Source organism: Lynx canadensis, chromosome A3, assembly GCF_007474595.2.
Source record: "Lynx canadensis isolate LIC74 chromosome A3, mLynCan4.pri.v2, whole genome shotgun sequence".
Classification (NCBI taxonomy): Eukaryota; Metazoa; Chordata; class Mammalia; order Carnivora; family Felidae; genus Lynx; species Lynx canadensis.
Window position 1 is genome coordinate 99981299 of NC_044305.1, and position 70595 is coordinate 100051893.

Sequence of the window (70595 nt, forward strand, 5' to 3'; positions counted from 1 at the left end):
GCTTTTCATAAATGGCTTTTATGATGTTTAAGTATGTTCCTTCTATCCCGACTTTCTCGAGGGTTTTTATTAAGAAAGGATGCTGAATTTTGTCAAATGCTTTTTCTGCATCGATTGACAGGATCATATGGTTCTTATCTTTTCTTTTACTAATGTGATGTATCACATTGATTGTTAAAATGTCAATACTACCCAAAACTATCTACACATTCAATGCAATCCCAATAAAAATTGCACCAGCATTCTTCTCGAAGCTAGAACAAGCAATCCTAAAATTTGTATGGAACCACAAAAGACCCCGAATAGCCAAAGTAATTTTGAAGAAGAAGACCAAAGTGGGAAGCATCACAATCCCAGACTTTAGCCTCTACTACAAAGCTGTAATAATCAAGACAGCATGGTATTGGCACAAAAACAGACACATAGACCAATGGAATAGAATAGAAACCCCAGAATTAGATCCACAAAAGTATGGCCAACTAATCTTTGACAAAGAAGGAAAGAATATCCAATGGAAAAAAAGACAGTCTCTTTAACAAATGGTGCTGGGACAACTGGACAGCAATATGCAGAAGGATGAAACTAGACCACTTTCTCACACCATTCACAAAAATAAACTCAAAATGGATAAAGGACCTGAATGTGAGACAGGAAACTATCAAAACCCTAAAGGAGAAAGCAGGAAAAAACCTCTCTGACCTCAGCTGCAGCAATTTCTTACTTGACACATCCCCAAAGGCAAGGGAATTAAAAGCAAAAATGAACTATTGGGACCTCATGAAGATAAAAAGCTTCTGCACTGCAAAGGAAACAGTCAACAACACTAAAAGGCAATCAATGGAATGGGAAAAGACATTTGCAAATGACATATCAGACAAAGGGCTAGTATCCAAATCTATAAAGAGCTCACCAAACTCCACAACCGAAAAACAAATAATCCAGTGAAGAAATGGGCAGAAAACATGAATAGACACTTCTCTAAAGAAGACATCCAGATGGCCAACAGGCACATAAAAAGATGCTCAACGTTGCTCCTCATCAGGGAAATACAAATCAAAACCACACTGAGATACCACCTCACACCAGTCAGAGTGAATAAAATGAACCAATCAGGAGACTATAGATGCTGGCAAGGGTGTGAAGAAACGGGAACCCTCTTGCACTGCTGGTGGGAATGCAAACTGGTGCAGCCACTCTGGAAAACAGTGTGGAGGTTCCTCAAAAAATTAAAAATAGATCTACCCTATTACCCAGCAATAGCACTGCTAAGAATTGACCCAAGGGATACAGGAGTGCTGATGCATAGGGGCACTTGTACCCCAATGTTTATAGCAGCACTTTCAGCAATAGCCAAATTATGGAAAGAGACTAAATGTCCATCAGCTGATGAATGGATAAAGAAATTGTGGTTTATATACACAATGGAATACTACTTGGCAATGAGAAAGAATGAAATATGGCCTTTTGTAGCAATGTGGATGGAAGTGGAGAGTGTTATGCTAAGTGAAATAAGTCATACGAGAAGGACAGATACCATAGGTTTTCACTCTTATGTGGATCCTGAGAAACTTACCAGAAGACCATGGGGGAGGGGAAGGAAAAAAAAAAAAAAAAAGAAAGGTTAGAGAGGGAGGGAGCCAAAGAGACTCTTAAAAACTGAGAACAAACTGAGAGTTGATGGGGGGTGGGAGGGAGGGGAAAGTGGGTGATGGGCATTGAGGAGGGCACCTGTTGGAATGAGCACTGGGTGTTGGATGGAAACCAATTTGACAATAAATTCCATATTTAAAAAAAAAAAGAAATGGTTCTAAATTATAATCTCATCAATAAGCATTTAACGAATGTCTAATATGCATCTACCTCTCTCTATTGTCCTCTCCATAACATTAATGGATTCTTATTCCAATCGCTAATGATTTCACGGAGGTTGTCAGGGCCTTTGTAACTGACACCAGTTTTCTAGAACTAGAAATTAGAGAAGTGGGAGAGGAGGAGGAATGAGAATCTATGCCATTGGTGTATCATAGTTTTTGGCCAACACTTTGTCATGTGTCATCTCATGTGGTTCTTACAACACTGGGAATACTATCACCGTAAATATTTTCTTGTGACCAAGGAAGAAACCGAGTGTCTGACCAATATGGCTCCTCACCTGGCACCACGTGGCTAGTGAGTGGCAGAACAGACCTTCTACCAGGGTCTCTCTCCCTCTTCCTTGCGTAGTTTCTGTGGTGTGGGAAACACCTGGGCTGCTTTTGTTTCATTTGTCCCAACAAAATCAGAATGCCTTTTTAATCGTCTTTTCCCCACACTGAGGGCTGACTCCCAAATAACTCCAAGACATTGAAGAGAGAGAGAGGGAGAGAGAGAGAGAGAGAGAAGTGCTAGGGAGCTCTGGGATGTGTGTGGATATATGACAAAGGCCTATTTAAATGCATTTTTAAAGTTTATTTATTTATTTTGAGAGAGAGAGAGAGAGAGAGAGAGAGAGAGAGAGAGAGAGAATCCCAGGCTGTCTCTGGGCTCCACGCTGAGCTCAATGCAGGGCTCGATCTCATGAATGTGAGATCACGACCAGAGCCGAAATCAAAAGTCGGGCGCTTAACCAACTGAGCCACCTAAGTGCCCCTAAATGCACTTAATTGGTAACTATTTGTTCAAGTCTCAATTGTGTGCCCACCATGGGACAAACAAGTCACAAAAGTGGGCTCCCTATTGCCCTCAGCTGCCTCAGTGAGTCCTGAGGCCTGTGTGTGACCCGCCCAAGGACAGACCCTGGTGACCACATGTCTGTCAGAGGACCAAGTCATGCCTGAGCTCCGCCAGGTTTCGGCCTGCCCTTGAGGCGCTCCTTGTCCTTTGCCAGCAGACGGATGGGCAGGTGGGCTGTGAACCCATCTGCCAACAAAGCAGTGTGAGCTCAGTGTGGTCAAGTTGCTGCCCAAACTCAGAGGAAGGCTCTCAGGAATCTGCGAGTGGAGAAGGGGCAGAGGGTGGGGTCAGTATTGGGAGGAGAGCTGTATCACTGAGGAGGTGACATTTAAGCTGCCCTGTGAAGGATGAAAGAAATTCACCAGGTGGGTGGAGGGCATTCCTGGCAAGGGAACAGCAGGAGCAAAGCTCAAAGGCTTGGGAGTACTTAGCACAGAGAGGATGGTATGGGTATGAAAGTCTGTGTGTGTGTGAGAGAGAGAGACAGAGAGAGAGAGAGAGAGAGAGAGAGAGAGAGACAGAGAGAGACAGAGACAGAGACAGAGAGAGACAGGCTCCTATTTGTGTCCACGTGTCTTTCCTTAGCCTCTGGCTTCTGGGACACCCTCCCTAGGGCTCTCAGCCTGGCCCTGAACTCCGTGGGCCTCTCTCTGCTCGCCTCTGGGCTCAGAGCTTCTGCTCTTCAGCCCCACAAGTGCTTCCCTGCTCCCTCAGGAGCTCCCCGCCTGGACTTTGTTCTTCCAAAGCCTGCCCTAAGCTTGGCCTCTAGAAGGACACTTGATCCCCTCTCATGGCTGGCAGTGGCGCACAGCCCTCGGAGCAGCTGCAAGGATGGCGTTGACTCCAGATGGAAAGTGTTTCGAGAATTCTGACCTGACATCATACCATCCCGACACTGAGCTGACAGTAACTGATCTGGGCGTGGCCAGGTGAAGCCATTCCCTTTGGCTCCCCTCAGGGGCTGGCTCAGATCAAAGAGCCGGGCTTGGGAGGTGGTAATCTAGAACTGAGGGGCCGTGTACACAGGGAGAGGCCTTCTGGGTGTCCAGACCGTCGCTGAGAGCAACGTGGAGGCAAAGAGTCTCCCTGCATCCGTCCCCTGTGACTTGAGCCCAGCAGAGGCCCCACACTCATGCCACTGTAGGCTCTCCTACCCCATCCTGGGGTTCAGGCAGGCCAGGCCTTTGCTCCCGGGGGGCCGCTGGAGCCCAGCCCGCATGTGGCGTCTTGCAGCTCGGCCCTCCCAGCCCCGCTAAGCCCTGCTTAGCCAGGTGAAGAGCTGGGACTGCCCCAGCCGCACGCCGCAGGATGAAAGGGGAGTGCCCCTGCCACAGCTGACATCCGCACCCTGGGCTCAGACCCAGGACTTGTCTTCAAGGCACCATCTGTCGCCCGCCAGGGCTGAGCGGGGACAGCAGGCTGGCACTGGGGCTCAGAGGGCAGAGCTGGGAGGGGAAGTCACAGGGACCTGTGCTACAGGTTTTGAGGGCCCCCGGGTGAGAGAGCCCCCTCGCTGCCCCTTCTGCCAGCATTACCCACCGTACAGTTTGAACCCAGGGCTGGAGAATAAACGGGTTAGAAGGGGTCAGCCCCCATCTCGGGCTGGCTTCAGCTGCCATCTAAGAGCATTCCCTTCTGGGGAAGCCAGAGGGCACAGCCAGATGGTCTCCAGCACAGGCAAGCATCCAGTTCCAGGCATCAGAGCGGTCACCGTGGAATCATGAGACAGGCATTGGGCACTGGGCATCAGGCCACGGGATAGGCTGCCTGTGGTTGGTGCCCTGGCTGGCCCTCTGCCCCTCCCTGGGAGCAGGCCATCCTCAGAGAACAGAACTGGACATGGCGGGGAGTCCTCTGGACGGGGACAAAAACCCCTGCTGGGCAGGGCCCTCGGGACAGGGACACGTTCACAGGGACTGGGAAGAAAGAGGGCTGCCGACTCCTGCCACTTTGGAAGGGGCCAGTAGGTTGGAGAGAAGACAGAAGAGGGGAAGGTGAGCGGATTGAAAGATCAGGAAGGAAAGGGAAAAGGAAGAGAAAAATATGAGAGGGGAGAGGGGAAAGAAGGGGAGGAGAGGTGAAAGGAAGGGCTGGACTCCAGGTTACAGAGACCCGGAAATAAGAGTGGCTCAAGCAGAATGGCAGTTTCTCTTACACAAAGCTGTAGGTGTTGGTCTAGGGCCAGCGTGGGAACCCAGGCTCCTTCCCTTTCCACCATTCCCCCCAGTGCAAGCTGCAGTGTAGAGGAGGGGTGGGGGAGGGCATGACTGTCATTGTTGGACCCAAGTGGTTGTTGCACACATCGTTTCCCTCGCTGTGTCACTGATCAGAATGTAGTCACAGGGCTGCCTCTAGCTGCAAGAGAGGTTCTGGAAGGCAGTCTTTGTTTTGAGCATGATGTGTCCAGAGTAAGAAGCCCCATGAGAAAGGAGACAATGGGTGTTGGGACAGAGAGAAATAAAGAGGAAGAGAGGCTCTTGGAGGGAGGAGGAAGGAAACAAGAAGGAGGGAAAGACTCTTAGGAGCAACTTGTACCTATGGCCAGACCTGACCTCCCAGCACGCCTGGACCCATCCCCAGGGGTTTGTCATAGGCAGGCTCTGTTGGAATTGGGGGTGGTCTTCCCTTTCCCCAGAGATGGATTAACCACCTGCCACATGGGCCCAGACTTCATGTGGGTCGGGGATACCTTGGCAAGGGTCTCTGGAGAGGGTCTGCATCTAACAAAAGGGAAGTTGAAGTGCAGGGTTTTACTTTCCTACTTAGGCAAGAAGAGGTTCCAAGGTGCACTCTGGTCATGAAGGAAGATGTGATGTCATACCGAGCAATATTCTTTAGGGATGTAAGGAAGGAACTTGTCCAGTTTTCTTCAAGATACATGAAAGTTCATAAAATTGGGATCATTTCCCATATCAGTTAGGTCACTCTGGGCCACATGTAACAGAAAACTCGACCAAAATGCTCAATGAGAGCATTTATTATCTCTCCAAACAAGAAGTCTGGAGGAGGGCTGTTCTGGAATTGATTAAGTCAAGATGATGTCTGGGTTCTAGTTCCATTTCCCGGAAATTCTCACAGCTTTTCCTTTTGGTTGTAACATGGTAGCTAGACGCCCAAGCATTATATTCTCCTAAATCTGCTTTCAAAGGAAGAAAGCATTCTCCTCACCAGGGCCATTTTACCTACAAGGGAAACCGTTTCCAAAACCTCTTCATCAGAATTGTTTGGAATCAGAATCCTTTCTTGGCTAGACTAGGTTACATCTCTATCTTTCAACCAACCATTGGCAAGAGTGAACAGGGTCACCCCTTCCCATGGGATGGTTGATTTAGGCCAATCATGGGTCATCGTCGGGGGCCCACTTTCTCTCAGCACATTGTGGCTGGATCCTGAACAAAGACAAATTCTGTTATCAGAGAAATAGGGTGCCACGGCTGCTGGTTAGTCTCAGGGCAGATATTAATAATCAATTATACCTCTTTTTCTTAGACAGTCATTACCAACCAGACAAAGTTGGCACAGGAGATAAAGTATACATGTCATCTCAGCCTTAGATAACGGGAAGGAAGGAAGCCATAATTCAGGGCACCTTTAGTGACTCAGTCATCTTGTCATTGCTTCATGTGGGGTCTTTAAATACGTCTAAAAATTCTTTTACAGTCCACCCTTCGAAGGGTGGCAGGTAGTTCCCTCCCTTTGACCATGATCTGGATCTGATAATTCATTTCTAGTGAATAGAAAATGGCAGAAGTGATGGTGTGTGAATACTGAATGGTGCTATGAAAGGTAATGTTGCTTTCCCCTTGCTCTTTCTTGGATCACGTATTCTGTGGAAGGCCAGCCACCATGTCATGAGGATGTTCCAGCAGCCCTACGGAGGGAAGTCCACATGGGAAGGAGCTGAGATTTTCTGCCAAAAGCCATGTGAGGAAGTCATTTCGGAAGTGGGTCTGCAGGCCCCAGTCAAGTCTTCCTATGACTGGAGTCCTTGCTAACATCTTGATGGCAACCTCAGGAACCACCCAAGCCAGAGCACCCCAGCAAAGCCACTTTCAAATTCCTGACTCCCAGAAACCATGATATAATAAGTGTTTATTGTTTGAAGCTACCAACTTTTGGGGTAACCTGTGATGCAGCCAGGGCTGGGACTAGGGTGAAATAAGTGAGGAACCCAGGGCACAAAATTTGAGGCCCAACCCTGAGAGTGAGCTTCTCCTTAAATTTTGTGCCCTGGGTTTCTCACTTGCTTCACCCTAGTCCCGACCTTGTGTCTAGCAGCACATAACCTTCCATGCCTCTTTCCGTTTCCCAACATTCTTCAGCTTGCCCTTGGGGCTCCTTGGGTTTCTGAAGAAGCTGACTCCATCTCCGGTTCCAAGGGTGGAGTGTGTGACTAAGTCTGTCAGCACATTCCAGTACCCTTAGGTCTCAGCGACTGGATCGATCGGGGCACGTGACCTGGTCCTGTCCAATCAGAGGAGATATCAAGCCTTTTGCTAGGGATGCTGAGACAGCTATGATTCCACTCTTGTCATTAAACAAGATACGTGTAACTGTGGGGGCTTCTGGCAGTCTTTTTGGGACCCCTGAGGACAGCCAGTTTGGGGATAATGCTCCCGGCAGGATACAAAGAAGCTGAGTCCTTGGAGATACTGTTCAGCTGCTAGTGCTTACCTGAAGCCGGCCTCGTCTCTGGACTTTTTCAGCCCAGTGAGCTAGTAATGTCCTTTTAAAAAATTTAAACCAGTTTGAGTCTGGTGTTCTGTTACAGGCAAAGGAAAGCACAAATGTGATGTTAAACACACAGAGGAGACCCCACATCAGTGACTCTGGCAGATGCTGCCAGGGATCCAGCTGTTTCACACTGTGCAGAGCGAGTATCCAGATGTTCCGTGAAAGTGTTCTTGTTTCAGCCAGATGTTGAGTATCTCGTAGATGGAAGGTTAACATGATTTAATGCTTAAAAGCAAACTTCCTTCCCTTCCCCACCTCCAACCCCCCACCCCCACCCCGTCTGATGCCTGCTCCCTTACAGTCCTTCCAGATAGCCATGCCCTGCCTCCCCCGCACTCAGGGTGGTGCCCTGTTTTGTATCCTGGTACAACCTCCAGTCCACTTGTCCTCTTTTTCCACAGCTCTTTGGACCAGAGATTGGTATGTAGACCAGAGAGCCAGTCTAGAAGCTGGACAACCTCCCACGTGTGGCCTGGCTTGAAGAGATGAGCTAGGGAAATCGATCGTTCTTTGCCTCTCCAAACTAAGACGGTCTGAAGAAGGAAGCAGTTACAGGCAGAGCCATGAAGCAGAGACAGGGCCGTGCAAGAATGATAGGCAAGCAAAAGTTATGTGGGAGCAGAAAAGAGGAGCAGGTAAAGCTACAAGGAAAGAACCACCCCAGAGTCCAGGGCAAGAACAAGTCGGTTGGTAGGGAGAAGAGGGTGGAATTGATTCACAGAAAGAACAGACTCCCTGAGTGGGGAAGAGTGCTACTAAGAAGGAAAGAGAGAGCAGTTAGTCAGGATAGGCTAGACTCAGCTGTGGAAACAAACAGTCCCAGATGCCAGTGGCTGACCCAGCAAGAGTTTATTCTTGACCACACATTACCTGTCCATCGCAGGTGAGCCAGGAAGTCGCTGCACGTTCTCGTGCAGCAACTCAGACCTACAAGTACCTCCACGGTTGCAGAGGCAGCGGAAGGAAATTCAGCCAATTGCTCATCAGCTCTTAAGGCTTCTGCTCAGAGGTGACATGTGACCCTTCCACTTACAATATGGCTGTGCCTAATTTTAAAGGTAGAAGAGTCATGTGATGCTACCGTGCACACGAAAAGAGGAGAAACAAGAATGTTTGTGGCCAGTCTTATTGATGTCCAGGGAGAAGGGAGCTGGTCCCCAGAGCTGCTTCAGATTGCAGAGGTCCAGATCTCACAAGGCCCTGCCATACTGTGGTCCTGGTTTGTACTCACACAGGATCTTCATCCCCTTATTGCCCCATGCATGCCTTGCAAGGCCCACCACCCTCCACACACACATTGCTCATTTCTTTTAACCTAAGACCTCATTCCAGGGACTTCTTATTTCCTTTGAGTGCCCCTTTCTCCACTGGGCACTCCCCTCTCAAAAGCCTAAAGCCAGCACAAACCACCTTTGTGTCCCCGTTTTACAGCAAGATGGGGATCTACAGGCCTGCCTGCCTCAGGAGAGTCAGAGGAGACTGCTGGAAACTCTATTTGCACACACCAAAACTTTGTAGGTTCCCCTGGCAGGTAATAATACAAAGCCATAAAGTTTTCTAGTGCTTACTGTTAGCTAAGCACTGTGCTGAGAACTTCCTTTGAATTCCCTCATTTAAAATACTTTCAACCTCACTTTTCAGGTGAAGAAACTATGGCATGGAGAGGTGAGCAACTTCCTTGGGGTCTGATTTTTGTATCTGTGTTCCTCACATCATAGAACACACCCAAGAGAGATGGTGAGGAGGGCTTTGGGGCTGATGGGCCAGCCCTGGGGGACAGAGATCGATCTTTGGAGAGGGAAGAAAGACAGAGGCTTCCTCAGGTGGGTAGAGAGCTTACTTCCAAGGAGGAGACAGCCTGGGATTCGGGAGAAACACACTTAAGGGGGCAAGGTGTCATATCCTTCAGATGCCCTTGGGCCCAGACTCAAGGCCCTCTTGGAGAAGATTAAGAAACTCAAATAAAATAAGCTGTCTTTGAGCATATATAGTGATCACATTGTGGTCTCTAAACATCTTTTCTCACGAAAAAAACCAAGGCTTCTTGGAGAATTGGCTGTTTCCAGGTCTGGAGCAGGAAACATATAAAAGGAGCCCAGAACATCTTGTACCAGAAGCCAAGAAAGCTATCAAACACCACCGGAGTCATGTCAAAAGGACACAGGTGCCAACTTGAAGGAGCTCCTGCTGGACAGAAGGGGATCATTTGTGCATCAAAATCAAAGCTAAACAAACAAAAACCTTGCAGTGAATTGCAACATATCAGATATTTTTAAAATCTGTAAATTCAAAATGATAATAATAATAAAAAGACATTCCGCAGGATGTTTACAGAAAACTCACTCTTCTGAGAACTGATAAGTAAAGGGAAAGGAGTTCTGTAAAGCTAACTTTGGGGCCTCCCAATAATATAGTGAGCTTGAGGCCTAGTTGGAAGACTGCTCATGTATTCCCAAAACTCTCCCTCTGGCTTTCTCCGGGCCTGAATTTCCACCATTAGAGACTCATTTTCTTTGGGTTAAGAGATGTTCTGAGTCAAAGCCAAAATCCCCTTGGGAAAAGTTTGTTAACTTCTACCCTCATAGATTGTGATGGTCCTATGATTCCTGGGTCTGGACAGATAGGGGTACAGCTAGACAGGAGGGGCTGGGAGGGTCAGAGAACTTGGCCACATCATCTAGGGGAGGAATTCAACTTGAATGTGCACAAGAACCCCCTGAGCTGCCTCTCCAAAATTCAGCTCCTCAGTAGCCTAATCAGATGGCATCTGTTCCAGCAGGTGGAAAAGATGGCAGAAATGCATAGATTATTATATGTCACAGGTGATTTGGACACAGGTGGTTCTGTCACCATTTTCTGGGAGATACTAGACCAGGGCTCCTGGATCTTTTCTATTGGCCCATGTGACTTTCTGCTCCAGCAGTGCTGGTCTGTCTCAGCTGAGCACTTCCAGCCTCTGCAGACTTTAGCAGGCCCCTCTCCCTGGGACCTCTTTACTACTGCCAGGTCCCTCGAAGATGCCAGGCCTTTCCTTGTGTGGGGCAGCTGGCACCATGGAGAAAGGACCCAGCCACACGGGTCCCGGTGTGAGCTCTGAGCTCCCCTCTCTTGTGGCTTCCTGAGCTGTCCTGACATGCCCAGCATCTCATGTGACAGCCCACTCACTCCTGATGACACTTCTTAGGCTCTACTGGGCCTGGGACCCTGCATCTCAGCTGAGGGATTCCTCTCTCCTCTCTGGTGCCCTCATGGGACCCTTGTCCCTGGGTGGGAGGTTCTTTATAGCCCCGCTGATCAGCTCCGTGTCTCAGTGGGATTAATGGTTGATCTGCCCTCACTCTGGAGTCTGTTAACCACCTCTCGCTGTCGTCTTTCCCACCCTATCACCTCACCAGCCCCTTCCTATTCCTTGGACCTCTCTCAATCCCTCCCTCCTGCTTCACGGCCCTCCCCTTCTCAAAGGGGCATCTATATTCCAGGCCTGAGCCCATCCTTCTAGTGACGCCCCTTGGTCCACCACTTCCCCAGGGACTGAGCACTCGATTTGAGATTGACCTTCTGAGTCCCCACGCCCCGGCCCTTGACTAATGGCCCCAGCTGAGCTCTCCTCTTTAGACACCTGGCCTTTGCCTGACCCCAGGGGCAGGCCTCGGCACCAGCCCTGGCCCTCCCTGGCTGGCCTGTCCCCCTGCCACCCAAGCCTAGGTTATGACATCTTTCCACCGAGCAGCTCCTATTCGAGAAGGCAAACACGGGGGTGCCCACAGGCATGTGCACACGCTAGCACACGCGCACACACACCCCCTCCTCGCCCTGATGCCTCACCCATTGCCGTGAAAATCCGGCTGGCCGTGTTTATTTTTCTTCCTTTCATTTCCCCTTTAGAACAAACACCAGCCCTGTACCAGCGACCACCCTCTCCTCGCAGATCCGCAGCCTCCCCACCCTCGCCCTGTCCTCCCTCGCAGCTGTGAATGAGAACAGAGTGAGTCTTTTAGCAGGAGGCAGTGGCCTGAATGAATTGATCACAGCCTCCAAGCCAGCAGGGGAGGGGTGGCGAGCATGTGCGTTTGCTTCTTAGAAACTCTTTGCACATCCCGAAGCTCATATTTTTCCATGCGCCTTAGAGCAAACGCCTCCCCACCTCACCCTCCTCCTTTCAGATTTTAATTCATTTTTGGTCCCATGCATTTTGTTTTCTGTTTTCTACAAGGGAGCCTGAATCAGGGCCTCAGAAAAACAAGGCCGAGCTGCCAACTGGAAATGTTTGCTCTGGGGGCGAGTTCGGAGGCTGGCGTCAGGCGGGGCAAGATCCGTGCCAGTGGAATGTGATTTGGGGGGGAAGCTTCAGGTCACTCAATCGCTGGCAGCCTGCCCAGGAGCAACTGGATGCTTTCTGGGCTGTGTGTGTGTGTGTGTAGACTTTTCTCCCTCATGCAAACAGAGCCCTGGAGATGTGGAGACAGAAGCATTAGGAAGAAACTAGACAGGGGGCTGGAAAATCAGGCAACCAGGAGATTAGGTGGGTGGGGGTGGGAGGCTGGTGCCAGGATCTGTGCAGCCACTTTATCTAGCACCCATTGTGTTCCCAGCCCAGAGCTGGGGGCTCTCGGGAGGGAGGGGATGCAGACCACCCCGGCTCCCCGTGACCCACTCATAGGCTCTTATGGGGAAACAAGTCTCCCAGTACAGAACACAGTCGGGCCAGCCTGGAAGTTCCCCAGAGTGGGATGCATGAATGACTGATGGTGTTCAGGGAAGGCTTCCCGGAGGAGGTTTCATAGGGTCTGAGCCCTGAAGCATGAAGTATTGCATTGAAAGGAGAGGAGAGGCGTTCAGGGGTTACCATGTGCCGAGCCCCGGGCTAAGCGCTTTCCGTTGACAATCCCCTTCAGTCTTCCCAGCAACCCTACAAGGGTCACCGATCTCTCTATTTGACTTTACAAACAAGGAAACTGAGGCCCAGAGAGATGAAGGAACTTTGCCAAGCTCCCAGCTTTTTTTTTTTTTTTTTTTCAACGTTTATTTATTTTTGGGACAGAGAGAGACAGAGCATGAACGGGGGAGGGGCAGAGAGAGAGGGAGACACAGAATCGGAAGCAGGCTCCAGGCTCTGAGCCATCAGCCCAGAGCCTGACGCGGGGCTCGAACTCCCGGACCGTGAGATCGTGACCTGGCTGAAGTCGGACGCTTAACCGACTGCGCCACCCAGGCGCCCCAAGCTCCCAGCTTTTAAGTGGCAAGCTAGTGTTCAACTAAGAGTTGTCCCACTGTAAAGACCGATTTCTCCCCACCACAAGGAGGGGCCTTTTCCATTTAGCCAAGTTGCCCAGGTAAGGGCCTATTTTTGTTTGTTGATTTTTTTGCCCCTGGAAAGAAAACTGTTAAATTCAAAGACAGGATCTAAGATGCCTCCCAGAGGCAGTGTGACAAGTGCATGGAGACCGGAAAGGAATCTGCCTGGCCTCACCATTCCCAGGAGGTGGCAGTTGGGCCCCTTGGCAGGCCTGCCAGGTTCCATACCAAGCCAGGCCTTTCCTGCAGCCCGAATCACCTTCCTAATGACCCATGTCCCTTCCTACAGCCCCCAGGATACCTCCTTCACATGCCAAGTTCTTTCCCACCCTAGATGTTCACTCTGGAAGTGCCCACTTTGGGAATCCTCAGAAGTTATCTATGCTACTCTGACTGGTGCCTGAAACTGAGGTGAACCAGACAGAATGGGTTTCTCAGGGCAACCAGCATGACTCTAGACTTGGAGTCAGGAGACCAAGAGCTGCCACGACTTCCTAGAGATGTTTAGCGAGTCCTTTCCGTGCTCAGGACTCAGTGTTCGTAGTTCAGAAGTGAGGAGTGGCCTGGATGAGCTGTCGCAGATGGAGGGGGAGAGTCTAAGATGGCAGAGGTGATAGGCAGGTGTTGGGTGGGGGGCGAGATGAGCTTGTCTAAGGTGGCCAGCCCACCGCAGAGAGATTCTCTGGCAGAGGAAGCGGGGTCTTTCACAGGCTTGGGAGAGAAGAAGGAAATAAGCCAGGCATGGCAGGACAGGAGAAGATGGAGTGAGGGGGGTGGAGTTATGCTCAGGATGGTCAGACCCAAGCTTGCCAGGTAGAGACCAGAGGGGACAGTAATCTATCTGACTAATTCGGATGACTCCACTGACCACCTGGGGACTTTATTGTCCTGAGGTCAAATAGTTGGTTAGTCTCACCCATTGGTTCTTTTTGACCTAACTGACCACTAATATTAGGTAAGCACCAGCTTGGGGTCACCTGGGCCTGCCAGATCACCTTCATCGGTTGAACTGATTTGTCAATTCCACAAGAGAACTGATTTTACCAATTATTTCCAGGAAACAGGTAATTGACTGAACTCACCAAACCCAGTAATTGTTCTGGATTTTCAGAGATAGTCTTTAGGTCCGGTATCTTTGGTTCTTAGACGCACTTAGGCTACCGGCTACTTACCAGCAACAGCCAGACTCCTGAGAAGGCTGGGAAAAAAACCCTATGAACAATAAGCTTTGGGACTCAGTCTCTCCAACAATAAAATGGGAAGGTTGGGCTAGATCAGGAGTGGCAAACACACAGTGTGAATACTACCACTCTTCCCCTTTCATCCATGGCAGACATTGCTAATCAATTACAGCACTCATTCCCATGGGACCCAGATGAGGGTCTCAGAATCCTTTTCAACACAGGGCTTCAGGCAGCCCCTACCAATCAATTAGATTTGGCATGCATGATAAAAAGCGTTTGTCCTCTGGGCACTAGAGGATCTCGAAGCCTCCCTCCAGCTGTGCCGATCTAGGATTGCAACTGATTAGGTGTCTGAGGGCTCAGCCTGGAGACCACCAGATCGACAGCTGCCCCTGGGGCTTCCTAGGTCTGTGGAGCTGCCCTTGAGCTGGGCCATGGCTGAGCTGGTGCCTTATTAATTTTCCTCACTGCTAATAAATGTGCATTGCGTCAGCTCGGCTCTGCCCCCTCATGTTCTCCGGCTGCCGCCAGCAGCGGGGACTTTTTCAGAGAGCTGTAAAAATAGTTTTTTTTTTAAGAAGCCTGCACAGAAGAAGCAGTCAAGCCTTTTTTGTTTCCCTTCTTTTAGGAGGGAATGGGGGAGATGGGTAGGGAATACTTCACAATGAAGGAATGTGCTCCTTGGGGAATTTAAAGTTGTTTTCCTAAAAAAAAAAAAAAAAAAAAAAAAAAGGAGTTATCACACTCTGGTTTCACATCTAGCCACAGAGCAAGTCTGTGAGGATTGGTAACCGCTCCCAGGAGATCACTGGCTTAAGCCGGGTCTCGTTAGGCTGTTGACAACTTGGTGCTGATGAGCAGAGCCCTAATGAGCCGCCTGCTTGCTCACTGCCTCCTCCCTGGTTGATCCAGCTTCAGCGTTCCAGTGGGCTCGATGGCTCCCTGAGACAGCTTTTCTTGTCTGCAGTGGAGGTTAGGCATGCAGGAGAGCTTTCTCTCCTAGGAGTGAATGTTGTACTTTTCCTTGCTGGCGTTATGACAAACGGAGAGATGCTAGGGATGGGGTGGGGGGTGGTTTCTCAGGAGAGGCAGGCTCCAGCTCCTCCTCACTCTTCCCATTTTACAGATGAAGACACTGAAGATTGCCGCGGGGAGGAAGGCAGGGGAGGCAGGTGCCAAAGGGAAGGGTATTTGCCAATCCCGGGAAGAGAGCGCATCTCTTGCTTCCCAGACCAGCAAGTCAAAGCTGCAGAACTCCGACAGCATCTAGCCCAGAGCTTCTTGGACCCGACGAATGTATGCCCTTGTCTGAAAGGACAACACATTGTCACAGAGCCCGATGACATAATTGTACTCTTACGCTATGACATAAGTGCATTCAGTCTTATGTAACTAGAAACCAAAACAAGTTAATAAATTAATAGACAAAACCACAAAGGTGATCGAGCATTAGCGACATTAAGTTAGTACGACAGATAATATTGTTTTGCTGAAACAGAACCCATAGGGCATAGAAGAGGAGCAGAGGAGAAGCGACAGAAGACTCTGGGCCTTCCCCATCAGAGGCCGTTAGAATGAAGGAATCTGGAGGACAGTATGAAGTCAGGGTGAGGGAAGAGGACAGGAGAGGGCAGGGCCAAGTCAGATGTTGGTCAGAGGAAGCTGAGAGCTTGAAGACTTAGCTACTCCAGGGCAGTCCGCCTGTCCTCTGGGGCCTGGCTAGCAGTGTTTCTTCCTTGGGCAGGTCTCCAGGAGGCTCAGATAATCCCCTTGCTTTTTAGCAAATTCTCGAAAGTCCGGGCAGTAGCACGTGACCATCCCCTCTCTCCTCTGCCATCTTGCCTGCCAATGGGAAGAATCCTTGCTGGGCTTTGCAAGGGAGCAGGTGTTGCTCCTTCCTGTCTCCTTTGGGTGAGAACACAGACCGTGAACATGGTGTGTTAGCAGCAGGAAAGTGCTGGCGGTTCAGTTGTAAAAGGGTGGTGAGGGGAGGCTGCAGTGAGGACGTGACATGACAGTGAGGAAGTGACATGGTGGGGAAGGCTTGAAGGAGGCGAGGGAGCAAGCTGTGGGCCTTTGCCTGTTCTCAAGCCTGATTTAAATGTCCCTTCCTCCAGGAAGTCTCCCAGAGCTGTTCTGCCACACTTGGAGTTTTCCCACAGCTTTTCCTGCAGCGTGTAGCACTTTGTGCTGTGTCTTGCAGCTCTCAACGGACTTGAGTTATCTTTCCACTGGGCTCAGGGCCCCTTGAGGTGGACATCACGTCTCTTCCCGCTGGAACGTCCACCCCCTGAGGTCAGGGGTGTTTGCTGTCTTCACTGCTGTATCCCCAGCCTCAGTTGGTGGTCTACAAATGCATACTGAATTGTCAGAGGTGGACCAGGGAGGGAGGGGATGGGAATGGTCTGCTGTTTGCACTTAAGCTCCTGATGTGGACACTTCATTTCTTTGCCCCAGTCCCACCATGAGACCTGAATGGGCGCAAGATTTGTCAAATGAATGGGTGACTGTTGATTAAAACCCATCATCCCCCACTCAGTTTATCAGTCTAGAGGCCAAAAGTCAGAGAAGAGAAACCGAATCTGACATGACCACCAGTTCTCAGTAGTGAGAGCAGCCATTCCTGTGATGCGATCAACTCTGTCTCTGGATCCACTGGTTCTTCTGTCAGAGCAGCTGAGCAAGCCCTGGTCCATACTGTGCGGTGGGCCTTTGCTCATTCAGTAAGTATTTTTGAGTGCCTACTGTGTACCAGGGATTGTTCTAGAGGCTGGGATGCAGCAGTGGACAAGGCAGGCAGAACTCCCTGCCCCCATGGAGCTGGCATTCATATATATAATGACCGATATATATAATCTGACATATATATAAAATGTCAGATGATGGTAAGTGCTTTAAAAATTAGAGCAGGTTAGGGGAGGGATATAAACTTTACATGGGTGCTCAGGGACAGCCTCACTAGGGTGACACAGAAACGCCACAAGGGGTGAGGGAATGAGCCATGGGGATACTTGGGAGCGTTGCAAAGGGAACAGCCAGTGCAAAGATCACTTGGATAGAGGAAGGTAGAAGGAAGACCAGAAAGTGAGTCCAAAGGAGCTTCCTGCCTGCATGACTCATCCCTGTCCTCTGGATCCAGCATCCTGCTGATTAATGCTGGCCGTGTGGACCCTGTGCTGGAAGATGGGGAGGGGCTTTGGAGCCACCATGCTGACCGTATTCTACTTCATGCTCACTCCCCTGGGTGGTCCTATCTAGGGTTGCTTCGAGCACCGCTCCGGGTGCTCTAGGCATACACACCCTGTTTCCTTCTGGCCACCCAGTGTCCACTCTTCCTCCCTTTCTTGAATAGGCGACAGACACACCCACTGTGGAACAACTGGAACAGCCAGAAATGAGGACTGCAGATTCAGGAATGTAGAATTTCAGTAGCAAGTGTCTAAGGTTCTATCCCATCCAGCTAAGAAGACAGCCATCATTGGACATCACCCTGCCAAGCTGTCTCTTGGTCACCCATGGGTGTTGCGTGTGCACCAAGGGATTGCTGGGCAAGTTCCACTCAGTAATGATGGGAAGGCACCAGTGCCTGGACATCCAAAGATCTGAGGTCCAGAAGTGGCGCCCTGCCATCTAATCCTGACCTGGAAGGAGCTGGAGGCACACTGGGCTGGTCCAAGGAAGGTCAGTGGCTTCAGATGAGAGGTGGACAGCAAGAAGCTCACCCAGGCTGCCAGCACATGCAGGGACAGCCAGGATGCCAAAGCAGCCAGTACAATAGGAAGCGCAGCTACGCAACTCCCCAGATGTTAGTCACCGAGGTCTCAAGAGGCAGCAAACCACAGTGACTCAAAGCTTGGGTTTCTGGGTCAGTTGCCCTGGGTTCAAATCCCACTTCCGTTATTTCCTTTCTGTTGGCAGGTTTTTTCCTCCGGGAATAGTTTCCTTATCTGTAGAATGGGCTTACCTCCTTGGATTGTTATAAGGATTTAGTGAAATAGAGCCTCTGATCAATCCCTGCGTGGAGGTAATTATTGCTGCCTGACTGTCTAGTATTTGACCCCAGGGGCCTAAGCCCTAAGCTTCCTTGCCTTCCTTTCCCTTTCTAGCTTCGTTCTTGTTACTTGGACCAGCCATCCAGGGGATGTGGCACCTCCCAATGGCACCATGGTGCTAGCCCAGGGTAACAACATCAAACAGTTGATTCAAGGAGGGATGTTTTTAATGTAGGGCATAGGTTTTCTGGAGTGCCTGCGTTGTGCCATCCCAAGCGGAGGGCGATACCACCTTGAGCCTCAAGAGCCTTTTTATCCTGGCAACTCTATGAATTCACAAAACGCATATGACTGTCATTGCAGAGCTACCACTCCGGGCGCCAAGATCAGCAAGTAGTTCGTCATAGGAGATGTGCAGTACAGGCAGCATCATACCACCAGGGGGCGCTGCCCAGCTGGTCTCTCTCCCCCATTTCTCAAGGAGGCTGATGGGAGGCAGAATGAGGAGCCCTGGATGCAGGTTTGCCCTTAGGCTGTGGTCCGCGGGCAGCTAGTCTGCACCTTGAAGATCTGCCACCTGGTGGGCTGGGAATAGCAATAACAGGGACTCTTCACGTCACTTGGGTCCTTCACAGTTTGCCTCCCGTTCCTGTACATGCATTCTATCTTATGACTAAGGGGATAAACCCCAGATAATGAGCTAAGGCTCAGAGAGGTAAAGTGGCTGCTTAAGGCCACACAGCTGGTAAATGGCAAAGCAAAGATCCCTCCTAGGCTTGCCTGCTGCCAACCCCGGGGCCCCAGTGTCTGACCAGAGGAGAGGCAGCATGGTGAGGGGGCAGGAGGGTGTCCTGGGAGACTGGAGCCAGGTCTGAGTCTTTCCCTTCCCATTCCTATCCATTCCCTTCCCCTCTTCCCACACTGTGGGATTTCAGCAAACTGCTCTATTTTGGGGAAAGATGGCAAGGGGCTCAGGCAGCACAATACTGAGAGCCCTCGATGCTCAGCCAAGATATGTGCTTTTCCTGGAGTGCAGCCTGGGCTCTCTAGGGATGATTTTCAGTCCTGCCAGAGACTTCCACACTAGCCACCCCAACTAGCCATCAACACTGCAGCCTGCAACTGCACCCCTAGTCTGGGGGCAGATGCCAGGATGCAAGGAGCCAAGGCAGCGTGCTAACAGAGGATGCCTGAGGCCACCATTCACTCTACATCATCACTATGCTCCACGCTGTACATGCAGCCTCATGACAGCCCTGTGAGGCACAATATTATGGTCTCCATTTTACAGGTGAGGAAACTGAGGCTCAGAGAGTACCTGAGCAACTCTGGAGAGGGGGAACTGGCTTTCCTCCCATCTCTGCCACTGACTGACTAGATGCACGAGGAGTGGGCAAACACGGATCTTAGCCTCTGCTTGGGTTCTGGAGAAGGTGAAGAAGGGCATAAGGGCTGGTTGTCCTTCAGTAAAGGTTTCCTGAGCACCAACTCTTGGAGATAGGGAGGAAGGAGCCCGCAGGCTTCCAGGAGCTCACAAACCTAGGGAGTCAGCCAGGTCCTCAGTGAAGGATAAATTGCACCCACACCTGTGAGTGAGTATGTGCAGAGGACAGCAAGAGTGAGACAGGGGGCTCTGGTGGTCAGCCAAGGTTTACAGGAGGAGGGGGGACTGGAGCCAGTCATCAAAGGGTGAGGATGAACATGCTTTGACGCAGGGAGATGTGGGAGATCTATGAGCAAAAGCCAGGGCATTAGGGTCGTGGGCTGGGGTGGGGGAACAGCAGGTGAATGACGGCTTCTCTCTGGGGCACTCTCTTGGTCTTAGGAGAGAGATAAGGTGCAGGAAGACTCTGGGTGTCCATGAAGGGGGGTGCCCCAGGGAGCACATGCCTTATGGAGACCCATCTCAGTGGGAAGAAAAGTAGTTTGGGATTTGCTGTAGTCAGAAAATTTCATGCCTCCGTGTATGTGAATGTGTATGTGTGAGTGTATCTTTGAAGCCCTATGTCAAAGTAGTTTTGCCTCCGCAATCTCTTTTCCCTTTCCCAACTACCCTGAGAGGTTGGCTGGACAGAAATATCATCCTCAGGGACAGAGGAGCGAAAAGAACCCCAGTGGGATGATGTCTGGCCCACAGTCAGGGGGCTCAGCAGTTGAAAAGCCAAGGTCTATCATGGATGGGCTCCTGGCCCCAGCTCTATGCTTCTGCCCCAAAACTTTTGCCTAGACTGCTCTCCTATCTCCCAGGACCCTGCATGCCACAGGCCACCAAGCCACCTGCCTCCTCCTGCATTTTTACAGGAAAACCCCCAACCTGGTCTGGTAGGTATGGAGGCAGGAGTGAAGGAATGAAACCAGAAGATGAGGTACAGTGGCTGCAGAGGCCAGAGCCCAAGACCAGGGTTAAAGGTCCATCTTCTTCTCCCAAACTGTTTAAAGTGCCCACCACTGCCTTAAGGAGGAACTGCCATAAGAAAGGACCTGGGATGGGTAAAGCCCTGTGCTGGTCCTCCAGGGCAGACTTGGAGAAATGGTCCCCCTAGCTTGACCTCTCCTTTCCAAATCTCCAGTGGGATGGCACTGAGGACTGAAGGTCTTGGGGGAGCAGGGAGTCAACTTCTGCTTCCTGCCAGTAACTGTGGGCACTTGCAAAGCTCTCCCTTAGTGCCAGACACTGCTCTGAGTGCTGCACACACATTCTCAATCTTCACAACCACCTCGGCAGGAAGGTATAATTATTACCTCCATTTTACAGGGAGGCATAGAGAGGTTCAGTGACTTGCCTAAGATCACTGTAAGTGGAAGAACTGGGGTTCAAACCCAGGAAATCCGCCTCTAGGAGCTACTCTGCCCCTGTTATTAATAACAATTATAAGCAAAGCCACCATTTGACTAGTACCTCCGGTGTGCCTGGGGCTCAGCTCCTCACAGCAAGGCTGGGACTTGGGCACTGATGGCCTGCACATTTCTCATTTCATAGATGAATAAATCCAGGCTGAGCAGGCGGCCTAGCGGGAGGCGACTTCACAACCTCACAGATGCTAGGTCCACCTAAATCCGAAGTGTCCATTCTACTCAGCCTCTTTGGGGGCGTCTTTGACTCCCTGTGTGACACTGGGAAAGCACATTTCTTTTCAGAGCCTCAGTTTCCCTATCGCTTAGGTCTTCTACTCCTGGCCTCCCTGCTCCAGCGAGTGCCAGAGTGGGTGGGGTTGCGGTGCTGTGGGAGTGAGGGTCTCAACTGCTCAGGACCTTTTCCTTCCCCCACCTTGTGCTCCCCCTCCCCCCACAACGTCCCTCGCAGAAGTTGCCGATCCGTTTTGGCTTTTTTTTTTTTTTTTTTCTCCAATGGTGAGTTGGGACGGAGAGCTGCTGGGTGCAGAAGGTCGCTGGTGCATCACCCAGAGGTCAGCTAGCCCGGGTAGAGAAGGCCCAGCTCAGATTTGGGGAAGGGCCCAAGGGCCCAGAAGCCACGTGCTCCGGGCAGTTCTGCTGGGAGCGGACCGTCCTCTGGGGAAAGAGAAGCGCCCCGGACTTGAGGAGGGGGCGGGGAGGGGGAGCCTGAGGAGGCAGGTTCTGGACAGAAGGGATGGGGGTGGGGGGAGGTAGAGAGGACGCGGACAAAGGAGGCGGCCGGCAGCCCAGCTGTTTTGAAAAATGCTTCCTGTTTCTTTAAAGGCGCTCGTGGCTCGGGCGGCCGGGGCTGGGGAGGCGGCGGCGGCGGGAGCTGCCTCCTCTCCGGGCGGCGGCGCTGACTGATCTCGCGAACTGGGCTTCTGTGTAAACTGAGGCTAAACAAACACAGATGGAGCGCAGCGGGCGTTCTCCAGAAATGCTGGCAAGGCGGCAGCGACTTCAGATGACACTCTGAGCGCTCCGGGAACGGACAGCCCGGCGGCTTCGCGGAGCCGGCGGCGCAGCTGCCCCGGGCGAGGGGGAGAGAGGGAGGGAGGAGGGCGGGCGCGAGAAGGGGGAGAGCCCGAGACTCCCAGGCGCTGAGCGCGGCGGCGGCCCGGGCAGAGCCGGCGCGCAGCGTGCAGAGCGAGCGCGGCGGGCGCGCGGCCCGGGCAGCCCCACGCCCCTGCCTCTCGCGCTGCCCGCGCCATGAAGCACATCCCGGTTCTCGAGGACGGGCCGTGGAAGACCGTGTGCGTGAAGGAGCTGAACGGCCTCAAGAAGCTCAAGCGGAAAGGCAAGGAGCCGGCGCGGCGCGCGAACGGCTATAAAACTTTCCGATTGGACTTGGAAGCGCCCGAGCACGGCGCCACCGCCACCAACGGGCTGCGCGACAGGACCCAGAGGCTGCAGCCGGTCGCGGCCCCGGTGCCAGCCCCGGCGGCGCCGGCGGTTCCCTCAGGTGGGGGTGCGGACCCAGCCGGGGAGCGCCGGGGCGCCCGAGCGCCGGAGGTCTCGGACGCGCGGAAACGCGGCTTCGCCTTGGGCGCAGTGGGGCCGGGACTCCCCACGCCGCCGCCGCCGCCGCCGCCGGTTCCAGCGTCCCAGGGCCAAGTACCTGGGGGTCCCGAGGCGCAGCCTTTCCGGGAACCCGGCCTGCGTCCCCGCATCTTGCTGTGCGCACCGCCTGCACGCCCCACGCCGTCGGCGCCCCCTGCGCCCCCGGAGTCTTCAGTGCGCCCGGCGCCCCCCACGCGCCCCGGGGAAAGTTCTTACTCGTCAATTTCACACGTAATTTACAATAACCACCCGGATTCCTCCGCGTCGCCTAGGAAACGGCCGGGCGAAGCGACCACCGCCGCTTCGGAGATCAAAGCCCTGCAGCAGACCCGGAGGCTCCTAGCGAACGCCAGGGAGCGGACGCGGGTGCACACGATCAGCGCAGCCTTCGAGGCGCTCAGGAAGCAGGTACCAGCTCCCAGCCGCACACCCTCACTGCGCCCGAGGGATGGTTGCGGGAGTGGGTGGGTGAGTGGCGGGGGGATTTTCGGGCGGATGAAGGTGTGTGTGAGGCGCATATTGTTCCCGCCCGGTCGGCCCCAGGGCCCAGACACATTTGAGCCCTTCTAGGGCAGTAACCTTTGTCACAGCGTTGGTACGGATCTTCGCTTGCAAAGTGAGAGCAAAGGTTCGAGATCTCTGGCCAGGCACGCCCCGGTTCTTCCCCCAGCCCCCCAGGGTGACCCTGTCTGCGCGTCTGACTTCAGCCCTCATAGTTCACTTTTATGGCAGCGAGTTATTTGTCTCCCCGGGTCCCTTGGGCGCGGTGGGGAGTGGAGAGAGGGAATGTGGGAATCTGTCTCCAGCGAGGAAGAGTGGGGAAGACCCTTTCCCTTCGGGCATTTAGTGTGGTCTGGGTCTTGGAAGGCCCAGATGCTGCGGAGGGGTGGACCTAGTTTTGCTAGCCCCTCTTCAACCCCTACGTCCCAAAAGAGATACCCCTACACTCTGGCTGCTTCGGGGTTCTGCACCCTTTTCCCTGGTATCCTTAAGGATCTGGGTTACAAGCCTGCGTCCCCTCCCCAGGGGGCAGCCTCAGGAATTGGCTGTTGAGAGCCTTCCTAGGGGACGCCCTCCGCTGCTCCCTTTCACCTCACGGTGAAGCAGGTAGGTCTACTGAGGGGACCGGATGGTTAGGGGATCTTCAGAGCCTAGTTCTGAGGTGGGTCAGGGGCTTCTCAGTTTGGGGCTGGTGGGCACTGCCCTTACCAGCGTCCTCTGGGGGGGGGGGATGAGTGATGAAAAACATTTGTTAGAGAATTACTCTTAGAGGGGAGGGGCAGTTTCGCAATTACACTTTAAACAAGACTGGGACTGCCCTGGGGTTCTAGACTTCTCATTTTCGTAGAAAGAAGGGAGATCTTAGAAGAGGGTAGTAAGTGCCCCCTGCCCCTAGCCCCCAGCCCCACAGGGCATGGGGAAGGATTAGGGGTGGATGGGACTGGTTTAGATGTTCAGGTTTTTTGCTTACTCTATAGCTGATTTCTTGTGTGACTCCAAGAAAGTAACTCAGCCTCTCTCTTTAGCCAACAACAAAGCGTCTTAGAAAACATGATCTTCTTTCTGGATCCCACTCTCTTCTTCCTCCTGCGGGCGGAGTAGACAGGGACATGTGTCCATCCATTGGAAGGGAATTGAGCTCCTGGGAGAAAAGAGGCTCTACGACTTGAGCCAAAGTGTCTTGCTTGGGCTTGGGTAAGATGCTTGGTCAGTGAGGTGGCCAGCCACATGGGTTGGGACCCTGGGCAGTGGGCCCAGTGGAACATTCAGGCTTATTCTTGGACAGCAGCTCTGTGTCTGAATGCCTGCAGAGGGTGGCAGCCTGTAGAGTGTCCTACAACCCACCCCAAGGATGGAAGGATGACAGAAGTGCAGAAAGATGCCTGTCCACTTGCTCCCCTTGCAACTAGGGAAACCTCCCAGACTGGGGAGGCCACGTGCCTAGAGCATCACAGCCGGTGAGTAGCAGGGCAGGGCTGTCACCTAGGTCCCTTTGGCTGCCAGTTCAAGGCCCCTTTTGCCTCGTTCATTTCTGAGAAAGTATTCATGGTCTCTGTGTACTCAACTACATCTCATTCACCCAGTGGCTTTAACTTCTTTCAATAATATTCCATCTTGTTTGATCTTAACATCCTGGCAGGTTGAATTAGCCCATTCAATGGAATGGAAAACTGAGGCCTGGAGAAGGAAGGAAGGAGACTTGTCCAAGATCACCTAGTGGGTAAAGGCAGATGACAGCAGTTTCTGGAATGACTGCCTGGACAAATGCTTTCCACCGTGCCATCTTTGTATCAGTGTCAAGTTTATTAACAATCAGAAGCTGGTTCACACGTGGCTGAGTCAGAGATGAGATTATTTAAGTCCTGGTCCCTTTTTGCTTCTACCCTTCTTGTGGAGAAGTTCTACATAAAAAGGACAGATTCAGGGACATACCTATGGCTATGTCATGATCATTACACGTGCCTAAGAGCACACACAAATACACGGTCACAGAGGTGCCTGCTCCTGTTCGTTCTCTCCTTGCTCAGACCGTTCTGTCCCTTCCCCAGAATGCTGCTGGGCCATAGGGGGCATCTGCCTATTGTCTGGGAGGAAAGGAAATATGGCAAGGGCACTCATGGTCTCAGAGCCAGGGGCTGAGGCCACACCCACCATGGCATCCATCTGATGGAGAAAGCCCTGTGTCCCGAAGGAGCTCCTTCCTCCTCTGGGCCTCAGCCCCCACCTGTAAAAGGTGCACACATCCACATCCCAATCCAGATACTCCAGTCCACACAAGCTGTCGCTCTGGTTTGACTGTTTGAAATGGGCCCTTGGCAAAGGAGGGAAAGGAAGGAGGATGGTTTTGCCTGAAAGGAGGGCTTGGCCATCATAGCACCGAGATCAGTTCTGGGACGGTGGCTCTAATCTGGGGTCTTGTTTCCCTGAGCAGCTTCCTGGTATGGCTAAAAGAGCACTGGATGAGGAGTTCAGAGGCCTCCTCTGGGTTTGAATCATGCCTCTGCTGCATGCTTTCTGTGTGATCATGGAAAGTCACTTCCCCTTCCTGAGCTTTAGTCGCTAAAGCTGGAAAATGGTGATAAGGCTCCCCCCAACACCTCCCCATAGCTTCTTTGCAAAGAGCAAATGAAGAAAGGAATGGGGCTGTAGGAGGAATGAACAATCCTTGAGCATTTATAGTGTCCTCAGTGCCAAGCAAAGCCTTGAGAAATAAGTGGAAATAAATATTCTATAATCATTTTATTTTATTTAAAATTTTTAATGTTTATTCATTTTTGAGAGAGAGAGAGAGAGAGAGAGAGAGAGACTGAGACAGAGTGTGAGTGGGGGAGGGGCAGAGAGAGAGAGGGAGACACAGAATCTGAAGCAGGCTCCAGGCTCTGAGCTGTCAGCACAGAGCCTGATGTGGGACTCGAACTCACGAACCACGGGATCATGACCTGAGCCGAAGTCAGACACTTAACCCACTGAGCCACCCGGATACCCCTGTAATCATTTTAATAACAATGATAGAAGCTACCATTTATCAGACGTTTACTTTGGGTAGAGCACCAGGCTAAGCATATTATGTGTGTTAGTTCGTTTAATGAAATAGGTATATTATCCTCTCCCCATTTCACAGATAGTGAAACTGAGGTTCAGAGAGCTTATGTGAGTTGGCCGAGGTCGCAGCCTTTTGCCACCACGTGGGGCCTTGCGGGTTTTGTACTGCACATCTCCTTGGCGAACAGTCTTTAGATTTGTGTGTGTTGGTGCCTTCTTGGCATGGTGTAGGCACAGCCTGTGTAGCTGTGTTCCACTGTCACTGTAGGGCCGGGATTCAGATCAGAGTCAGTGAGTCACTCCAGTGCCCAGGCTTTTAAGAGCTCTGCTTCTCAGGCTTTTGAATGCCCCGGAGCTGTCCACCCTCAGCACCAGGAAGCCTCCTGTTTGGTCCAACGCACTCTGCTCTTAACCAGAAGGGGAAGTGGGGGCAGCTGCTTGGCCAAGGAAGTGCAGGTGGGGAGAGGCCCTCTGGTCTTGGTGGGGGGTTGTGTGGGGCAGATGGTCAGGCCACAGCACATGCCACCAGCCCAGCTGCGTAGGGCCCTCCCTGCCGCCTCATGTGAAGGCCATGTGTGCACAGCTGGGCCTGGCCCGTGTGCAGGGCTGCTCGGGGCCAGGTGGGAGGGGGTCAGAAGGAAAGCCTGGCCTTGCTGGGTGAGTGAGGGGAGAGGCCCGAGTTCTGGCCTCAGCCTCCTGGCAGAACACTGGGACATCTGGTGTGAGTGCAGATTTCCTCTCTCCCCTCAAAAGCCCCTCAGCCTCGATGGAGGAACGGTAACCTGACAGGGCCGAGGCCTGGGGTGGTGGTGAGGAGCCCTCAGGGCCTGCTGAGGTACCTCTTCATGAGCGGGGGGCCAAGCAAGTTGGGCCTGGGGCCCCTACCCTGCTGTCTCCCAGGGGATCCTCACCGAGTGAACTCAGGGTGGACCATGAGGGGGCATTGGGATGGTGCCTCCAGCCCTATACCTCCCTTAGCCCCTACCCAATAGGATGCCGGGGGCTGTGACCCCACAGCAGCCAGTGCGTACCTCCTCAGGGAATGGGGGGCAGGCCAGCTTTGGGGACTCCATCCACATGGTTGAGGGGTGACAGAGGGCTTTACTGTGCCCCCTCATGACCACAGTCACCAGAGTGGCTGTTTATTGAGCCTCATTGCACTGGGTGAAGTGCCTTACCTGAGCCTGTTGCACATCTCTGCTGTCACCTTCCCATTTTACAGATGAGAACACTTATAGAGAGGTTAAGCGAGTGACCAGGACTTGTACCCAGGTCTGTCTTGCCCTGGGGTCATGGCTCTTAACTACTAAGAGCCAGGTTCTCAGGGTCCAGCCTCACGGCTGTGTGGAAAGGGGATTTTCGAGAACCTATTTCGGTAGAACTTGACAAGGACCTCGCACGGCCCTGCACCAAGTGGCTTCACCCCAGGCAGCCGGCACCCACTGAGCGATTAGAGAATAGTTTCAAATGCAGTCAGGGGCTCAGCTGTGTGCCATGACATGGTGATATTGGAGCTCGGTGGGTCCGGGAGTCCCGATGGGCTACCAGGAGGGCATCCTGGGCTGGGTCTGAAGAGGGGAGGGCTTTGAGGACTTTCCCGCATGGGCTGGTAGGTTCTGGACTTTGTTTCTCTGTAGTAACTTCCTATATTTGCCTGCTGGGCTCCCACTGTGAGGTAGTGGGTATTCTGATGATCATTTTGTTGGTGAGGAAACTGAGGTCCTTTACGGTTATGGAACTACCTAAGGTCACATTGGATGGCCAGGAATAGAGCCAGGTCCTCAGGCTCCCAGGCCAGTGCCCTTCCCACCGTCTCCTGCTTTCCAGAGCCAGGAGAGAGTCTGGCTTGGGGTAGGTGGGATGGAATGTTTGCAGGGGCATAGGGGACCTTGTGAAAATCCCCACCCCTGGTCCTCTGAAGCTTGAAAATCCTGATGGAGTGAGCACGGGGCAGGTCCCTTACTTTGCTGGAAGTTGGGCAATCTGTCAGGAATTGAAGCCAAGTGACCTTGCTGTCTCCTGTGCCCTGTGTCCTCTGACCAGGGTCACAGACAGCTGCTGAAGGGTTCCCCTGCAGGTGGTGGGGTCGCTGGTAATGCACAAAGGCTAAGGTCCCATGGGATTATCAGTCCAGAACTCTCCATCCCCAGCTCAGAAGGGCAGACTGCCGGTGCCCTGACCTTTGGCTATAAAGGCTCATCCAAATCCTCAAGCAGTTGCTTCCAGCTCATTGGAAGGAGCCCAGCTGAGGCATCAAATGCTTCTCTGTAAAGTGGAAGTGATCATTTCTACCTCACTTTTTAAACATAAATATAGGCATTGTATTAAAACTATAGATAAATAAAGTTTAAAGATAAATATAGGCACTGTATCAAAAATACCCTTAGTAGATCACAGTAAACAGCAAGAGGTGGCCCAGTCCCCACAATCATGTGGAGTCCCCAGGCCTTGTCATCCCCACTCTCCAGGTGAGGGAACTGAGGCTCAGAGAGGTGAAGGCACTTGTCCAGAGTCACACTACTGCTAAGTGTCTGTGATTCAGACCAGCTCTTTCCACCCTACCTCCACCTTCCAGAACTAGGACCTGCTGCTAGACTCTTACTTTGTAGGAGCCAGGCCAGGCCAGGCCAGGCCAGGGTGCTTCTGAACGGGGCTCTGGGGCTTAAAAATTCCAGGAGGGTCTGGAATTAACCAGTGGGCTGAGGAACACCTCCCTCCAGGGGAGGGGAGGAGGAGGAGGAGTGAGCTGTCCAAAAGGTGCCCTTGGTGTCCCATATATGACCACCTGTGGTGGAGGGATCCTGGGGAGCTCAGTGGCCATGTACCTTCCTTGGGTACTAGATAGACAAGCTCCTGGCTTAGCTTAAGCTCTTAGCTGAGTGAACTGTGGTCCAATACGTCACTTTTCTGTTTCTTCATGTGCAGATGGGATAACCATCTTTATTTGGGGGAGGGTTTTAAAGGGGGGACAAACAACCTGTGAATTGCTCCCATAGTACCAGATATACAACCAGAGCTTGATGGATAGTTTCCTTGTCAGATGTGGATTTTGAAAGAAGCAATGGGACAGAGTGACAAAACTGGCCCCAAGCCTGGCACAGGAGCCCCTAGGTTGGCCTTGACCTCATCTGTTGCTCTGTAATCCTGCAGTGACCCTGGATCCCCACATGCGGCTCCTTCCTGAGATCCCTACTCCCCACTGGCAGGAAAGCCCCTCTGTTCAGGGGCCAAGAGTTCAGTGAGCTGGGTAACTCCCGGTGTGGCTCCTGGGTGAAAACAGCAGCAGGGACCTGTGTCACAGAGCTGTGCTCAGTGCCCCAGGGCCTCTGCCAGATAGGCACTCCCTCCTAGGGTGCAGAGGAGCCAGAGGTGCTGGGCTGGCTTTTGAGATCCCCCCTCCCTGCCTCCCAGGATCCTTTCTGTCCCACAGACCTTGTTTATTTGTTCAGGCTGATAAAGCAGGATTCTCTGGACTCTGGCTGGGAACAGGCAAAGTGCATTGTTCTGCTGGCCTTTCTTGGCTTTTCTTGGATGGGTTTGGAGCCCCAGCCAGGGCTGGGCATGGGAGGTGGGAAGGGGGAGCGCACAGGAGTTGGCATGCTGTCTGTCACCAAGTGGGTCCTCCTTCAGTTTCCCAGCTTGGTGAGGGGCAACTCCTTGGCTGCTGGAGGATTTCAAAAGGAGACAGCAAACCTCGCCTCTGACGTGGGTGCCATTTCAGGACCCCAAGTAGTGGGGGAGCGGGGCGATGAGCCGGCCTTGTGTCCTGGCTTCCGGCCTCTTGCTCCTCACCTGCTCTGGGGCCCCTCTTTGGAGACGTCCTGCAGTAATAACTCACCGACTTGTATCAGGCCTTCCTCTGTGGAATGTACCCGTCATCTCACTTAACCCTACCGTGCTGCAAGGGCAGTCCCGGGAGCATCTGAAGAGGAAACCCAGGCTTGGAAAGGTGATGTCACTCACCCTGGTGAGAGCTAGAGTCAGGAGTTGAACCCAGATGACCAAAAGGTACGTGTGCTTCAGCTCTACCCTCAATAGCTAATCTTCATCCTCCGAGAGAGGGAAGGGTTTTGAACCCATTTCTAAACATTCTGGAGACACCTGGGGAACATGGAGGTAGATCAGTCATTTATTTATTCATTCATTCCCTCATTCAACAAATGCCCTTGTTTATGGCCTTGACCTGTGCTAGGTCCTGCAGACATGGCCCTTCCTCCAACGGCTCACAGGAAGACGGGCCATTAAATTAGTTGCGATGATTGTGAATTAAGGACAGTTGGGGGGCTACTAGAGCACCGTTAAGGGCAGGTGCCCCCTCCTGCACTCTGCCCCTTGCCCCCTGGCTTAGGGTTGGGTGGGGAAGGTCAGAGAGAGCTCCTGGGCAAGGTGAGGTTTCAAGTGAGATCAAAATAGATGATGTATTTAGAGTCCCCATCTGAGTGACTGTCTTCTTCATGCTTTCTCCATCTCTGCACCAGTGACAGTTTGGGCCAGGCAATTCTGTGTGGTGGGGGCCTTTTAGGCCCCTGTGCACTGCAGGCTGTCTAGCAGCAACCCTGGCCTCTCCCCAGTGGGAGCCAGTTGCACCTCCCCTCCATTGCTCCCCAAGATGGACAGTTAGGCGTGTCTTGCAGACATTGCGAACAGTCCCCCGAGGGACGGAATCATCCCCTGTTGAGAACCATTGGCCCAGAACAGTGCCTGGCAGATGGGGGATACTCACCAAATACTTGCTGAATGGATGTGCCGGGGTGACCCAGTCTATGGCATGGGGTTGATCAGTACCAGCGGCGGTGGTAGGGATGGATGCTGGGTATAGATCCTGGAGAGCCAGAGGGCAGAGGAGACCAGAGCCCTGGTTGCTGGGTCAGCACGTTTCAGCCATTTAGGTGAACGGTGTGCATCAGAGGGGCAGTCGGCTGTACCGGTTAGCACCGGTCACATGGGCCTTGTAGTATCGCCTGCACGTCACCGCGCAGAACTCAGCTGTAGTCTGCGTTGCCTTTTGCTCACACAGGACAATGTTAAAAAGGTAGAGGCTCCATCGCTTCACACCGTACACACCCGTGTGCAATTAGTGAGTGTGTACTTGGCGATGAGTCACTGACAAGCATGTCTGGTTGGGGCTGTATTTATTGTGTACCTGTTGTATGCCCAGCAGCACTTAGGGTCCAGAGGGCATCAAGAAAAAGAGAAAAGAAAAAGAAAACCATGCATATGTGTGCCCTCCCAGCTAAGCACTTGCGTTTGACCCAGGACCCTGGGTACCTAATTCCATTATGACATTGTAACGTAACTCTTGAGCGTGAGTTCTCCGAAGCCAGGAATCAAGTTATTGTTCAGAGTTGGACCCCCAAGCTCCCAGCAAAACAAGTGTCACTGCATGAGTGAATGAATGGAACGTGGGAGCTGACAAATGTGTCCGTTCTCTCTGAGAGACTCCTTAGGGAGGGTGGGGGACAGAGCTCTGTCACGGCGGGAGCTCATATGCTTCATTCCTATTGCCTCGTGGGCATGAGCTGAGCCTCAGTTTCTTCTACTACAAAGTGGGAATGTGGATGCCTCCCGGAGTTTGTGAGTGGATGAGTTGAGATGTATGCGTGGAAAACAGCAGGTGCTTTGAAAATAAACTCTGCATTAGGGGATTAGACAGGCCACCTCTGTTGCCCAGCCGTCCCCTCTCAGGCGGTGGGATGTCACTGTGAGGGGCCCCACGCCGGCCTGGCCGGGGTGCCCTGCTGGGCCTAGCTCAGTACAGAGACCCCCGGCAGCCCCTCCTGATGCCTTCTCAACCCACAGGTGCCGTGTTACTCATATGGGCAGAAGCTGTCCAAACTGGCCATCCTGAGGATTGCCTGTAACTACATCCTGTCCCTGGCGCGGCTGGCTGACCTTGACTACAGTGCCGACCACAGCAACCTCAGCTTCTCCGAGTGTGTGCAGCGCTGCACCCGCACCCTGCAGGCCGAGGGACGTGCCAAGAAGCGTAAGGTATGTGCCAGCCACTCGGGCAGCAGCCTCCGGAGGGGGATGGGAGAGGTGGGAAGAGAAATCGGGGCACCCCACGCTCACCGAGGCTTCTAAGGGGGCCAGCGAGATCAGCCTCTTAGAGGTTTGCTGGGGGTTGCTCCGCCTTCGGAGCTTCTCACGCCCCTGGGATTATGGGGGTGACTCTACTGGTCATGGGCCTGGTGGGTACCTTGGACAGTCACCCTGGGCCTCTGGGCCTGGGTTTGCTCATTTGCTCACTTACTGCGGAAGATGGTGTGTCTGAAGCTCTTTCTGGTTTTATGTATTCTGGTGCTGGTTTGCTCACGTGGCCCCTAATAAATTTATATTAGAATGAGATCCTCTGAGCAGGGTGACAGCCCAGGAGAGCCCTTTGGCACGTTTTGGGAGTGTGACTTGGCCTGTGGATTACCTGAGGCCGTATATTAAGGCGGGTGATATTTGTAATTCGTTTATTCATTGTGGAGAGATTTGCCGACCCCACCCATGTACAAAGCGTGCTGGGCAGGGGCTATAAAAGTGACAGGCATGTGGCCCCAGGCCCCATGAAGCTCACAGCATGGTCAGAGTGACCCTTCTGCCAGTAGATATGGATGGTACAGGGTGGTCTCAGAGGTCTCTGCTGAGGGCCGTGGAAGGCCAGGCAGAGGAGGGACAGGTTACCTCTCCCGCCCAACGTGGTTTGAAAGGGCATCTTAGTGTAAGTGGTATTTGATCTGGGACCAGAAGGATGACCAAGAGTTCGCCAGGAAGATGAAACATGGAAGAGCATCCGAGACCGAGGGAACAGCCTGTACAGAGCTTGGTGTGTTTAGAGAAATATGTGCAGGAGGAAAGGTGGTGGGCACAGCTGTGGTCCCTGAATGGCCTGTGCTTCCAGCCTTTCCATTTGGGGGTCAGTGCCAGGCAGTGCCGGGCAAAGCTGTGGCGACCCTCTGGATGCCTGTTCCTGGGAGGCTAGGGGAAGAGACACAGAGGGTGGGACCCAGGCTGTGTCCATGAGGAGGGTGGAGGCTGTGAGAGACGCCTGGCTCCCCTGGGCATCCAGGGATGGGGAAGGTGGGGGAACCCGGTGGCTGGCATCCTCCCTCCTTCCTGCTGCCTCCTTCTTCCTTCCTGACCTGCCTCTCCCTCTTGTCCCTGACATTCCTTCTCCGGCCCCCCTTTCCATCAGGCTCCTCTCTGGGTTCTCCCAGCGGCCTCTGGGCCCTGAGCCAGGGAGGCCCCCCCTAGACTCTCCTGCCTCCACCAAGGAGGGCCAGGCACGTCCTCACCGCCAGCCACTGCTGCAGTAATTGTACGTTGCATTCCTGGGAGTGATTTAACATGGACCAGTTAGATGAAATCCTCATCAAGTGGGTGAGAGAGGAAGCGCCACTGGCTGCTGGCAGGGCGGCTTTCCTCTGGAAAGTGACACGGGTAAATTAAGGGCGTGATTGATGGCTCCATGCAGGGCTCTGTGACAAAGGAGGTTTGTAAACTCTGGGTGAACTTCCCGTGGCATTCGGGCGGTCCCGAGGTGTGGATGGGCAGGGTGGTCAGGCGCCTTTTGCTCCAAATCCACCCCTCATCCCCTCACCTGCCCCCCAAAGTCCCCCCATGCAGCAAGACAGTGCTGAGGCCCCCTCTCTTCCCTGTTCCTTGATTGGAGCAGACCACGTCCTGGGCTGGGGAGGACAGCAGGGGAGTGGGGTCAAGATGAGCCCCAGCAGAGATGAGCTTTTGGCTTCCCCTAAAATCACTTCAAATCTAAGACACCTTAGAGGCCATCTGGTCCAACTTCCCATTGTCCAGATTGGGAGACTGAGGTGGCAGACGGCAGTTCAGAGCAACAAAGAACGCTGAGTTCACAGTCACCTAACAGCTGTGTCTGTGTCATCTTGGACCCATTTCTTAACCTCTTCGAGCCTCAGTTCTCTCACTGATAAATGGGCACAGTGGGAGCATCATCAGTGATTTCTCAGGCCCTTTCCAGCCTGTGTGTCCACACAGAGGTCTTGCCTCACCTCAGAAGGGCATGGGGCTGCTTGCAACACACATCCCATCCTCCTAACTGTCCCCAGGCTGCTATCTCCCAAGGGCTATGCCTACACAGTCAGCTCTGCTGAGAGGACTTAGACAGATAGGGTCCTGGAGTTGCCGGGACATCTGAGGACTTCTCCAGCCCCAGCATTCTGCCCTGGCAGGTAGGGGGTTCACAGCACCACCCCATTTCTGTGATCTGTGCTTCCCTGCCTCTCTGTCACCAGGCAGGTGAGGTGAGTTCTGAGATGTCCTTCCTCAGGGATGGTCTCTAGTGACCTGCCCAGTGGCCCTGAGTGGCTGGGGCAGGCCACCTTTTTGTTAACCAGAATGAAGGAGACCGGTATCCCTGGAAATTCACTTGATCATTCACTCATTCATTCATTCATTCATTCACTCAGTGTTCATTGAGCATGTGCAGTGAGTTCCATCCACACTGAGACTTGACCCTCCATAATCCCTGTACACAGAGTATATGGATTTGGGGCTCAGATCAAGCCTCTGTACCCCTCCCCTGTGGCCACTGAGGATTTGGGGATGGGAGTGAGCCAAGCTTAAATCCTAATGAGAGAGATAAAAAGTAAAGAAGGGAACAAACTAGAAAACATGTGCCAATGTAAGTGGCTCAAAGGAAGTCCTCTATAAACAGCTGCTGTGATGGCAGTGACCCTCACCGGTATGACTGATAGCATCTTTAGCCAGCTGTCCCACTTGATGGCTCCCTCACACAGTTCATGTGTCCCCAAGAGGCCGGGCGACCCCTTCTCAGGATGCCTCCTTGAGAGATTGTACACCGTGTCATCTGAGATCCCTTGTAGCGCTAATGAGCTGCCTTGCCCACCCGCCAGACCTGTGTTAAGAATGGGATTGAATCTGAATTCAGTGCTCCCCACCCCAAGTCCCAGGTGCATCCTTTTGCCTCACCTCAGCCCTTCCCTACCAGGGGTGGGAGATCGGTGTCCCTTGACCGGTGGGTCTTCTGTCTCTGGTCCTCATGGGACACAACCCTGAGGTTTCGGAGCCTTGTTTGGAAGCCCCTGTTGTGCGGTGAGGCCTGTGTCAGCCGGTGAGGCCTCCCAGCCCAGAGATGGTGGGGAGGAGTGGATGGGCCCTGGAGAACGCAGTTCTGACTCTGGCTGTAGCTGGAGATAATGCACGTTAAGCACCTGGCTTTGGGCCATGTTTCTGCAGCTCCTGTTTTTAAAGCAGCAACTCCTGGGAGCTTTGGAGGAGGAGGGGGAGGGAGAGGTGGAGGAGGAGGAGGAGGAGGAGGAAGAAGAGCAGCAAGACTGTTTCACACCTGGGCCGGGTGGGCCTTGCCAGACCTGCAGAATAGGAAAGGACCAATTTCCCACAATCGAGGACGCCCCTTACCAGCGCCTTTAACCTACTGAGTAATAATAATAATGGTAATAACGACAGCTACTAACACTGAAGGCATGGTTTAAACGCTAGTGCTAAATGGCCAGTAAGTCCGTGCCCTCAAGTTGCTTGCAGGCTGTTTGGGGATGGGGAGAGAGAAAACGTCATGATGCACCGAGTTAAGGGCTGTCCCAGAAGCCTGGGCAGCGGTTAGGGACCCCCAGGGCTGTGCCAGATGGAGGGAGGCTGGCTCTGCAAGACTGGAGGTTGCTCCTAACGCGTTGGGTGATCTGGGCCGGAGGAAGCCCTGAAGCTGATGCAGCTCCATCACACTTATGTCTTCCCTCTTTTCCTGCTGCTTTTTAGGCGGGGGAGGCTTTTCTTGGTGATGGCAGGTCCCAGGGTGACCTGCTCCTTTTCGGAAGAACATCTTGTGTGCAGACTTCTGTAGCTTTGGTGCTGGGGACAAGCGGAGGTGGTGCGTTGGTTTTGGGTTGGGGGTCCATGGGAGCCAAGGGTGTTTCGAGGGGCCCTTTACTGACTGGCTGAGCCCAGAGCCTTATGTGGACTGTACCCAAGCCCCGGAGCATGTGGCCCAGTCTTAAGAGCTCCTGCTCTGGCTGGACCCAACTGCTGGTGTGCCTGGCCTCCTGTGTCCCTAGAGTATCCGCCAAGGGGCACAGCCCTGGCTCCGTCCCCATTGCATGTACATAGTCATCTGCACTGGGGCCTCAGTGTCCACTTCTCTGAGGCGAGTTGTCACCAGAAGTGATTTCTGAGGCCCTTTCTGGTTGGGCTTTCTGAGCTGAGGTCACCTCAGCCCCTTTTTCTGTCTGAATGACTAAACGTGGTACTCTTACTTTCCCTGTGCCCTGCATGGGCATCTTACACAGACCTGAAAGTTTCTCATAGGGACTGCTGGGTCTCCAGTGCATTGTGTCCCGGGAACACCGGTAATACCTGATGTTCTTAGAGCCTGGACTACGTGTCGGGCATGGTGCTTAGATCTTGTGATGTATCGACTCGTGACTCTTTCTGCCAAGCCTGATGCTGTCCCATTACACAGATAATGAAGCTGAGGTCCAGAGACCTAAGGAACTTGACCAAGGTCCCTTAGCCAGTCAGAGAGGGGTGCAGCAGCCCTACCCTTCCCTGTTCTGCCTCCCACATGGAAGTGGGTGTGTGAGAGGAGGTTCTATTTCCAAATCCTACCGGCCAAGTTACTGAGTTAAATACCATTTGCCTTCAAAGCCCATAGAGTCCATCTATGCTGGGAAAAAAGGGGGGTGGGTGGGAAACCACCATCAAATTCCCTTCTAGTCATAAAAATGGATGCAATTTATTTTTTCTGGCATTCCAATTACATAGACGTTTGTCGCCAGCTGTTTGCTCTAACAGAGTGTTCTCTCAGCTGCCGTTTCTCCTCTCACATTTGACATCATTAGTCCACAAGTCTGGCAGGGACTGGGTTGGAGGGATCATTGGCTGGGGAGCTTCACAGGTGAGCTCAGAGCCAGCTTTCCCCGGAAGGAAGGCAGAAGTCGGCCCTCTGATGTTCCCCGGGTGGTCCCAGGGTGGGGTGGAGGCTGGCGCTGCTTTACTCTCTGCTTTCACGCACTCTTCACCCGCCTCCTGTCCCCTTTTCCAAATTGCTCTGCTCCTGACATGCACCCTTCTCCCCAGCATGCTGTCCACGAGTGAAAACTTGGCATCTTGGGCACAGCGAGAAAGAACCAACCACTCATGGTCAGAAGGTCACAGAGACATGGGAAGACCCCGCTGAGGCTCTAAAGGATCACCCTTGGGAATGTAGAGACCCTTCCGAGAACCCCCCTCCCATTCTCCCGCCAGCTGCTCTTTGAGCCAGGGTGTCCCTCTGGAAATCTCTGCAGAAGCTCAATGACCCTTGGTCCAAGACACTGGAGAAAGGGTGTCTGTGTAGGTTGGGGGAGGGGTAGGTTGAACCCTACAGTTCTCTTCAGTTCTCTCTGGTGCTGTTGTGTAACTTTAAGACATATGAAAGCAGAACAGGGAGACCTTCAGGAAGACTGTGAAGTAGGCCAAGAATAGAGTTTTGTGGGGGAGAGTCCTGACATGGGCAAGACCTAGCTGTGTGGCCTTAGGCATGTCACTTAACCTCTCTGCTCCCCCATTCCCTCGTCTATAAAGTGAGAGCCCACATGCCTTCCTTGCCACCTTGCTGGAAGGATTCAACAGGTTGCCATATGAGAAGGGGCTGGCATTTTCTCTGGGAGTGCCAGAAAGGAAATCTCCGGAATTTATAGCAGTAAGGTAACAACTTCATATGGAACCCCAGGAAGGACTATCTCTGGAAGGGGCGGTGCCTGGGGTGGACGAAAGACTGACCAACCAAAAGGCAGATAAGAATGAATAGTTCTGAATGGGGGACCCCTCCCCTCTCCAGCACTTCAGCCCAAACCCCTGGTGTCACACCCATAAGGTGAACGTGCAGCCAACTCAGAAATCCCCTGGCTTTTCAAGTGCATGGACTCATACCAAAAAACATGCATAATGTTTGGTTGTGCACAAGTAATAGTGCTAATAAGCTGCCCCCTACGGTCATGCCGACCATGCAGTGAGTGCCCATTGTCTGCCGGGCACCTCACGTACGTTGTCTCTACCTCACGTTACACTAACCGCACAAGTTAGGACCTCCTTCCCCCTTGCACAGAGGGGAAACCGAGGCCAAGAGGAGGGCACTTGCCCAAGGCCACATGGCTAGCAAGCGATCGAGCCGTTTCCAGCCTGTGTCTCTTTGGTTCCAAACTCCATGCCCTCCCTTCAACTCTGGAGGCCTGCCGGGCCCCCAGGCTCACCCACTGCCCATTGGGGTGGCCTGCGCCCGGAGGGCCCCCAGAAAATGCCGGGTGCAGCGCCTTGCCCCGAGCAGCAGCTCTTATGTAAGCGGCCGGGCCGCAGCACGTGGAGGCTGCATTTAGCTGCAGGGAGCCAATAGCCCGCCGGTGGTGGCGCTGGGGGTGGCGCGGGGTGGGGTAGGCTGGGGGTGTCATCAGCCCCGCGCACCCCCAGCGCTGCACCGCCAGCGAGGCTTGACACCGGGTTAAGTCGCCTGGCGGCCTCTGGCTGCAGCTGGGAGCACGCCTGGTTCCCATTCGGGGCGCTGTGGTTTTGATTAGCTGTTCTGCGAGGCGGGCCTGGTGGCGAGTCCATGGGAGCTTCGCTGGAACAGAGGGTCCCCCGCCCGGCCGCCGCGGCCCCCCCTCCTGGCAGCCCCAGACTCCAGATGTTCCGAGCGCTCGCTGGGAAGGCCTGCTGGCGCCACGGAGGGCAGAGGGCAGGGAAAGCACGCGAGCTGGAAGCCCAAGCACTCAGTCACCGCAGGCCTTGGCAGCCCGCCCAGCCCTCTGCTGGCACATTCCCCAGCTCTCCCCTGGCCATCTGTTCCCAAAAAACCCTTTCAGAGCCTCATCATCACTCAGGATACAACAGCGCGAGCAGCTGGTTTGGAGGCAGAAGGGAAAACCGTGCAAAAGGTCCTTTGTGAGAGAGGAAACTCACTTATGAATAACAGGGCTGGACGCCGTAAAAGTTGGCGGCTGGAATTCTTGTTTCTCAGGCGCCGCCGTTTTCTCTTGACTTTTTATCTCTGGTTTTTATTTTGTTTCCCCTCGTTTTCTTTTTATGTTGTTTCTTCCTCTTCTTACACCACTTATGACTTTTCTTCTTCCTCTAAGGTGCCTGAAGACCACCTAATTAGTTCTCCTGGATGCTGCCAGAATCCTTTCCTTCTCAAAACTGTTAGAGTTGGAGGGAGTTGGAAGTGACTGTTTTCATAAAACCTGGGCGGGGTGGGGGGGGCGCAGGGGGGGTAGGGAAGGACAGACGGGAAAGAAGGTGCCTGGGAGGGCACGCTATGGGCAAGGCCCAGGCCATCAATGCTCAGGTCTTGGACGAGAGGCAGAAAGTCATAAACCCAGGCACAAAAGATGCCAGCGACGTCAGTGGGGCAGAGATAACACAGAGACCCTCGTCGGCTCATCAGAGAGCAACGTGGAGATGCTTTGGGAGAACAGTGGCATTCATAAACACCCTTGTGCTTGGGCCCCTCAGCTGATTGCAGTATGACATGAAGCCTTTTTAAAGAACTGGCTGTCCCAGAAGCTTCTGGGAGATGTGTGCCTGGAATCTGGGCACCTCTTGGGAGCAGTCACCCTGTGGTCTGTCCGGAGGCCACGGGTGGTGGGGCAGGGCCGGCAGCTGCGACACCAGCTTCCGGGAGGAAGCAAGATGGCAAGGCGTGGCCCGCCTTCCTCATACCCCTTGGAGCACCGATGTGGAGCTGAGACTCAGGCCCCAGGCTGCCAGGTGGAGGTGGGAAGAGGGATGCCTCCCAAGTGTCAGAGGGTGCTGATTTGATATGGGGGGGGGGGACACAGGTCAGGTCCAAGGGACTGGGGTCTCCCCTTTCCTTTCTCAATTCCCTGCACCCCTTTCCCACTGTCTGCCCCCACACAGCCCCAGCAGACCCAGAAGCTCCGGAACCCCTCACCGCAGCAGTGGGAAAAGTCTGTTGTCCTGTGGCTGTGGGTGGCTGGCTTCTTACAAGCCAAGGACTGTGGGTGTTGGAGGGCATCCGTGTGTCTCATCTACACTGTACCCAGGCCCCTGCATTTCATTCCTTTGCCCTCCTTTTCTCTCTCCTCCCCTCCCAGTTTTAGTTGGAGAGAGGCAGCTCCAGAAGGACCAAATATTTATGTTTATCACAATTTCAGGGCCATTAATCTCACCATCTGAAGGGCTCAGAGGGGGCTGAGATCTACCCTCCCTGCTTGGTGTCAGTGGGCAGGTGTCTGGGCCCCGGACTCTGAAGCCAGCCTCAGCTCTGCCCCGGGGCTGTGTGACTGGGTGGCCGTGTTCAAGTGTCCCGTCTGAAAGATGCCTAGCCTGCCTTCCGGATCTACTCAAGGATTGATGCACAAAGTACGTGAAGCTGTTTCGTGAACTCCTTCCTCTCTCCCATGTCCTCTGCCTGAGAAATTGGTCTTTGTGGGGCCAAAGGTGCGGGGGGGGGGGGGGGGCGGGCAAGGAGGAGTGACTGCTGGCCCCAGGCCTCTGGTTATAATGTAGAGTCAGCCCAATGACCAGAAGTTGCTTTCCAGCCCTGAGGCTTCCCTGCTCCCTGCTCAGCCTTGAACACTGTACCCAGCACAGCAGAAGGCCCGGATCAGAGGGGTGGCTGCAGGCCCCCGTTCCTCACCTGTCCTTGAACTGGTTCTCCCCTTTTATCTGCCCTAGCACACCAGAAAGCTGGTTCTAGGGGAAGATATCAATCCCTGCCTTCCTTGAGCTCCTAGTAAAAATATTTCTGAAGGGAGAAGTAGGGAGCCATTCCTTCCTTCAAGACCTTCCTGCCCTCCACCCAGAATTCACAGCCACCTGGGATCTGGCCCAGCTGCCCAACTGCTCCGGCTCTGTGGACCCCCACCTGAGCCCCTCCTAGCAGCTCAGCCAGAAGCCAGGTCTGACCACCTCACTCCCTGCTCGGGACCCTCAGGGGCTCCCCACAGGCCAAGAGTAGAGGCCATACTCCCTCGTAGGACACCTGACCCTCCCCCAAGTGACCTGGCTCCAGCCGGTCACTCCCTGTGTCCCAATTTACACTCTAGCAACAAGGAACTCCTCGCCCAAAGGGGCTATTTTTGGCCTCTGTGCTCATGTTGTTCCTTCTGCCTGGAATGCCCTTCTCCCCTGTCTGGCTGGCTAACTCCTGCTCATTCTGGAAGGCTCAGTTCCTCCTGGAAGACCTCCCTGACCCCTACCCCAGCCTCCTCCTCAGGGCCTCATAGCATGGCCACTCTACTTGCCTTTACCACAGGGGTGTGTATAGTCTAATTCAGGAGAGTGTCCTATGATATACTGTGAAGTAACGATGTAAGATGTTCTGTTATGTGACGTGCTGACGCCCATGTTATATTGTTACACTTTTAGCTGGTGTGTTACAGGATATATTATGTGATATTATAACCCCCACACTACACTACCTTACGGCGTACAGTGTTTATTTAGTGCCTGCTTCTCCAGTCAGACTGGGTGCCCTTTCATTTTTGCATCCCAGTTTCTGGTGCATAGTAGGCCCCCAAATAATGACACACCATTCCTTCAACTAATATCCACACAGCTGGGGCTGAGTATTCCTAGGCTGAAGGCAGAGACTTCTTTCTGTCTTCATCTCATGGCTACATAGTGGCTGCCACAGCACTGAGCACTTCATCCTCATGTTACATCCAAAGGCAGAACAGGGGCTTTGCTGGAGAGAGCCTTTCTCCTCATCAGTTCAGTCATCCTGCCCAGACATCCCCTACCTGTCCTAGAAGAAGGGGTGCTCCCCCTGAAAGTGAGAAAGACATCAGGATCTCTCAGTTGGGAGTGCAGTAGGCTCGTGACATGCAGCTACGTGACATCCCTGGAGCATTGGCCCTGATTTGTGACAGGGTGGTTTTCTTCTCAGTGGGGCTAACCGCTGTCCTAACCTTAACCACAGTGCCAGAACCCCGCCTCCGTGAGCTTGCTCCCTCTTCACCATGGCTCCGTAAAGTGAGTGCCAATAGCTCCATTTTCAGTTGACGACACTAAGGTTAAAAGAACCTGGGTGACCAGGCTAGGCCACTAGTGACCATGTACCTCTCTGCACTGTGCTTTACATTTTGCAGAGCCCTCTCATGCCTGTTACTCACTTAACTCCTATAGCAACCTCTGGAGACGCACATTTCTTCCTTCCTTCCTTCCTTCCTTCCTTCCTTCCTTCCTTCCTTCCTTCCTAGAGAGTGGGGGAGGGGCAGCGACAAGGAAACAGAGGATCTGCAGCGGGCTCTGCGCCCACAGCAGAGAGCATGATGTGGGGCTCAAACTCACCAACCGCGAGATCATGACTTGAGCCAAAGTCGGATGCCTAACTGACTGAGCCACCCAGACCTCCCCGAGACACATATTTCTAACCATGGCAGCTAGATGGGGAGGCTGGGACCCAGAGGTGAAGTCACCCAGGTCACACAGCTGGGCAGGCCAGGTGGGGTAAGGCAGGCTCCTCAGCCCCATGACACAGGTGCTCCTGAATCTAGACCGTCTCTGTCCTCTGCTGCTCCCAAGGTGGGTATGAGCTGCAGAGAGTGTCTGGCAGTGAAAGGTCCAGGACTGGGAGATGTGGGTCTGAGTCTCAGCCCAGCCACTCATGGGCTTTGTGACCTCAGGGTCTTGCCTTCTCTATGCTCTGCTCCTCCTAAAACACGGATGGAAATGGCCACAGGTGAGCAGGCTTCAAGGAGACAATGGCTGAGAAAGGGCTTTGTCAGCTGGAAATGCTGTGTGGTCAGAGAGGTTCCACGTCCATCAGGGCACTGGGCAGAGGGGCCCCAGTGTCCCCTCCCCACCCAGTGATTTAGAGAATGGATATCAGACTGGGCTGGCCACAGAGGACTTGATTGCATCGCCGCGCAGAGGACACCCCGTCCATCCTGCGCGCACACACACGCACGGGTGTCCCGCTGGGTCGGTCTCTAGGCACCGTCTGTCAGGATCAGATGGGGGGCCTCCTACATGGTAGGTTGAATTCCCGTCCAGGTGGGTAGAGGTGTTGCTGAGAATCACCCCACCCAGTCCGTGGCAGTGGTGCTCTCCTGCCCCCGCAGCCCCACCTGCACGCACACATGGGACATGGGTGGGCAGCCGGTGTGGTGACTAGCAAAGGTTGGCCCACTTTGGCCCACTCACCCCCTCAGCCTATCCACACAGTGATTCTTACTTGTTCAGTCTCTTGAGTTAACAGGAGCAGTAAAAGATGAAGAAAGCGTGAGGGTCCTGCACATTTGTTTAAGAATAAATACTTTGGAATGTCCACTGTGCGGCAGACATTGTTCTGGGTGCCGGGTCACGTTGGAGAACAAAACAAACAAAGGCCCCACCCCTTGGAGGGCAGGGCTAAATGACACAAGGGCCAAGCATAAAAGCTCATAGGGGAGCCCTGGAGGGGCCTTCTTCAGAGCCCACGGCCCTTAATCTGTGCACAGTTCTGACAAGCTGGACTCCCTGGTGTCTCAGATCAGAGCAGCTGAGCAGAAATAACCTATTGAAGTGGTAACCTGGAGCAGGTGCAGGGACAGCGCCCAGAGTCACGGCCAGCGGTCTGACGGTGTGGGAGGAAACAGAAAAACAAAGAGAGCAGTGCCAGAGGCTCAGAAGAGCCAAGAGGCTTGGAGCCGTTTAGTGTCTGGGTAAAGGGCCCCCGAGGCCTCGAGGACCTGTGGAGTCTTCTCTGGCCCGATGTTTCTGGGCTTGACCTTGGGTTGTCAAGAGGAAGCTAAAGTACATCCAGTAACATCGGGCTGAGAATGCAGGGAAGTGCATCAATTATTAGGAAAGGACCTGTCCAAGCTGTTTTGGCACAGAAAACACGAGGCTTCCTTTCTCTGGGGAAGTCTGCTTCTGTGCAAGAGCTGGTTCTAGGATGTCAGTGCGGGGAGGGCAGGGCTCCATGTCTGTTTTGCTGTTTGCAGCATCCCCAGTGCCTCAAAGGGAGCCTGGCATGGTCTAAACGCTCCGTAGATGTTTGCCGAAAGAACGGACGAGTGGAAGCCATAGGAAAGGAGGGGTTTCCAGTTGTCTTCCCCAGGATCTAATAGGCAGCTCCTCTGTGCCCAGTACTGGGTGGGACCCTGGCAGTCTGAGGTGGAGACACAGTCCTGCCTTGAGGAGCTAACGGGCCAATGGAAGGGAGACACAGATGCACACACGTGTGCTCTGGCACGTGACTGCCTAGTGCCGAGTGCTTCGCGGGGCCGCCACTGTGCTCTTGAGTCCTCCCTACAACCTCCTGCAGTAGATTACTATTATTACCATTTTATAGGTGAAGAAACTGAGGTACAGAGAGGTTAAGGAACGTGCCCAAGGTCACACAGCTGGTAGAATGAGGAAGTCAGGATTCAAACAGAGGCCGTGTGGTGCCACGGCTGGCACATTCAGCCACCGCGCCGTGTTGCCTGTCAGTAGGTGTGCGTGTGCACACGCATGTGGGTAAAATAATCGTTTCTCGTCCAGTCTCGGCCTTTCCCTTATGCGGCTGGGAGCTACTTTTGTGGTGTCACTGATGGACAGGGTGGCAGTGAGTAAAGAGCCCTGATCAAAGATGTCCCCCACCGTGCCTCCGCAATCTGGCTGTGAGAGGCCCAGGGATGATGAGAAGGGGTAGGGGTGGTGTTTTTCTCACCTTAAAACTGCATTGCACGCTGTTTTGGGGGAAGTCATTTGATTGTTTGGGCTCTCCAGGGGCTCCATGACCACATGTTATTGCCCCGCTGGTCCTGAAATATCCACAGCTAGACTCCTTCCTGGAGGTCTCCTGGAGAGATACATCGTGATCTTTGCAAAGGCGCGCTGGCCAGCATTTGGGCGTGAATTGGCTTGTCTGCTTGGTTCCCCATCACCCCTGCTGTCAGTTGCAGTAAGGATCGGGGGGGGGGGGGGGGGGGAGGCACTGAAAGATGCAGGGCAGTGATGGCCAGCGATCCCCAGCTGGGGAAGAAGCAGGTCTGACAGGGATCTGTCAGCACTGCGGTTAGGTGTGTGTATGTATGTGCATAGCGGGGGTGGGGGTGGGGGTGGGGTGAGGGGCATGGGTCAGGGCTCACCGGGAAGCTGCCAGGGAGCAGGGCCTTCCTCACCTGGCTGGGCCACCTGTCTGCCCAGCTGTTTGCTCCCCTCCAGCCTGAGTGCCTCCCCTGGCTATGGGGCAAGGTCACGGGCTCCTTGAGCTCCTGGGGTCTGGAAGAGCAGTGTGTAGCCGAGTGGAATTGGCTGGACAACATCACAGAATGGGAAGCAGATGGGAAGCTGCAGCAGCTGGGCCTCAGGCCTCTCTCGGGCCAGCTCGACCCTCCCAGTGCTCTGTGCTCTGGGTGGGGTGGGGTGGGGGCCAAGAAAGACAGACAGGCTGATGGACGGGGAGATATAAACAAAGGAGAGGCCAAGAGAAAGTTGGCACAGAGACACATAGGCAAAGCATGGAGAAAGAAAGTGAGAGACTGGCAGCCAGAGAGAGCGGCCTGTAGCCCAAGAAGGCGTCAGCGTGGCGGGGGCCGCGGCTCTCCCTGGCCATCCCCTGCAGGCTCAGTGGGCTCCTTCTGGGTTCTGGCCCTGGCTCTGGGAATGCCAGGCCTCCCACTGCCAGCCACCTTTCCCTTAGGCTCAAAGGACAAAGACGGAGATTTTCTTAGAACCAAGGAAGGTGGCAGCCGGGTGGATGGCCTGGGGACTCACCAGCCCGCTTGCCAGTGAAGAAGCTGAGCTGTCCAGAGGTCAGGGGGTCTGCCTTGCTCTGCTGCATCTTAGCAGCGTGACCCAGGCCAGTCAGGAAACCGGACCGGCCTCCATTTCCTCATCTGCAAAATGGGAGCAGAGATGGCCACCTCCCAGGGAGTGTGTAAGACAGCACATGCAAAGGAGGGCAGCGTGGTGCCCGGCACGAGGCAGTAGATGGTAGCTCTGAGTGCCGATTCACTCACTTCTGGCCTTAGGCCTGGGAGGACAGCGGTGGACAGGACGACGCGACCCCCTCCTTCCCTCGGGAGCTCGCACTCGAGGTATGTGGGGTGAGCGAGGGGATGATGATGGCAATCGTACCAACAATAATTCGTGGCACGGAGGGGTGTGGGAGTCCACATACGGTGCCTCGGGAGTGCAGAGGAGAGGCACGTTTTTCTCAGCCTGCAGTGGAGGTGGGGCCTGGGGGGTGAAGAGACTGGACTCGAGTTAGCCCCGATTATCCTGGACCGGGAGACAGCAGGGACCCAGCCACAAAACCCCGCCCTCCTGGAGTTTATGGTCCAGCCGGCGGGAGTAACTCCAAGTAAAGCTTCAGGGCAGCGTGGGGTGTGTGGACTGTGCTCTCACAATGCTTGCCCAGCATACCTGGACCCGGTTCTGCGGCTGGCGTCTTAGCACAGGAGGGGGCCCCAGGGTTACCTGCTCTCATCCTCAATGTTGTCTGATGAGGGGGTTCATTCTTCCCGGTAGGACAGTTCTTCTGTATGTCACTGACTGACTGAAGTTTGGTCGTCTCCACTGGCCTCAGTCAATGGGGGGCTTAGACTGCTGGACCCACCCATGCTCCCACCTGGGGGGCTGGGGCCCGCAGGGCAGGGGAGCCTCTTAGCTGCCCAGGCAGCTGTCTGCACACTAGCCTAGAGCCCCTGGCCACCTCAGCCGCTCCTCTAGTGAGGAGCGAACACAAGGGACACCGGGCGAATCAATGGCATGTACCAGCAGCAGTGGTTTTCAGTCTCACCCTGGAGTTACATTGTCAGCTGCCCCAGGGCAGGGACTCTAACCCCGTGCCTGTCACAGAGCTGGCACCCAGTAGGGACTGAGTACATCTTTGATGAGTAAATGAATTCTCCCAATTCATGGTCCCCAGGCGGATTCTCCTGGCCCACAAGGGGCTCTGGCCGTAACTTTGCAAATCTTAGATGGCTGGGACCTCAGAGGGCCCTCCCGGCCCGGACACAGTGGGATCCTTGATTCACACCATGTTCCCGCCCTCAGAAAATAGCAGCCAACTCCAACTGCTCATAAATTTCCTGCCTGTCACCCCTGGCGCCCAGGCCAGGCGGGGCGGGAGGCGCTGGGGGTGGGCTGGTCCATACCTGCTTCCAGTTCCCTGGGAAGTTGGGAGGCCAGAAGCCCAGGCCTGTGCTTGTGCCCAGAATAACCTCAGCACAGCCTGGCCCGTGGAGATGTGAAAACACATCTGCCAAATGCAAAGGTGTACAGGCTGGGGTGTTGGAGAAAACAAACACCCGCAGTTTACACAACATAACTCCACTTTCATAAACTGCTATATAGGTGCCAAGCATACTTAAATAATAAAAATCTTAAAATACAAGTAAACAAATAAACACCCAGACAAACAAAAAAAAATACTATATAGGTAGGTCTAAGCATAAAAATATATGGAACAATAAGTCACCCAAGGCTATCAGTGGTTTGCTCCTAGTGGGGAGACTGAGGTGATTGAAATGTTGTTTCTTCTGTTCACTCTTCTGTATTGTCTAGTTTTTCTATAATTAACATGTCCTACCTGTGTAATGTTTTTAAAAACTTAACTGCTTTATTGAGATCATATATAGTTCACCTGTTTAAAGTGTCCACTTCAGGGTCGCGTGGGTGGCTCAGCTGGTTAAGCGTCCCACCCTTGCTTTTGGCTCAGGTCATGATCTCACAGTTGGGAGTTTGAGCCCCACATCAGGCTCTGTGCTGATGGTGCGGAGCCTCCTTGGGATTCTCTCTCTTTCCCTCTCTCTCTGCCCCTCCCCTGCTTTGTGTGCACCCTCGCGTGCTCTCTCTCTCTCAAAATAAATAAATAAATTTAACAACAAAAAAAATTACTTAAAAAAAAATGTGTCCACTTCAGTGGTTTTTAGTATTTTCACACCTATGTGCAGCCATTACCACAATTTTAGAACTTTTGTATCAGGCAAAAAAAAAAAAACAACAACAACAAAAACCCCTGTATGCTTTAGCTATTTCTTCCTACCCCACGGTCTTCGCTGTCCCTCAGTCCTAGCCTACTCTGTGGATTTTCCCATTCTGGACAGTTCGTGTAAATGGAATCCTGTGACACATGGTCTTCGGTGCCTGGCTTCTTTCACTCAGCGTACTCTTCTCAGGGTTCATCCATGTTCTGGAAATGTGTTAGAGCTTCATTTCTTTTTGTGGCTGAATAATATTCCCTGGCATGGATACACCACACTTTGGTTATCCATTCATGAGGCAAGAGACATGCCTTATGTGATTTTAGAAGTTGTGTCTACATTTTTAAAAACAATCCATTGAAAGCAAATTGGTCAAGATGACACAAACTTACTTTGAGACTTTTCAGCCTGTGATGGCTTTTTATGTTTCTAAACACCCATTAGTCAAACCGAGGACTCAGCTTTTTCCAGGAACGTGAGCCAGCACCTTCCAGTGTTCCCACTGTGTGCCAGGCCCTGCTGGGGGGGGGGGGTGGGCACCGCTCCATTGTCTCACTGATGCTTGGCAACTGGAAGGTGAGTACTGTTACTAGGTTCACTATAAAGATGAGGAAACTGAGGCATAGAGAGATGAACTCACTTGCCCAGAGCCCCATAGCCTGCTGACTTTGGGGCCAAGGTGAACGCCAACATTCTGCATTTAGAACCAAACACAGAAACCCCTTTCCAGCCCAAACGTGGATGTACTTAAAAGTGAAAGAAAAAATAATACCTAATAGCATGGGTCTTGAAAAATACTTTTCCCACGTCCTCTCTGCTTGTCTTTTGTATTTAAAAAAAAATTTTTTTTAAATGTTTATTCATTTGAGAGAGAGAGAGAGAGACAGTGCGATCAGGGGCAGGACAGGGAGAGAGGGAGACACAGAGTCCGAAGCAAGCTCCAGGCTCTGAGCCATTAGCACAGGGCCTGACACGGGGCTCGAACTCATGAACTGTGAGATCATGACCTGAGCCAAAGTCGGACGCTCAGCCAACCAACTGAGCCACCCAGGCGCCTCTTGTGTTTTTGTTTTAAACTAACATCTGAAACCTGACTATTCTTTTTAGGACAAACTAATGAAAAAAAAAGTGATTTCCGTTCCATTAGATGTCTTTTTCTGCATGTAGAAGGCTGTATCCAAATTGCTAAAATGTAAAAAAAAAAAAAAGTATAATTTAAAAATAATGAAAAATGGTTAAGTAGGTAACATGGACTGAAAATGAATTTAAAAGGTAAAATACCTTAGAAAGCAGACACAGTCATTTTTAAATGCCCCTAAAATGGTAAAATTGCCCTGCAATACACAGAAGTGATCAAAAGAGGAAACCAATCCACCTAAAGCCAGAGACAGACTTGGTAAGCAGAGGACATAGAGTCAGAATAAAAAACTGGAGGTGAACAAAAACAAAAAATGATGCAGAATTGTTCCAGGATTCACAACAATTACCCCAAGTTTCCGTAAAGCATAGGCATATTTTCAAAAATGCGAAGTTACATTTGAAACAGGAAACATACTCCATGGTATATAAAAGCTATGGTGAATAAAATGCCTGTGACTGGAAATATTTATTCACGTGTTCAACAAATATTTATCAAGATGCTAGTATGTGTCCAGACTGTTCTATGCTCTCGGGCTACGTCAGGGAACAAAACAGACCATGTCCCTGTCCTTGTGGAGCTGATGTTCTGACCACAAATGATGTTCTGACCACAAATGAACAGATTAAGAAAAATGATTTCTAAATGTGATAGACTCAGCCACTTTGCCACTCTGACCGAATCACCTCCAACAGACTCAGCACGTCAGACCGCGGAAAGGGACCTGGGAGGCCATCTTGCCTAGTCATGTTCAAAGTTTATTTTCACTGCAGAACCTGTTTATTTTTTTTTTAATTTTTTTTTCAACGTTTATTTATCTTTGGGACAGAGAGAGACAGAGCATGAACGGGGGAGGAGCAGAGAGAGAGGGAGACACAGAATCGGAAACAGGCTCCAGGCTCTGAGCCATCAGCCCAGAGCCTGACGCGGGGCTCGAACTCCCGGACCGCGAGATCGTGACCTGGCTGAAGTCGGACGCTTAACCGACTGCGCCACCCAGGCGCCCCAGCAGAACCTGTTTAAAGGGCATCTTCTGTGGTAAGGGGCTGGGATGTAGGAGACTTCTGTGAGCAGTGAGCCAAGAGCCTTTCCCCTCTGTACCCAGAGCCTTGGCGCAAAGAGGAAACACCACCTATAAATCCCAGAGCTGGATGGGGTTCGGGAGGCCTTCTCAGGCTGTGCTTCTATATGAGGTGACATAGGATGTTGCCACCAGTTTCATGAGAAGGGGTCTGTAGTACGGTTGCCAAAGTTGGGGGTATTTGCCAGCCCTCTCTGTCGCATTTGTAATTATGTGCCTGTAATTAATACACACACACATACACCCTGCCCCTTCTGAAGGGGCATCCATGGGTTTGTCTCCTAACCCCTCAGCCACAGCTGATCTGTGGAGGAAATCTGATTGAGGCTGGACCACCGGCTGCCTCCACTGGGACATTTGAGTTGGGGCGCTGAGAGACTGGGCCAGCTGGTAGGCAGGAAGGAAGCAGATACTTGATGTGGCCGAGTGCTGCTTCTGGGAGGCACCTAGAGGGAAGGGCCACAGATTGACTCAGGGTGCAGTTGTGATCACAGGATCATAGGAGTTCAGAAAACAACGAGTGAATAAAGTCTTGTGAATTTCTTCATTGCAGGACTTTTCAGTCCTTTAATACGCTAATATATGTAGTGACTTTCCAAGGTGGGGTCAAGGTCTAAAATGTTTCCCAGACTCCCAGATGGGATAACCTCACCTGCCTAATGTTCGTACCCTTTAGGGGGAGTGCAAATCCATGTGTGTGCTGTACAAGTGAAGGAATTAAGCACAGAGAGGGAGAGTGAGTTCCCCAAAGTCACAAAGCTGGTTAATCACAGAGGAGGTCCTGGCACCCAAGGCCTCCCGGTGTTCTTCCCACCACGCCCCATTTGACATAAGACTTCCACGTATGGATGATACGTGTGCTGGGATTCCTGTACCGAGGTGGGCGGTGGGAACACAGGTCCAGTGTAGACACCAGGGAAAGGGTGGGAGCAAGAACTGAAGGTCAGGCTTTGGCGAGAAGAACCTGGCTTCCTTGCTCTTGGGTGGTAGTCATGGCTTCCGCAGGGCCTGAGGGCCAGTAGCGAGCCCGGGCAGGGCCCTGGCGCCTTGACCGAGTAGCCAGTGGGACAGCTCCGGCCCGCCTGCCCAGCCAGCTTTCTGCGCCGAACCCCCAGACCGCAGGCCGGCTGGACAGAGAGGAACTCTGGGCCCTTCTCCGCAGGGCCCGCCCAGGCAGCCAGCGACTGGCTGACGCGGGCTGTAAATCACCCCGTGGACCACAGACCCTGTGCCATCCCCACGGGTTTCCTTTCCGCCTCTTAATCCTCCTCCTCAGACTCGGTAACAAAAAGCAGATTCCTGCTGGGGCCAGCCACGCACCGCACTGTGGGCTCGGAGGATGTGAGCCGGGACTCACCCCATCAAGATGCTCCCTCTTCTTTCCTTTCTCCCTTCTCAGCCTCTGTTAGCTAGGGGACGCCCCCTCCTCCTGGCCCAGCTCTCGCCCTCCTCGGACCCCACTTCCAGCCTTACCCCAGCCTCGCACCCTGGCCGCTGGCCAAGCCCGGCGCCCCAGGCCTGCGAGGCTCACCGGGGCCTGTGGTTGGCAGGCCCTCCAGGCTGTGGTTTGGCCTCATCCCGGCTCCCCAAGCCTCCGGTTCAGCAGAAGCAGCTTCTCTGTGGTAGAACAAACATTGTCGATCCGCATTCGAATCCTGATGGCCGCCAGCTTCCAGCGCCCCCTCTCCACCGGCGATGGCTCACCTCTGAGATGAGGGTGCGGAGAAAGCCCCCCTGGCATGGTGGAGATGCCTGACAGATGTTTTGCTTCAAAAACGAGTACTTAGCTGTTTGTTCAGGGTTGTTGCAAGAATCCCAGAGAAGCGGTATTTGGAGCTGCTTTCGTAGGAGTGTGCTGTGCCAGGTTAGGGCACTGCTGTTGCTCTTTGGCGTGTTTGGGTAGACTTGGAGGCCTCGCAGGACCTCCCCCACCCCCCACAGTGCTGACCTCCCCCAGAACCTGAAGTCCCAGCAGCTCCTGTGACCTTTCCCTGTCTCCTGTCCCTGGTAGCAAGTCACACCCTGCGGTCAGTTTTCTCATGAGCGACACCGGGTTCAGCTGCCAGAGTGAGGGTTCCAAAGGTCAGGACTGCGAGGCGCGCACGATGGACGGTGCAACCTAGTGGTTTTCAAACTAGGCTCCTGCGCACCCTGGGTTCTCAGAGATGTCCCAGGCCTCCCGTTGGAGGGAATGCACCCTGTGACCCCCTCTCCCTGTGTCCTCCCTACCAGAGGGAGGCAAACACTGCAACACACCAGACCGTGTTTATCTGTTTTCTGTGTTAGGGTTTCACGGGTTAGACTTCATTTCTGCTGCTTAAAAGAAAGTTTGAAAATTATTGACCTGCTCTAGCTGTGTCAGGAGAACACTGAGGCCCAGAGGAGTTAAGTGACTTGTCTCAGGTCACCCACCTGGTGGGGTGGATGGACAGCACCTAGAGGAGGCCCCTGGACTCCTGGTATAGTGCTCTTGTCTGAACAGTGTAGGGAAAAGGGGCTGCGGGTGGTCATTCCTGTGGGGGGGGGGGCAGACCTGACTCACATGCCTCAGAGGTGTGACCCGGAGGACTGTGTTATCAGCACCAGGTGTCCCTGAGCTCCCCTCTAACCCCTGCAGCCCTGCCCACATCCCCAAAGCGGCCAAGTCAGCAATGGCTCTGAAATGCAGAGTGAGGAGTAAGGGGACAGTGTGGGCTCTGGAGGCAGCCGGTTCTGGGTCCAGATGCCGGCTCCATCACTTACTGAACCCCTCAGGATGCAGTCCCCTGCCTGAGCCACACAGGTCCCTCTCGGGGCAGGAGCCAGCAAGGATCAAGAGAGAGGAGGTGCTGGGGTGCCAGCTCCTGGGATCAGCTGGCCTTTAGGAAAGAGTCAGGAGAGTCAAGTTTTTCTGATGGTTGGTTGTTTCTTTCAGGAGTGACTGGCCCCGGTCTAGACCAAGGATGCTTCCGTGGGCCCTCGTTCTGGTCAAGCCCGAGGAGAAGGTGAGCTCTCCAAGTCCAGCCTTGTCTTCTCCAGGATTCCACCAGATGCTCAGACCACTGCCTCTCAGGGTGGGGCAGGGGCACACCTGCCTCCCTCTTGCCCTCCTGTCCCCCCTCAGCCACTCTGGTGACTCTGCACTTTGCCCTCAGCCTGGTGGGGAGGGGAGAGCAAAGCCTCCCCCTTGCCCAGGGCCTGAGGCCCCTGTCTGGCTGCAGAAATTCGTTGCCAAAGATTCCACAGAGACACTGAAGAAATGGTGGTGACAAAACCCCACGGCAAAAAGCCACCCCATTGCTCTAGGACTTTTGCTCCTCCTGTTGCCCGACTTCCATCTCAAGCCAAAGACGAGTCAGCGATCCCACAGGAAACTCATGGAAGGGATGGACATTTGGTGACCATTGGAAGCACTCAACCCTCTGACCTGGCACTCTCTTTCTACGCTGGGTCCTAAGCTGGCTGGGTACAAGATAAGCCTTCTGGGGGCTGTGAGAGGGGGCTGGGGGTGCTTATATGGAGTGGGATGTGAGATCCTGGCCCTCTTCTCTCCTTCCCACTGGCTGCCTAGGCCTCTGTCCCTGATTGTCAGTGTTCTGGTCCAGGCTTCTTGGGCCCTGAGCATCATGGCAAGGGAGTAAGGGGGAAAAGAAACGAATTTGACCACCCTGTACCCCACCCCAGGGTCTTGTCCCCCAAGGTGACCAGCCTAAAGGGTCTTTGCTCCCCAGCCAGCCCAGCCAGCCACTCCTTGCCCATGGCCCACCCTCCTGGCTGGGAAAACAAGATGGTGCCCTGCATGAAGGCCAGTAGTCTGTTCCCAGTTATGCAGGGGGTGGGCAGAGGGAAGGAAGGGACCAGGGAAATGGGCCAGTAAGGTGGCGAGGGGCATGTTCAAAGGCAAGGCCTATTCCTTCCTTGTGCTCAAAAGGCCAAAGCTGTTCACATCTGTGCTCAACCATCTGCTTCAAATTGAAGTAAAAGCCCAAACATGTAAAGAAAACACTTGCTCGTGTTGAATGGACTCTGTGGGCGACCAGGACTTTGGCTGGTCAGTTAAGGGGGAGTTGTGGGAGGAGGGGAGAGGCTGGTGTCGGCCTAGAAGTTTGGCATGTGAGTGTGTGTGTGTGTGTGTGTGTATGTGTGTGTGTGTCAGGGTGTAGGGAGCCCTCACCATGACCTCAAATCTGGACTAGTGACCAGGAGGCCTGGTCAGAAACATGTGAGGAGCTCTTTCCACTTCATACCTCACTTAATCCATTCCACAAGTTTATGAGGTGGGAACTGTCATTTTAATCCCATTTTACAGATGAAGAAATAAGGCCCCAAGGAGACAGTGATGGATCTGGCCCTCAAATCAGGGTGATCTCATGCCAAATCCTGTGCTCTTACCCCCTTTCTGGCCCCATAGTCCAGTCCCAGCCCAAAGTCTTTGTGTGGCCTTGTCACATCACTTCACCTCAGTGGGCATTTGGGGGTGGGGAAGAGGTCATAAGATAAGAATGGGGAGAGGACTCTCAGGGGCAGGGCTGCCCAGGGAGATGGGAGGGGATGAGGAAAGGAGCTATGCTCCTGCAGGGTGCACATTTGTCCCTTGGTTCAGCCCAGCCACGCCGTCTCTGTCTGCTCCCTCGGATCCTGGACCGGGTCCTGAATGTCTGCAGGTGCAGCTGACTGACAGGAGCCTCCTCCCCCTGCACTAGTGTTTCCCAGGCACGGCCCTTTGCCAAGAACCAGGTTGTTGGACAGGTCCTGGATCTGGGACAGAAGTAGGGGACCCAGACTGCTCAGAGCACTCCTCAGAGCAAAGGTGCCCTGCAAGACAGAATGGGCTTGGGATGGGGGCTACAAGGGGATGGTCACTGTGGTGCCCAGGTGGCTCAGTCGATTGGGCATCCAGCTCTGGATTTCAGCTCAGGTCATGATCTCATGGTGGGGAGATCAAGCTCTGCGTTAGGCTCGGCACTGACAGCATGGAGCCTGCTTGGGATTCTCTCTCCCCGCCCCCCTCTCTCTCTCACTGCCCCTTTCCACTCTCTCTCAAAATAAACATTAAAAAAAAAAAAAAGTTGGTCACCTAGGGCTCCAGGCACAAGGCATATCCCCACTCACTTGTCTCCCTGACTTTCTGAGTATTGCTGGTGACACTTCCTAGGGAAGCAGGAAATGTGGACCAAACAGCATGAAACTTATTGACATAAGAGGACCCTTTCTGTTACTAAAAGGTGGGGAGGTACCCTCATCCTGCTGCCAGGGGACCAGACCCCATGGCCTTACCACCCAGAAACAACCTGTGGCCTCCGCTCCCACCCCTTTCTTATTCCTGGCCTTTGTAACATACTTCCCTTTCGTTCTGAAGCATCTGTTGGTCATTAGCTGCATTATCAGACATTAAGCTGGGTGTTCACAATGGAGGAATGGATCTCACAAAGCACCTGTCTTCACGGAGCTCATGGACCTGTACAGGCAGATAAGCAAATAATTATGATACAGTCAGATGACTAAGATGTCGTTGGGAATTTCAGGCAATTCCTCCAAAGAGGCCTTGGGAGTTGGGTCTTTAAGGATGAACAGAAGTTTTCTCTGTGCAGAGGAATGGGAGAAGGGCTTTTAGGAATACCTAGCCCTGGCGGGACATTGGAATCACCTAAGGAGATTATGATTATTGATATGAAATATTTATGCCAAAGTCCCATCTCCAGAAATTCCGATGTATTGGTCTGGAGTGTGACTTGGGCATTGGGATTTTTTAATGTTTAATTTTGAGAGAGAGAGAGAGAGGTAGGGGCAGAGAGAGAGGGAGACACAGAATCCAAAGCAGGCTCCAGGCTCTGAGCTGTCAGCACAGAGCCCAACACAGAGCTTGAACCCATGAACCGTGAGATCATGACCTGAGCCAAAGTCGGTGCTCAACCAACTGAGCCACCCAAGCGTCCCTGGCATTGGGATTTTTAAAAGCTCCCTAAGTGATTCCAAAGTGCTGGCAAGATTGAGAGCTACTGGTTTAAGTGGGCTCAGGTTTCTGACAAAAAAGTGATTTAGAATCACTGATGTGGGATATAGGCCGGGCCAAAAATGTGGATGGGTGGACGTGGGTGTGTGTGTATAGCTCTGTGTGCACATGCGTGCACATATGTGTGTGAACGATTGAAAGTTCATGCTTTTCTTTCTTTTTCCAGCTTCTCCCCCAGTACAGCAGCTTGTGTTTGTGCATACACACACACACACACACACAAATGTACACTCCTTCTTGTGTACACATGCACATCTGTATACACGCTTGCAGATATTCCCAGGGAAGGGAGATCCACTTGAGGTAGATTGAGATTGCCAATTTTCACTGGCAGCCTTTCAGGCCATTTTATGGAAGCAGCCAGGCAAGAAGACCCTCGACAGGATAAAAATTATGAAGAGCCACCCCCCTCACGTCCCAGTCCAGCGGAGGGTTTGTGATCACAGAGCCCTGCAGGTTTGTTTGCGGCACAGCCTCCTGCTTTGTTGTTTGCTCTGCGTCCTGAGCCCACGTGCCGGTGATGGCTCATCAATCACCAGCCACAGAGGGACCCAGGGGACCTGCGAGTGACACATATGTCTGTGTGTGTACCTCTGAGTGCCTGCCTGGTTCCTCCAGCATGCATGCTTCCTGCTCTCCGCAGGACACAAACCACAAAGAACTGCTCCAGGACTCGGAGTTCCCAGCTCCACCCAGCTTTATAAAACTTCAAAAACTCTGTGCACATCAGCTGCACTGCTTCCTGGTTCCGGCCCCACATCATCCCAGAAGAGAGGCTTAAGTTCTGGGGAGGGCGGTCCATGAGTCCCTGGGCCCCCTTCTGGGCTCACAGCTGGGCCAGGGTCCCAGGTGGATTCCGTCTCCCCACACAGTGACTCCTTCCTGTCCCCATCGCCATCACTCTGGCTTGAGACATCCTCCTACCCTCCCTCTACCAACCTGAGTCCTCCAAGGGCCCCGGGCTGTCCTTTTTTCTCCGACCCACCCTCACCCCTCTCCCCTTTCTCACCAGCCTGCGAGGAGGAGGGGCAGGTCCCAGGGGCCAGAACAGGTAACAGCATGCAGGGACTGTGCTGGGAGCTGGAGGAACCCACAGAGCCCCTCATGCCCGTGATCCAGGGCGGAGATGTGGGCAAGTGCTGTGCTGTGGTCAACCATGGTAGGCCAGCTGGGAGGCCGGAGCTGGCACTGCACTTGCCTCCTTCTGTCCATGCTGTTTTCTGAGCAGCAACGTAGTCATCACAAGTAGCCCAGTGACAGTCTGGCCTTCTCAGAGCAAGACTTGGACATCTCCAAGTGTTTCCTTCAAGGGAACTTGTAATGCCATTGTCACTCCGACCTCTTGCTGCCGCCAATCCTGCGCAGCTGTGTTCTGTTTCCAGGCTCCAGGAGCACAGGGAGGCATGGAGGGGGACCTGCCTGGGAGGTGGGGTGGGGGTGGGGGGCCAGAGGAAGGGCAGCTGGCTTTTCCTTTGCCCCCCCCCCCCCCCCCCCCCCCCCCCCCGCCATCCTGGTTCTCACCTTGGCACACTCCTCCCCTCTGATACCCCAGCCCCCAGACGAGCTCTGTTTGCCTTCCTGAAGCCGGGCACCCCCAAGGAACTTGTATTTATAAATAACGACCTGGTTTTACAGATATTTGGGCACATGTCTAATCTCCAGATGAGCTATGAATTCCTAGAAGGCAAAGATTGGGTCTAATTCATCTCCAAATCCTCGAAAAGGCCTTGCAAAATGTATATATTGGTTTCTTTGTTAAATGAATAAAAAAGTGGAAAATATGGTGATTCCCGCATTTACTTTCTTCCTTCCACAAATAGCTACCACGCAGCTAATTTGTTCAAGATCCCGAGAGAGTGGGACACAGGCGTTTTCCAAAACCTCAAAGAGGCTCCAAGGGAGAAGGGCCAGAGCAGAGTGGAGCCTGGGCTGTGGGCACCTTTGCTCTTTCTGCAGCTGAGCCTTTTGAGACCCTGCGAAGAGGACAGCTTCAGAGCACACGGGCCAGGCACGGAGGAGGTAAACTGCTGTGGACCGGGTATGGATGAATGAATGAGCGCTGCCACACCCCCTGACCTCTGCCTCAGACATCACCAATCAGTGGTGGCTCTCCTTCCCGGGCTCTGCGGTCGGAGTTCCTGACCGCCCTCCGGGCAGTCACTGTTAATCGAAGAGATGCGCTCTCTCTGCCTTCCTGGAGCAAGTTTCGGTAGGAACAACCTCAGACCAGCCTGCTGGGTGCACCGCCAGGAAGACCCGACTGAGGCTAGGTTAGAAGGCCTGCCTTCGCTATTGCTCATGGGGCTGTGTGGCGCCCCCTGGCTGGCCTGTCTTTGATCTGTTCCCGGCTGACCCTTCCTCCGCTGTGGCTGATAGTGGTTTATTTCTGAAGTCCCTCCCCTGGGCCCATCTCCGCCAGGGCAAAGTCCAGGTTCCTTAGCTGCCCAACAGATCTGTGGCCAGTGGTCCTCGCTGTCTTCCAGCGTCTCCAACATCCCCCCCAGTCTCTATGACCCCCAGTTTGGCATCCTGGGGTGGTGGCCGAATTCCATGTTCCTTTTCTCTGGCTGCCCCTGAAACAACATGCTTTCTGAACCCTAGTGTTTGCTGCAGTGGAAACGGTTCCTTTTCAATCTAACTTTCCTCTGCGTCGGATCCACCTAGGCCCCCTGGTTCCTCCCAGAACTGGAGTTCTCCCAGTCCCGAACCTGGGCACCCAGAGGGACCCTGCTTTACCCAACAGCAGTGGCCTAGGTCCTAAGGTTCCTCTCTCCTGTTGAGATATAAATAAAAACATCTCCACCTTCATCCTGTCTTCACAGAAGGCCAGCATCGCTCCAGATCTCTGAGGATTCTCAGGGGCCTTATATCCCCATGGTTATCTCAGCTTTGACTTCTTGGGTCCAGTGAATTCATAATCTCTCTGCCAATTGTCTCCTATGGCTGATGCTGTCTCTCTAACCTGCTTTAGCTCAAGGGAACACAGCCACATTTCCTCAATTTCCCCCAAACATCACTCACATATGGCAGTTGTATGTAGAGGAATTATTTTTCTCTTTCTTGATGATTTTTAAAGAAATGTTTACACTCACACACAAAAAGCAAACAAGGCCTTGCCTTTTTCTTCCCAATTTATTTAGCTGATTTCATATATTTTTGACAGGTTCATCATGTTTCCGGCAGTTATAAATATTTTCCCCTCTGGCTTCACTCCCTGACACTACATTTCTGGGCTGTGACTCACCCTAAGTTGTCCCACAGCTGGGGCTTGAATCCAGCCTTTTTTCTTCAATCTAATATCCCCCTTAACCAACCCCAGGTCCCCACCAAACCCAGGCCAGACAACATGAGACTATAAAATATGATGTCCAGTGGAAAGGTCACGAGCAAACAGGGCGGCTGGCTGGGGCTCTCACCCACCCTCAGCTGAAGAGTATCCAAGGTCCTGCTTCTGGGGCAGAGATACATGGGGATGCATGCCCTGGGGCAGCCACATTTCTCCCTTTCCTGTAAGGGAAGCCTGTCCCTCCTAAAACAGCTGACTGATGACACCACCAGGAACAGGGGACAGGACAAAGCCTGCCCCTCCCCCAGGAAGCAGACAGAGCCCTGAACTTAGCCCTGTGCCAGCCCCATACCCCAAACCACCTTCAAAGCCATCTGGCCCACAGACAACAAGCATTCATCCTCTGGGGTTTCATTTTCAGCTCCACACCAGAAGTTTCTAGAGAATTTCCCTCTTGCACACACATACATGCATGCAACACACAATTTTTTTTTTTTTAAATAAAGAACTCAAAATGTTTCCAAGTTCCAAGAAAGAAATCTCCATTTTTGGGGAAGAAAATAAAACAAAAAGCAAGTTTTTTGGCACACTTTGGGATAGCTATGTTGACCTTTATTTTCTAAATAAAAACCCGGATTTGAAAAAGATTTTGGTGCCTCTTTCAGGTGTGAGAGGCAGCCTAGGAAGCCAAATTTGTAATTTGGGGAAGAGCTCTAAGATGAACAGGACTGGGCCTTCTAAGAACAAAGGGTTCAATGATCCTCTCCATTGGGAGCCTCAGCGTAATATACTCCTCTGAAAAGTCCTGCAGTAGGAGAACATTTAACTTTGAGAAATGAGCGCCTCTCCAACTTAGTTCAGCACTTATTCTCTTTAAAAAAAATGCTGGGACACCTGGGTAGCTCAGTCAGTTAAGCATCTGACTTCAGCTCAGGTCATGAGCTCACGGTTCGTTCGTGAGTTCAAGCCCTGCATCAGGCTCTGTGCTGACAGCTCAGAGCCTGGAGCCTGCTTCAGATTCTGTGTCTCCCTCCCTCTCTGCCCCTCCCCTGCTGGCGCTCTGTCTCGCTCTCTCTGAAAAATAAACATTAAAAAAATGTTTTTACTGTGGAAAAATGTATGTAGCATAATATTTGTCATTTTAACCATTTTTAGTGTCACAATTCAGTGGCATTAAATATGTGCACAATGTCGTATAACCATCACCACTATCTATACCCCAAACTTTGTCCTCACCCCCATAAAAACACTTCCCACCTCCCCATGGCCCCTGGTAGCCTCTATTCTACTTTCTGTCTCTATGAATTGGCCTATTCTAGGTAACTCACGTAAGTGAAATTTTGTGCCATAATTTGTCCTTCTCTATTAGCCTTAATGCACTAAGCATAATGCTTTTAATAAGGTCTGTTCATGTTGTAGCCTGTGTCAGAACTTTATTCCTTTTTGTGGCTGAATAATATTCCGTTGTATGTATATGCTACATTTTGCTTATTCATTCTTCTATTGATGGAGCACACTTAATCTTTATTTCATACCCCTGTCTCTCATGGGACACTAAGAGGGTTCCCTGGAGCACAGTTTGAAGACTGCTAGTGTGTGAAGCCACTAGAATGTTTGGATTTTGAATGGGCCAGGATTTTCTTACCCACGTGCTTGCCCCAGGCACTGCCGGAAGTGCTCTGGTCAGCTCAGTCTCCAAACTCAAGGCTGGGCTGAAGCCGCGAGAGGTGAAGCTGTCTGAGAAGTACCTTGGAGGGGTGCTCAGTGGTCAGTGCTTGGGGAGATGAGGGAGAGCCTTGCCCTCTAACCCTCGCAGGACACATGGCCCTGCTTGTGCTGTGGGGACCCACTGGGATGACTGACAGCTCAGTGTTGGTGACATCTGTCAGGGCTGCCTTCCCGGGCTTTGATGGTAGGACTGGACAGGAGCCAAACTTGAGGGGAGCAGTTGCCTGAGAGGCCCCGGCCCCCTCTTGGCAGCCTCACAGGTGCGCCCTGTCCTGTTCCTTCAGGGAGCTGGACGACATGTTCTGAACCACTGTCCCTCCCCGCCCTTCCCTGTCAGCACTTCCCACGGAGACCGCTTTCTAGCAGGCAGGCAGACTCTCGAGGCTCAATCCCCCTGTAGAGGGTCTTCCGCTGCTCTCTCCTCCCCCAAGAGCGGGTCTGGGAAAGGCAAGCGAGGCAGCAGCCAGAGTCGAGCCTCCTGTGACTGGGGGAGAACCTGGTCCCCTCCGGGGACCTGGAGGCCTGGCGTCCAGCTTGGCCGCCTCTCTTGACTACAAGTAGCCAGTGGCTCTGTGACCTCCAAGGTCTCTCAGAGTGATGTCCAACCTGGGTCCCAAACTGCGTGGGTCCTGCCTGTGTGCCGGAGGTCAGGGCTCAGGTTACAACCCCACACACAGGCTCTACCACCACGAGGAGCTGGAAGCCATGCCTCGTTCTTGCTAGAACGGCTGTTATGTCTCCTCCCCAGAGATTATCTTCTAAACCAGAGAACTATTTGAAGGAGCAAAGACCTTGCCAGAGTTGTGAGCAAAACAAAAAAGCAACGGCATCTTTAGAGAAACTACAAATAAACGAGTGGTCATCCTTCTGATCTGGGTACAGGTCACCTCCTCAGCCCCCAGCCCTGTCCCCTCAACAGAAGGCCCTTTACCCTTTATCCAAACTCCATGTGGCTGGGGCCCCCCAGGACACCTCCCTTCCCCTCACGTCACTGATACTTGGATCTCCTTCCATCTTCTTGGCCCAGATGTGGGCTCCAGGAGGGCAGGGAGGGGGTCCGGCTGTCTCCCTCTGCAGGCCCCGAGGCCTTGCCATACAGCACAGCTGCTCTGGGGTGGGAGGGCTCCTTGGGATTCTTTGCCCTGGTGAGGGGCTGCAGGCTGAGCCCAGAGGGTCCTGCCCATCCCACCCCGGCCTGCGGGCCATCCTGCCAAGCCCAGCAGAGATTCAGGTGAGGGAGAAAATGATCAGGTAAGAGGAGTGTTCTCGGTGTGAAAGGAGTGAGAAGCAGGAGCCAGATGGAGCACACAGTGAGGGGACTCGGTGACGTTGAAGCTTCTCCAGCCCAAAGCTGTGCAGAGGATTAGAGTAAAATCGCCTCCCCCACAGGACGAGGTTGGGGGTGTTCACCCTTGCTGGGGCCTGTGAGCACCTGCCTCCTAGGGCCTGAGCCCACCTTGAGGCCTGCCTTCTCCCAGAGCTCTGGCCCCCTCTCCCACCTGGGCCAGTCTATTCTCAGGGGGTTTTCTTCCTGGCTCACAGAGCCCAGCCCTGCCAGGAGCCAGGCCTCTCTCGGTTCTTCTCTGTCCTCTGAGGGAGCCCATTTTTGCCTCCTGGCTTCTTTCCTCTCCCCAGCCTGGTTTCCTCAGGTGTGGGTTCAGGGTTCAACAGCATACTCCAGGCCTCTCCTGGCATGCAGATTGTCACAGGGGCCAGGGGCCCTGACGCTGGTTCTCAGCCCTGCCGCTTACTCCTGTGTGACCCAGGAGAAGGACTCCCCTCTCTGAGCCTCCGTTTCAATTCATAAAATACGTGGTTGGAGGACATGATGACTATATCTTCTTCCACCTACATAATTCTGTCACTCTAGAAGTTATCGGTCAACACCAGGCTGAGTTAAAAATCTATTTAAATTAAAAAAAAAATCTACTTAAATTCTATTCTAATTCCACCATTTTAAGCCTGCCTGCCCCATCAGGCATCACCCACGGTGGGAAGGAAGAGGGATTTCATTCCATCTGCTTTTCTCACTCGGGACTGGCCTTGGCGGGCCTGTCCTCTCCCCTGGCCCTCTGAGCCCCTCCCAGGGCTGTGGAACTTCCTCCCACCCGGTCCTTAGTCCTCAGTCAGGGGCTCGTTTCCTCCCCAGGGGCCTGAGCACTTTCCCAAGGAGCCAGTGCCTTCCTTGTTGCCAGGCTGCTTACTCAGAGGCGGGGCCTGGATCCTCTTGGCAGGTACCGACTTGCTGTGGATGAGACTTAATTAACACAGGATCCGATTTCCTCCGGTCCTGGGTGAGAGGCACCGCCTCAGGCGCTCAAGGACACAGCAGCGCGGTCCATTGTTGTCTGGAGAAGTCCAGCTGCTGCCCCTGCACTGCTGGCAGGGTCTGTCAGCTGCTGTCCTCTTGCTCCTCCTTGCTCCGGGGGGCTCTTTTCGCTTCCCTCCCTGAGGGGGTCGTTCAAGTACACGCCCACCCTCACGAGTGAAGTCCTTCTCCGGGCCGCATCTTCCAGCCCTCTCGCTCGGGACGTTCATGATGCTAAGTCCAGAGTTGGCCCTCGGTGCTCACCAGAACTGACCTGTCCACACATTTGATGCAGCCCATCCCCCGCCCCCGAAGTAGCGCTCTGTCCCTCTGGGCTGCCTCCTACTGCTCTGGCTGCTCCTTCTCAGCCTCTTTGGCCTGTTGGCTGTCCTGGGGCTCAGGGCTCTGGTCCGTCTTTCTCTCTCCTCCCTAACCCTTTGCAGGTCAATGACTTCCAGATTCATAGCTGCGTTCCAGAGACGGCTACATCCCTCTCAGAGGAAAGCCGGGTCCTACAGCCCCCTCCAAGGCCTGCACCCCCTGCCCCGCTTACCTCCCTGACCCCACCATCTACCCCTCCCCTCTCTGTGGCTCTGTGGCCCGCCTCTGGGCCTTTGCATCTGCTGTTCCCCCACCTGGAATGCTCTACTCCACAATATCCCCATGACCTTTTCCCTCGCCTTCTTCCATTCTTTGATCAAATGCTGCCTACTCGGTGAGGCCTTCCCTGATTATTCTATTGTAAATTGCCTTCTCTGCCTACTCAGTAATTCCTTTCCTCCCCCTGGAAGGTAAACTCGCTGGGATCAGGGAGTTTTGTTTGTTTTAGTCACTGCATTCCTGGTGTCTAGAACATTGCCTGGCACATAGTAGTTGATCAACAAATATTGGTTGAACAAATGGCTGGATGCTTCAGTGTTTGTCCCTGTACATATGTCTTCATGTTCCGGGGGTTTTACTTCTGCGAGTAAATCCCGGAAGTGAGACTGTTATGTCAACTGCACATAGTGTAGAGTACTTTTAGTTTTAATAAACAACCTCAGATTATTTCCCCACGGGGTTGTAGCAGGTCATGCCCATTTTCCTGCCTGTGCTGGATGTTATCTCACTCTTGATTCTTGCCAACGCGCTAATGAGGGGGGAGGCATCTCATTGTTTTAATTTTCATTTTCCTGACTAACTAGAGAAGGATGTGTTTCTTATTTATTGACCTCTTGAATTTTTCTTACTTCTGTTGAATGTCTTATTCACAGCCTTTGCTCATTTTTTGGTTTTGGGAGTGGTGGTGGGGGGAACACCTTACCTTTTCTAATGAGCGTTTAAAGGGAATCTTCATTTCTTAAAAAAAAAAAAAAAAATTCAGGGACGCCTGGGTGGCTCAGTCGGTTGCGCATCTGACTCTTGATTTCAGCTCAGGTCATGATCCCAGGGTCATGGGATCAAGCCCCGCATCAGGCTCTATGCTGAGTGTGGAGCCTGCTTAAGATTTTCCCTCTCCCTCTGCCCCTCTCCCCTGCTCACTCTCTCTCTCTCTCTTTCTCTCTCTCTCTCTGAAATGAAATGAAATGAAATAAAATAGAATAGAATAAAGCAAATAATTCTGATACTTATGAAGGTTCTGGAGCTGTTGTCCTAGAGTGAGTATCCTGGTTTGCCACTGGGATCCCCTATGAGTTTTGGAATTAAAGATGTTTTAAAGTTTTTTTCTTGCTGATTCTCCATATTTTCTACAATGCATGTTGTTACTTCAAAAAAGATGAAAAACAATCATAGGAAAGTCGTGCTGTGATTCCAATGATGATTAGGATGTACTTTTTTATGACAGTTACATAAAAAGCCTCTCTGTGTATAGAAACTCTAACAATGGATCAGCCAAAATGAAAAGGTGGGGAGAGATTATGGGTAAACTTTCCTTACAATGGGTGCCAGGTGAGTGAGGCAGGGAAGAGGTGATGGTGAATCCCTAGTGGAAAAGGATGAGCTGTAGGAATGATGGCACTTGGCCTACAACACTCTAGGCTGTGCCTTGGCAGACATCACTAATCAATCACTTCAGTGGTTTCTCTGAAGTCCAGACTCAGCCTTAGAATCTTTCTCAACCCAGTAGGCCAAGGAGCCACCAGTCACAGATCAGAGTTGGGGGGCAAGATGAAACCCATTCACTCACTCTTGCCCAAGCAAGGGGCAGTGCAATCAGTCAGCCCCACAGAGGTCTCTCTTGCTGGGGCAGGGGCATGCTCCCCAGTGACCTCATGGCTGCCCCGGAGCTGCAGTCCAGTTGGTTGCTCCTGCCCAGAAGGGGCACCTAGGGTGTTTTCGACGTGCACTGGCTCCCATCATGATAGCTAGCATTGCTTTCTGGAATCCCTTTTCCTCTGGGCTCTAGGTCTTGCTGGTAACTGGGAACACTGTCGTCAGCCTGGATGCTTGCTCTGGATTTTGCCCAGACCCTGGCACATCCCCTCGGGCGCCACACCTTGGTTGTTCCCGCCATTGGCCTGACTCTCCAGCCTCTGACTTCTGTTCTCATGATTCTTGGCCTGCCTTTGACCCGCCACCCCCTGGACTCAGCTGTGATGTCATGCTCTGTGTCCAGTGGCACATCCCGACTCTCTAACCAGGCTCTTGGCCCTGCCTGCCTCTCCTTCCTGCCCTGCACTTGGCTGGCCTCAGAGCTGACAGATTCACCAAGACTCACTGCAGGTTGCCTAGAATTCCTCACTGACCCTCCTCCTCTACATCAGGTAGGTTGATTAGAAAGGATAGGAGAAAATATTTTTTTAACAGCTTTTTCTGTTTGGGGAGAAACAGTAAATGATACAGAAAAATGACATAGAAATGTATGGAAAAAGTCGGCAGTAATTTAACCACCTGGAGATAACCATTGCTATTAAGTTGGCAAACACCTTTCCCAGTCACCTCTCTGCCTCCACACCCGTTGAGATATGTGTATATAAATCGTCTTAAATGGGATCATGCTGTTAGTCAACCTGCGTTTTTCACTCATCCATATGCCATGAACATCAGAAAGGATGCCATTGATGAAAAACATATTTCCTGCTCCTCGAATGTAAATTAGATTCCACCAGATTCTTTTTTTTTTTTTTTTCAACGTTTATTTATTTTGGGGACAGAGAGAGACAGAGCATGAACGGGGGAGGGGCAGAGAGAGAGGGAGACACAGAATCGGAAACAGGCTCCAGGCTCTGAGCCATCAGCCCAGAGCCTGACGCGGGGCTCGAACTCCCGGACCGCGAGATCGTGACCTGGCTGAAGTCGGACGCTTAACCGACTGCGCCACCCAGGCGCCCCTCCACCAGATTCTTTTTGTTCACCTAGCATATCTGCATTTTTGCTTCTTTTGAGTCAGAAACTTAATTCATGTCCCATTTCTTTCCCATAGTGATAGATCACCAATTTTTAGCCGGGTGTATAGCCACTGCAATAAAGGCAATATATGCCAGCTCCCCCTGGACTATGTGTGGTCACGTGACTGAGTTCTAGTCAATGGGGTACGAGTGGAAGAAGCGTACATACAACTTCCCAGATGTGTCCTGTGGTGGTTTTATATATGTCCACAAATTCTTTGATAGTCCTTCTTGCATTAAGGTGAAGTCTAATCCTCCTCCCTTTAAGTATATGCTGTACATAGGGACTTGCATCTAATGAACATCATGTGGCAGAAGTCACTGTGTGTGACCTGCAAGATTTAGGACCGAAGAGGCAGTTGGCTTCCCTCCTTGCTCTATCTTGTAATAACCACTCTTGGGAAGCCAACTGCAAGGTCATGAGGACAATCAAGAAGCCCTGGGGAGAGGCCCATGTGGTGAGGAACTGAGGCTTCCTGCCAATAGCCACATGAGCCATCTTGGAAGCAAGTTCTGAAGCTTTCGGTCTAGCCCTCAGATGACTGCCGTCCTGGTGGACATCTTGACTGCAGCCTCTGAATTCCTGACTCAGGGAAGCTGAGATGATAAATGTTGATTGTTTTAAGCAACTCAGTTTTGGGGTAATCTGTTATGCAGCAGTAAACACCCGATACACGCCCTTAAGAGGATGGGTGGGTCTTCCCTTCCTCTTTCCCCTCTCTCTGGATGGAAGGTGGATATGTGAAGTGCCATCTTGGATCTTGCAAATGAGGGCAACATCCTGGGAATGGAGGAGCAACAACATGGATGGGGTCTGGGCCCTCGGCGGCTTTGTAGAGCAGAGTCAGAATAACAACACACTTGTCTGAGAGGGAACTCAACAGCCACAGTAATAAAGCCAGAGCTTCCCAATGTTGGGCCTCCCTGGTGTGTGTAAATGGGGTCCAGGTGTGTGAAGCTACTGTTGCCTTCATCCCTGGGCCAGCGGCTTCTGCACACAAGCAACCCTGTTCTTTTACGCCACTGAGCTATATGATTGTTATCGTTTTCTCTGGGTGCCAGCATGGAAATAAAACTTGGGAAGCTTTGGATCTCTGTCACAACAACCAAATTTTATCCTAACAAAGGCATCTTGAAAAGTGAGACATCACTTAATATGTTTAACATGCATTCTCCTAACTAAGGCGCCTGGGTAGTCGTGCCCTGAAGGGATCTGTCACATCTTGGCAGGTGAGGCTGACGGGTGTTGCAGGTGGTCAGGCTTTCCCCAGGTCCAAGAGGCCCCACCGTGTTGGCGGTCACTCACCCTGTCTGGGCTGAGGGCCAACTGTGCAAACAAAGGAACAACCTTTCCTTCCCAGCCTCAGAGAACTGGCTGCCTTTGAGTCCGGCTCCCTTCCCCTGACCCTGTCCATTCCCCAAGATCCCTTTTCTTTTTGGACTCTGCCCACCTCAGGGACAGAGGCAGCGACAGATCTGAGGCAGACGCAGTTCCTCTTCTCATAAACTGTTTAATGTCACTTATCCCTGATGATGGTTGTGGGTCACACATCCAGAGAGAATCAAGCCTCATTTGGGCAGAATGCTTTTAGGAGGGATGGGTCTGGGGCTTTCCTGATTTCACCTACTCAGGACACTAGAATCGCAATTTTAATAGCTAGGTAAGTTTCACCTGACCCAGATAACCAGCTGAAGGTATCCTTTTCTGTGTTTAAGGACTATGTGAAGTCAACGAAAGGATTTGTTTTAGCATGAATGACTTCACATTGTGATGTGAAAATGACATACATGTTACAATATCGCTTAGGCAAACACAAACTCAAATCTGTATGACCGTGAATATTCTATAGCGGCATTCTGGGGTCACCGCCCGGCAGTTTCTATTAACTAGTGGGAACTCAGAGCAGTGTGGCCAGGAAATGGCACTGATGTGGACCTAGCGGGCTCCCTTAGGCCCTTCACACTCGCTCTCTCTACTGCTGCTCTTGGGATCCGGTGTTTTCTTGTTTCAGGGCCCTTATTTTAAAATTAGTTTCAGGATCTCATAAGGCAATCGCGTATAATTGGCGAGCAATAAAGGGGTTTTTCCCCCCTTCTTTTTTGGGGCGACTTTTTATTCTAGTAAAGTATATATAACATAAAAATTTAACATTTCAATCATTTTTATTTTCATTTATTTATTTATTTTTAAAAAGCCTTTCTTTTTTTTTTTAATGTTTATTTTTAAGAGAGAGAGTAAGAGTGCAAGCGGGGGAGGGACAGAGATAAAGGGAGACACAGAATCTGAAGCAGGCTCCAGGCTCCAAGCTGTCAGCACAGAGCCCAGTGCGGGGCTCGAACTCACAAACCACAAGATCATGACCTGAGCCGAAGGTGGACGGCATCCAGGCGTCCCTCAATCATTTTTAATTGTACAATTCAGTAGTACTAAGTACCTTCACAGTGTTGTATAGCCGTCACCACAATCCATCTCCAGAGCTGAAACTCAGAACTCATATAAGTTCCCATTTACCTGCCCCCAGCCCCTGGTAACTCTATTCTACTTTCTGCCGTTATGAATGGCCTATTCTAGCTACCTCATATAAGTGGAATCATACAGTATTTGTCCTTTTGTGTTTGGCTGATTTCACTCAGCATAATGACTTCCATGCTGCAGCACGTGTCAAAAGTTCTATTCCTTCTTATGACTGAGGGTTAAGTTTTTAATCAACAGATTTTCACCGAGGTTGGATGTTTCCAACGCATCCTGCAAAATTCCTGCATTTATTAAGCCTGGAATTGGCTTCTCTCTTTCCTGCATCTTTGTTCTCTTTATTCTCTACATGGTGTCTGACATCTGGTAGTACCTGGGCAAGGGGTTTCATTCAGTTCTCTTGGATGAGAAGAGGCACTCCCAGGTTGGAGGTCTGTGCTGCGAACAGATGCCCTGTGGAGCAGAGGCAACTGTCTTTGGTGACAGCTCAGGAACACTCGCTGTCCCATGCCACCCACACGTTCTGTAACATCACGCTTTGGTGTGTTCAATGTGGCTTCATATTTCTTATTTGATTTCATCCAAACCCTATGATGTAGGCTGGGTGGCAGTAACCCCTTTTCACTCTCAGAAGACTAAGGCCCAGGAAGGCGATGGTTCTTGTCTCCCCAGGAGATCGGTGGCTTCGTTGAGACTAGATGAGGGTACTCAAGTCCAGGAATTCTTCCATTACCACACGGAGCGTCTGGAAGACAGCAAAGATTTCAGGGTCCCTTTTTCTCATGTGGTCCTTCCTCCTGTCTTGAGGGGGTTGGATGGAGTGATAGGTGTGGAAAACATGGGGGGAAAGGAAGAATGAACACTGGTACTTTCCATTCATTCCTCAGCTGGTGGCAAACCCAGCTTTCTTTTGAGCTACCATTAGGGCTGAGTCTGGTGCCCTCAAGAGGCAAGGGTGGGAAGGTGGCAAACTGGAATGTGTCACCTCCCCGGGACTCTGGGCTAAAACCCTGGAGCTGGGAGCCTTCTTAATTGCATAGACTTCCTACAGGAAGTGCCAGTAACTACAGCCCATTTGAGAATAAATGATTCGTGCACATGATTCAAATATGATGAGATACAAAGGGAATGCTGTGAAAAATCTCTTCTCTCTCCTGTCACCAGCACACAATTCCTTCCTTAGAGGCATCAATGTTTTTCTACTTTTGTATATCTTTCCTGAGAAATGTTACATACACATGCAAGTACATACACACACACACACACACACACACATCAATGTATGCATGGATGTGGATGTATATGCCTATGTATATACACATATTTTTGCTTGCTTCCTTTTTTCCCCAGAAATAGTGGCATATTGTGCATAGAGCTCTGTGCATTGCTCTCCCCCATTTAATATATAAT

General features: G+C 52.6%; 1 protein-coding gene across 1 annotated transcript; it reads left to right on the top strand.

Annotated features, from left to right (window-relative positions):
* Positions 1 to 21997: 21997 nt before the first annotated feature.
* Positions 21998 to 54014, top strand: ATOH8 (atonal bHLH transcription factor 8). The gene is made up of 3 exons (XM_030311027.1): positions 21998 to 22780; positions 31715 to 31906; positions 52945 to 54014. Exons 1-3 carry the CDS (start codon positions 22022 to 22024, stop codon positions 52948 to 52950), a joined length of 957 nt encoding a protein of 318 aa, XP_030166887.1. The 5' UTR covers positions 21998 to 22021; the 3' UTR covers positions 52951 to 54014.
* The last annotated feature ends 16581 nt before the right edge of the window (positions 54015 to 70595 follow it).

What these genes read in the sequence shown, in the direction of transcription:
- ATOH8 (XM_030311027.1), top strand. Translation starts at nt 22,022, where the DNA reads ATGAAGCACATCCCGGTTCTCGAGGACGGGCCGTGGAAGACCGTGTGC. An exon ending in TCGAGGCGCTCAGGAAGCAG is followed by an intron (nt 22,781 to 31,714) that starts GTACCAGCTCCC and finishes CTCAACCCACAG; the next exon opens with GTGCCGTGTTACTCATATGG.